At 38.2% G+C, this 72,089-nt stretch overlaps 2 protein-coding genes across 2 annotated transcripts; both read right to left on the bottom strand.

The window, feature by feature from the left end:
- Positions 1 to 21,298: 21,298 nt before the first annotated feature.
- Positions 21,299 to 24,317, bottom strand: LOC130850373 (lymphotactin-like). Its single transcript, XM_057729880.1, has 3 exons — positions 24,257 to 24,317; positions 22,333 to 22,447; positions 21,299 to 21,428 (listed from the first exon to the last, which is right to left on the bottom strand). The coding sequence occupies exons 1-3, from the start codon at positions 24,315 to 24,317 to the stop codon at positions 21,299 to 21,301; spliced, it is 306 nt and encodes a 101-aa protein (XP_057585863.1).
- Positions 24,318 to 49,559: 25,242 nt separating this feature from the next.
- Positions 49,560 to 53,128, bottom strand: LOC130850104 (lymphotactin-like). The gene is made up of 3 exons (XM_057729453.1): positions 53,012 to 53,128; positions 50,813 to 50,927; positions 49,560 to 49,909 (listed from the first exon to the last, which is right to left on the bottom strand). Exons 1-3 carry the CDS (start codon positions 53,070 to 53,072, stop codon positions 49,744 to 49,746), a joined length of 342 nt encoding a protein of 113 aa, XP_057585436.1. The 5' UTR covers positions 53,073 to 53,128; the 3' UTR covers positions 49,560 to 49,743.
- Between the last annotated feature and the right edge of the window lie 18,961 nt (positions 53,129 to 72,089).

Genomic DNA, 72,089 nt, shown 5'->3' with positions numbered 1-72,089 from the left:
GTGCTACAGATACTTTAAAGGGAAAAGAGGTGAAATGAGCTTTGGGGTTACAAGGAGAGATCACTTATAGGAAGTGAGCATGAACTAGGCCTTGATTATTGAGATGAGCATGAGGATGGCTCTTCTGGGAAGGACCACACTGTGGAGAGAGAGCTTGGGTCCCTAGCAGAAATTCAGGAACTCCCAGTGGGGCACAAAACCTGCTGTATAATCCTGTAGCTCAGAAGTAGAGGAGAGAGTCACACGGATGCAACAGAAGGATGTCCCAATGGCGACGGCACGGAACAGTGGATGCTTGTATGAGCCAATATCTGGATGGGTCCTTGCCCCACTGCATTATCTTTATTCACATTTCCTGAAATTAGACTTAACCCCAGAATGATAATGGCAGTGGGAAGAGGAGACTCCAAATTGATGGAGAATGCATTGCCCAATGCTAGTGAAATGGGGCTTGAAATTAACACTGAGTAGAAATTTGGAAAACAACTTGGAAAATAAAGAAGTCTAGGTTCCTTGAGCACTTACATTCGTAGACTGAGATGTATACTTGCTATTTGTGTCTCTGTGACAATCTTGAAAATGACAGACTCACCAACTGTGCATGCTGCTGGCTTGGGAAGGGAGCAGGGGAGGCACTTGTCTCCAGGGACCATCATTAGTCCTGCTGTGCATTTGACTTATCAGAGGTCGACTTGCAAGGTGGGGTTGTGGCATGGAAGACCTCAAGTCACAGAACAACGTGGGTCTAGATGCTTCCCTATGGCCAAAGTAAACTCAATGCAAACTTTACCCAATCCAATATGAACTGTAAAATTGGACTATAAATCTCAGAAGAGCAGCCAGAATTACCTATCAGGTGGTTAGCTTACCATTTGCCTCAGCCTCTCATGAACCAGATGAACAATTTTCCCTGTGGTGCTTAATTTGATAGTTCTGTTCCCATCGTAAGCATAAGGAAGAGGTGTTAGAGCAGAAAAAATGAAAAAGGGTGGTGGGAAAACGTGCATTCCAGAAATCAGCATGCAGGTTGTCTTTATTAGTAGAACTGGTTGGCTTTAGGTATATAATCATACACTTTTCAAAAATAAATATATGTTCTTTGTTTTTAAGAAAAGTTCACATTACTGTATTCTTTACTGCATCAGATTTATGTGTCTGTCTTCCTTGCCAAAATCAAGTTGGTTAGCTAATTTCCTGCATGAAGTGATTCTGCTTTGTGGAGGCAAGACCCTGCCAGTGGCATGAAATAGCAACAGGACAGCTTGCTCTCAGAAACACACTGTGAACATCGGCCTGGAAAATAGGCAGACAGTGTCATTATAAATCCCCCGTTTTCAATTCTTTTGAAATAGAAGTTGGCCAACCCCGTTCAAATCACCTATGGATCATTTTCAGACACCTCCTGGGTGGAGATAAAAATCTGCTAAAATTGGAATTATCGAGCAGCATTTGTGATTTGTCCCCTTTCCCAACATCTTGAGGTCATAATGGAATCTACCAATCATAGCAACTGGCCACTACTCACTTGAAGTTAACGCCAAGGGCTCCCATTACATTGAGGCAGGACAGCAATTGAAAATGTCAGCTTGCATTTTCTGTTTTATTGTTTGTCTTTATCTTGTGGCTGGAGATGAGGATGTAGACTAGGAAGGGGTCAGTCCCTGAAAGAAGCTTCCAGAATTATTAAAAAAAAATCAGTAGTTGTGGATACTTTGTATTAGCTGTACTGTAATTTCACTTTATTTTATCTTGTTTATTTCTTTCCATCAAATTAATCAACAATAAGATGTTTAAGAAATCTTTGGTTCTAGCATTTATATTCTTAGAGCAAGGCACAAAATTATATATAATCACAATTTTTTAAAAATCATAAAGGCAAAGAGGAAAGCAATATAGAAATAGTAACAACTCTATGATAACTTTGGATGGTAAGATTGTAGATGATTTTTGTTGTGTCCTTTTTACTTTTGTGTGTTCTCTAGGTTTATTATTATTATCATACGTTTTAGCTTTTATGTTTGGGGGGAATGAAATTTGTAAGTGCCTGAGAGAAAACGTACTTTAAAACCATCTAATAACTGTGAGCATTGGGATATACAGAACTGACTGGGAGCATGATAAATGAGGCAAACATTGGGGAAAAAAAAGTGTAGTTTATATCAGACTGAATAAATTGGCTATAGCCTGGTTGAATCAACAGTAATAGAAAACATAATGTTCCTAGGTTCAACCCATTCTCTGCAAAGGTCCCTATATTAGTATTATAATTTTTTTTATCTGATCATGGGTTTGTGCTTAGATCAAGTTCTGTCAAAGGCACAATGGGATGTCTGCAAGTGTACCTCATTTTTGGAGGTGACAGCGCCCCTCCAAGCATGTACTTGCATCCAGAGATGCATGAAAATGCCAAGAAACCTGGAAAAGTGGTGAAGACGGGAAAACTGAGAGAAAAAAGAACAAACTTACAGCGGCTGTACCACTGGAACTGAGGTATACCCAGAAATTGTTTTTAAAAAACTCCTTTGTTTGGGGGTTGTGGGGAGAAGGTTATCACTGAAGTCAGGTTGCAGTGAGATTGCAGGAACCCAGGACAGAGTCTAAAAGTGAAAAAATAAAGGGGGAGGAGAGCTCTTTGTGATGACTAGACTCTCTGAATGGGAGGGGAGTCACAGTTTCCACATTCTTTGTGAGAACTGGTGCTTGGAACCTGTCAACTCAGCCAGTCTGATAGGCATGTATGAGATCTAGGGGAAAAGGGGTTGCATGAAACTGCTGCAAGTTTACCCTCTTTTTAACACTTCAAGGACCAAGCAATCCTTTTGTGGGATCCTCCCTACTCCCAATTACCCATAACTAGAAGGAGTGCACATTCTCATTTTTACAGCCAAAGAGCATCATGGGCCCAGATACGTCACCTGCACCACCAGGTGACAAAGAGAAGCAAGAGACAGGACTCAGCTCAGAACATACCCCTCAACACCCGAGATGAGCAGCTGTACTGGCTAGAATTGCAGCTGAGCTCCTGCAGCAACAGAGGCCACAGCAAGATAGGAGCAGGACTTTTACGGTAGTTGTAAGAGACTTCTTGGAGAGTCTCAGAAGTACTTGGAGGAAAAGGGACTTTGCAAGGGGCTTGGGCGCTGCATTAACAGGGCAGGTCAAGGGCCAGCATTCATGCTACTAGGACTACATTAGAACTAAAAAGCTGATGATGCCTGAGTACTAGCAGATACAGAAAAAGCAGCCTTATTCATGGGTTTTTATCCCTCTAACAATTATATAATTTCACACAGAGAAAATACAAGTTCATAACCACAGAAGGGGAGCTAACTTTAGCCACCATTTTACCTTGAAAATGTGTAACTCAGGGGTCGTGACATTTTCACTTGCATTTTGAGCATTCTTGAGCGGGTGTGTGTGTGTGTGTGTGTGTGTGTCTTTCACTGTGTCCCAAGAAACATTTGGAGCATTTAAGACAAACCAAAACATTAATATGCCTTAAAAGTGAATTTAGATTAGTGCAAATACCAAGCCACTGCCGACTTTAACTAAGCCAACTAGCAATTAATTTAAAAAGTAAGACATGCAGGTTTTGAAACCTTCTGCTGCTGACTATGAAAAAGTAACTAACATTCTTGGGGTACCTATTCTGTACCAGGCACACAGTGGCCGTTTTGTCTGCTGCACTTCAAATGCAGCTGGTCTGGAGACAGGTGAAGCATCTTTCTTTTATTGCTGTTTCCAAACCGCTATTTTTCACTCACTTCTAGTTTTCCCTGCACAGAGACTTTGAAGATAAGATCACAAGACAATACTACCAGAGTCCCCTCTTTGTTGCAGTCTTCTCAAGAATTAAAGAATCCCAACCTTCAGTACTTGAAAGTGTTCACACCCAGTGCTTCTCTCTCTGTCATTACTTGTGCTATAGTTTTTGCTGATTTCAATATCCATGTGGACTATTTTCTCAAATACTACCCTGCTCTCTTCCATATTTTACACCGTGGGAGACTCTTACTCCCATGACAGTACTCTAGATACTGTCAACACCTAAGTATGACATCTCATCCACTATGCTGCTTTCCTGGCCATCATGCCCTATCTTTGTATCTCATTCATTCTAGTATCCTGATTCCAACATTTCTTTCACCCCACTCTATAAGGACCCCAAATACACTGATTTAACTACCTCTTCACTGGCTATCACTTCCTAAGGTACTCACTTACCTCTTTTCCCAGCTTAGATTCTATAGTCCATCATTACTATCACTCCCTTACATACACCAAAACTCCTTTACTCCTTTTTCACTCCTTCAATCTCATCACATTTCTTTAGTCCAGTAACTCTTCTACTCTCCTAAATATTAACTTTCTGCTTTGTTTTCTCTCTCACCCAACTAACAACATCTTTCTCCTTCTTTCTCATCTCAGCTGGTGACCATTAAAAAAATAAGACCAATCAGAAGCAAGCTTCCCCATACTCCCATCACAAAATCTACCAACCCACATACAACAGTCCCTATAAACTCTGCCTTTCTTCATTTACAATGGATCAACCATCCACGTTCCTTTTTACAGACACTTGTTCACTGGAACTCAGCTCTCACATTCTCAGGAATTTCACTTCTGCAATTATCTCCTCTCTCTCCTGAATTAATTTTTCCCCCTTATGTTGTAATATCTCCCATCTTTAAGAAAGAGAGAGAGAGAAAGGGAGGAAGAGAGGAAAGGAGGAAAAGAGAAGAGGAGAGGAGAAGAGTAAGAGAGGGAGAGAGGAAGGAAGGAGGGAGGGAGGGAAGGAGAAACCTCCCTTGGTGCCACATTTCCCTCCAGCTACCATCCCATTTTTGTGCTATTCATTAGGGCTAATCTCCTCCTTATGGCTAAGCATTGTTCCTTCCATCTCCCTTTCATTATTCTAATCAGATTTGCATCCTCATTACTCCATTAATATTGTTCTTGTCAATAGCGCCAACCGCCTCCCTGTTGCCAAACCCATTAACCAGTTCTCAGTTTTATTACCCTTACCTATCTGCACACTTTGACTAGTCATTCACTTCTTGAAACAGTTTCTTCACATGTCCCCCAGAACACCACTCTCCTGGTTCATCTGACATACTTGATGCCCCTTCTCAATCTCCACTCTGGTTCCTTCCCTTCTCCCTAACTGCTATTAAGTCCTCCAAAAATCAGTCCTTGGAAGTCTTTTCCTCTCTACGCACATTCACTCCTTAAGTAACATCACACGGGCCATGGTTTTAAATACCATATTGCTGAGGATGACTCTTGATATCCTCAAACATCCTGTTATATCTCAAACAGCTGAACTCTAAGCTTCTAAATCTAATTGTCTCCTTTACATCCTCACTTGGATGTCTAATAAAAATCTTAAATCTTACTTGGTTAAAACAACTGGTGATTTGCACTCCCTAACTTTCTTTTCCAGTCTTTATTCACTCAATAAATGGAAACTTTTTCTGATTGCCCAGAACAAAAGGTTCAGTCATCTTTGAGTCTTGTTTTATACCCAACACTTAATCTATCATCAAATTCTATTAGATTTACCTTTAAAAAGAACAAAAGTTCTTAGATATGAAATCAAAAGCACAATCCATAAAAAGTAATAAGTTGGGCCTTATCAAATTTTAAAACTTTTATGCTTCAAAAGCTACATTAAGAAAATTAAAAGACAAGCCACCGATTGGGAGAAAATATTCGTAAAGCATAAATATGTCAAAGGACATGTGTCCCAAATATATGAAGCACCCTTATAACCCAAAAACAAAGAAAAAAGTAAACCACTTAAAAACTCAGTAGACGATTTGAATAGACAATTCATTAGAGAAGATATACAAATGGCCAATAATTGCATGAAAATATGTTCAATATCATTAGCCATTAGGGGCATGCAAATTAAAATGACAAGATACTGCAGCATATCTACTAGATTAGCTATAATAAAAAAGATAATAAGTTTTGGTGAGGATATGGAGAAACCTGAATCTCCCATCATTGGTAATATATAATGACATCATTTAATGGTAATATATAATGACACAATCACTTGGAAAATAGTCTTTTACTTCCTTAACATGTTGAATATAAACTTACAATAAGATCCAGCAATTCCACTCCTAGGTATCTGTTCAGGAAAGATGGAAGTACATGTCCACACAAAGACTTGTGTATAAATATTCAAAGGAGTATCATTCATATTAGTCATTAAATAAATGACTAATGTCTATCAATTGGTGAATAAGCAAAATGTGATATATTCATTCAGTAGAAAACTATTCAGCAATGCAAAGGTATAGACTACTGTTCCATGCTACAACATAGATGAACCTCAGAACCATGAAGTTAAGTGAAACAAGGCAGGTGCAAAAGACTACATATTGTATGATTTAATTTGTATGAAATGTCCAGGAAAGGCAAATCCATAGAGACAGAAAGCATATTAGTGGTTGCCTGGAACTGGGAGTGGGAGCAGGAATTAAATGCAAATGGCGATGAGGGATATTTTGGGAGGGAAGGAAGTGCTCTAAAACTAGATTGTGGTGATACTTGCACAAATCTATACATTTTCTAGGAAAATTATACACTTTAAATGGATGAAATTTATAGTATGTAAATGATACTTCAACAAAGATGTTAAAAACATGGAAAAAAGTCCCAAATATGACCATTTTTTTTACTACCTTTCCTACTGATCATTCAACCACTATCTCTTGCCTAGATTATTTTAGAAGCTTAACTTAAACCTCTATTTCCACCCTTCAGGATCTATTCTTTACACAACTGACAGAAGAATCCTTTCAAAATAAAAAACAAATTGCGTCCTGGCTCTGCTAAAAAAAAATCTCTAATGGCTCCTCGTTTTACTCAGAATAAACTCCAAAGTTCTATGGCCATCGAGGTGCTGCACACTCTGCTCTGCGACTTCCCTGACTCCCATTCTATCATCTCCTCTCATCCACCAGTCCCAGCCACACAGGCCTTCTCACTGCGCTTCATCATATTCCTGCCTAGAGGCCTTAGCATTAACCCTTCCCATTGCCTGTAATATTTTTACTTGCGATTTCTTGATGGCCACTCTCACTTCACTCAGGTCTCTTGAATCTTATCAAAGAAGACATCCCTGACTTCATCATATTTAAAGTAGAGCACCATTACTTATTCCCCATCCCCTCACATCATCACTACCCTCTTATCTGCTTTATTTTTTTTATAGCACTCATCATCTTTTGACACATTTTGATTGGGGGGTGTGTATGTGCGGGCTCGCGTGTGTGTGGTCTGCACACTTACCACCCTGCCTAGGAAGGAAGCTCCATGAAAACAAGCATCTTGTCTCTTGTCCATTTTGTTCATCACTGAATCTCGTTTGATTCCCTCAAGCACCATGTGACCTGGGTCACTTCAGAGGAAGACGATGAAGCTATGAGGTTTAGCCGTTTATTAAAGGTCACACAGACAGTGACCGTGCAAGCTGGAATTTGAGGCTGGGGCTGTCTGACTCCATCCAAGACAGGCTCCCAAGATAACGAGTTAAATCACATCCCACTGAACAAAGTTTTATTTATTCTGTTGCTCTTAAATCAGAGTTAATAGTCTTAATCACCACGTTGAATTCCTTGAGTCTTTGTACATCAGTAAGATCTGTGTAATACAAAAGTAAGAGATGTTGCTGCAATATCTTGGCTTCCCCACATTTGCTCCAGCTTTAAAGAATTCAACCCCCTTGTTCCATAAGCTGAAATAAACACATTTCAGAAAATTAAAAATTCCAATGCTGACATAAATTCAATTTAACGTCAAGATTAGAAGGATAGGAATATGTATGATAGATGACACCAATTCATCACAATCTCTCTCTTCCTCCGGAGCAAATATACTTACTACACATCTTCATAGCAATCTGCTTGATATATTAGTGTAATCACAGGATAGCTGTACCTTTTAAAATTGTGGTTTTGCTCAAAAGTTGTACACATAAAATGTAATCAAGGAAAGAATAAACTACTTATTTACATCTAAGCTCATCTCAATGTCAAGAAACTCTGTTTTTACAGTTTTCTTCCTTCTATCTCTTCCTTTATATCTTAGAAATCTTCTCAATATACAGATGTATTTATGGACATGGTGATGACTCCAAGATGCTCTGAGCCAGAAAAAGAAAGGAACAAACAGGAAAAGTAATGCCTGGGGCAATGATAGCATGATAGGAAGGGTTCTTGAGGCTGAAGATTTAATTTTATCTTGTAGTCATTTTGAAGAGTTGCCTACAGCTTCAGTGGATAATGCTAGTAAAAATGTTCTTAAAAGGACATAAGTAAACAGAAAAATTTGGCATTGTTTTTTATTTTCCAGGCATCAAGATAATGTGCCAGGGGTGTATATACTGGGATCTTTTCATTTTTATGAAATTTTCCTCTGCTTGTTGAACTTGCCTTTGACAAGATAGATGGAGAAACACTTCATTGGTTAGGAGGAAAAGGATTTCCAAACTCTTATTAATCTTTCATCCTTAGCCATGAAGCTGTTCACTATTGGAGCCACACAGGTGATTATGATTAACATTATATCAACTCTATGAAATTAATTTTTCAAGGTGAATGTGATGAGAAATAATCTATCTTCTTACATTACTAACCATCCTAAATCTTCCAACTCTCAAATAATGTTACCTCTAAATTTTGTCAAATTTAACTCTCCTGGGTTTTTAGTGGATTCCAGCCTTAAACATGATGAAAAAGAGAGCAAACTATGCAATGACATCTTTCAAATTTTTATTGAAGTGTAATACACATATCAAAAAATACATATACGTTAATAGCTAGGAGAATTTTCATGATCTGAACACACAAGTGTATTCACTAACCAGATCAAGAAATAACCTCAACTGCACTCATTTTTTAAATCAACATTCATCTCCAATGTCTTCTTTACTAAACATTATGAATCTATTATACAGAATGCAAACCTTTTAGTATATTCACATTCAATCCTATAAATATAATCTTTAATCCAAACATACAAAACACAGTTTCTTTGACAAATATCAAAGGATTGTTGACTTCAATGAATGCAGCCAATCTAACCATTAGCTTCCTTTGCTGTTGTCAAACAAAATATTTAAATAACCTTGATTCCTTGAGACCCAGGACAATTTCCTCCAAACATGCCACAAAAGCTGAATACTGTAATGAGGTAATAAGTTAGGGAGGGAGATAATAATCAAGGGAGAAAAATAATCACAAAAATGATTAAAACAATCCTGACACTACACTACTCATCTGTTTGCCTATCCTGTTTACAATGAAGAATAAACATGAGGGCCTCTATTTAGCCCAGATGGAAAGTTAATGGCTTAGATGTAAATAACCACTTTTTCTCTCAACTTATTTTAATGTGGACATGCCTCAAAGGCCAAAAGCACAGCTCTTTCATGAAGTTATCCTAAGGAATGAAATTAATCTCCTTCCCAAATTGAGCTGCTACAAGTGGTGCCAGGAGGGCAGGAAAGGATTCACACTACAGGTTTCTCTGCTCATGACTGTGTATTCTGAGAATGCAATCCACTCACAAATGGTCTGCTGGTCTGTGGAGGGAGACAGTGGCCTGTCCATGGAACGTGTGAGGCCCGCAGGAAACTCAACCTCAGCTGAACAGCCCCAGAGATTTGCCTGAATGTCCACAATTCACTGGGACTTACATTTCCTACTGGTGTGGGTACAGGTATGTGATGCTCTAATGGGGCCAATCATGGAAAATGGTTCTAAATAAATTATATTAATTTGGCTGTGGGATATATTACCCAAATACCTCTGACATCTCAGTGGAACTCTAGTTTTCCCTTAAATAATTCCAACTCTTCAAAATGACTACAAGATAAAGTTAATTCTTTAGCTTCAAGAATACTTCCTAAGTCACCTTTTCGTTCACCTCTCACTTATTCTCCTTTCTTCTTTCCTATCCATCTCCTGGCTCTAGTCCCTACGCACCTAGCACATATTTGCAGAGTCTTTGCATTTGCTCTCTGCCAGACACTGATATACAGTCCTGAGTAGAGCAAAAATGGGCCTTGGCTTCATAGAGCTTACAGTCTAATGGGAAAGGCAAATCAACCAAATAACCCAGACAGATATCTCGGTCTCTTATGCCTCCACTCCTTTTTGCTTACATCATTGCTCCCTTTTGGCTTTTAAATGCCACTCATCCTCCACAGCCAGGTTGAAATCTTTTTACTCATAGCACAAGCTTTCCTTGAATTGCTCCCATCAGCCCACAGTAACCTGCACCTTCTCTGAAGCCCGTATACCACTGACCTTACCAGCATCATCAAATCTTCTAAATGCACGTTACCAGTAGTGAGTTTATAACACAAGGCAGACATCAGTAACTGATCACTGAACTCTTTCTACTGAGCCAGGAACTAGCCTCAAGATTGCCCCCAACACAGAAAGTCAGGCAGCCACTGCCAGTCAAGTGGAGTTTATTCTGTGAAAAAACATACTGTCATCCTCCATCCATTCCATTAACTAGGCACTTATCATTCACTTCTATCTTTTGTTCTCATTACATCCTCACGTGTAGGTATTATCTCTACAACTACAATCTAAATGACTTAAGTGACAGGGACTATGCCTTATGTTGCTTTTAATAGTTCTAATTCAGCAACTATATGTTGAGATCAGATGATGGGAAAGCCCTGTAATTGGTGCTACAGAGAATACATGGATGAATAAGACACAGTCCCTGCTGCCAATACTTCCAATTTTTTGAAAGGTAAGTTCATAAATATCAACAACTCAGAGCAGAGTAAAATGAATGTCATAAGGAAGTCCTGAGCATTCAGAGAAGCCACAGGTCAGATCCAGTTGGAAGGAGAGAGGATGGTTTCTTAGAGAAAGTGGCACCTGAGATGAACACTAATGATTAAAGAAAGAGAAGGAGCAGGAAGAAGGTCACTCTCCAGGCACAATGAAGAGCATATGCAAAGCCACCAAAGGAGGAAAGTTTAGAACTCTTCACATATCCACTTTGGCCCCAAAGCATTGATACTTAGCATGAGGTCTCATTCATAGCAGACATTCAGTGAGTGCTGGTAGGTAGATACTTTAGGCAGTACCTGGTTAATTAACAATGTAAAGGATCCAAAGAGTCTGTGAGCACCTAATATAACACACACACGTGCACACACACACACACACACACACACACACATGCACTCCAGAACAACAGGCAATTCCAAAACGGGACTCCAGCCTCCATCAGGTTACAGAGACACAAGTGAGGGAGTCTGGAGCAGATTCCTATTTCTGATTGTGTTGATGCTGTCCTGTAGTTTTCTTCTTTCAGGATTATAGATCTGAGAGGTTTTTGGTCTCCAGTATTTTGAAGAATTTATGTTCAATAGATGTTTTTGGAATGTTTATCAATGGTGTATGGAAAGAAGCTTTGTACTCAGGTTGATTTGAGGAAACACTTGTCAACTGGAGAAAAAAAGAAAAAAACGCACAACATGAGAACTGTGAGTTAGGTTTTATTTGGGGCAAAACTATAGCCTGGGAGACAACCTCTCAAATAGCTCCTAGGAACTGCCCCGAAGAGGTGGGTTGGGGGGTGGGGGTCCGTATATACGTAAATTTGGTGAAGCGGATGCATGCAGTCAAGTGCACATTTGGGCAGAGGCTTGCTGCTAGTCATGAGAAGCAGACGTCCCGTTAATGAATTTAGTGCTTTTCTAGATAATGAGAAGATGCAAGAATTTGGGCTCATGAAATCTTCTGAAAATATCTATCTGAAGGCCTATCCTGCCAGTTTTTCTCAGAATAAAGAGTGCCTCATTCCTGATCTCCACCCTGAACTCCTTTCAGGGCATGTTAAAGGTCAGCGACTGCAGTGGCTAGTGAGGTCATCCTTGTAGAGGCAGATTGCAAGTACCGATAGTTAAAGGGCACACTGAGCTGAGTGAGGTTTAATGGCTATCACACTCTTAGCACTTTTCAGAGACTTCGACAAGCTACGTCACCATGCTTCTCCAAGAGGAGAAGCATGGTATGATCATTTCCTAAATACATTCGACTATAGTATCTTTTTTTTTTTAATGGAGGCTTTCATGGTACAAATGTTCCATAGAACACTCTTGACTGGAGTTAAATGCAATTATTTAGAAAATATAGAAAATTAAACCCAGTTTTGCCTAAATAATGAAGACAGGGCTCTCAACCAGTAAATGTGAGCATCCAGGAAATCTTATAGATGCTTGATCTATTCTCTTTTACATCTACCCTCCATTTTACCACCTCCTATCCCATCCTACCCACTAGGAATAATAAAAGCTATCACTTATTGAGTCTTCACTATGCGCCAGGCTCTGTTTTAAGTGCTTTAACCCTCACAATTATCTTACAAAGTCAGCACTATTATTATTCTAATTTTATAAATGAAGCAACCTAAGGCACGGAGAAATTGAAGAATTTCCCCATGGTCACTTATAAAATGGTAAAGCCAGTATACAAATGTATACCAGGCAGAGCTACACTTCTAACTACCACACCAGTGTCTACCCCAGAGAGCAAGAAGGGGAGGGGGGAGAAAGAGAGAGAGAGAGCACACCTGACTATTCTTCCCTCCTTTTTCACCTGCTGCTTATGACAGGTTAATTTGCCAATTCTCCTCTCACCCATCTATCTCTTCACCCACCCATCTCCCCTATCCAGTCTTCAGAGAAATGGGAATCCACTCTTCCCTCATATAACATCTGGTGCTTCTGATTAAGATTATCTCTGTCTAACCATGTGGTCTTTTTTCCCTTGCTCTACAATGTGAAACTTCTTACTAAATATCTCATTCAGCAGTCCCACCTTGATGAGAGAAATCACACGCTTCAGGAGAAAGCAAATCATACAGCCTCATCAATTACTCTAGGCAACACAGTGTGAAAGGAAATCAGCATATATCCCTGGTATTTGATTGAAATTTCTTTTGGAAGGATTGAGGAGGGAGGCAGGGAGAGACAACTTTCTCTCAGCTGAGATTCCTCTAAATTTCCTCCCTAGCTTCCAAAATAATGATTCCAGGTCACTCCTCTGGCCTTCCAGCCTCAGCAGTCTGTCTCAGTGTTTACTACTTCCTCCCAAAGAAAGAAAAAAATCCCCTTGACCTTCTCCCTCCCCCTCTCTCATCAAACTCCACGTTGCTGTCCTGCTGGGGCGCTTCTGATCCCCACTCAAAACCTTTTCTTTCACCTCATTTCTCTTTTTCTCTCATTACAGATTCATCTCTCTGCTCCTCTCTGCCTCCCACTGCCATGTGACAAATCCCTCTTAAAATAACGCTGGTGACTCACCCAGTGGAAACTGTATTCCATTTATATGTACCTTTTTTCCCCAAGGGGCATAACGAGCTTCACAGATACTCAGTCTTATTTTTACCTCATCCTTGTAAAAAGATAGTCTGTTAAACAGGGATGGAAATGTAGTTTGGGCTTTTAATCTGAATTACTTGAGTATTAAGGCTGATAATCAGTTCTTTACTCTTTCAGACCTCTTCCTTCTCTGCAGCTCTTCCTTGGTACTGTTTATGTCCTTCAGAGTCTATTAGTAACCATGCCAGAAATTAGACTAAAATCTTACCAATCAGTTGTGCTGTTTCTTAACCAGCCATCCAAGCTGGAAACTTCAGTGCAGTGTCAACTCCTCCAACTAACTTATTCCCCACATCCAGTTGATAACCAAGCCATTCTAATTCTGTCTCAGGCTCCCTCATTCCCACTCCCACTGCCACAACCTAACTCAGGCCACTATCTCCTCCAGCCTGGACCCATCTTTTCCAAGCGGACTCAGTGTTCACCTCACTATCCCCCCCCACCCTCAACCATTTTCTGCACCCCTCCAAGTCAAATCTGATTACGCTGCTCCCTGGGGCCCTCTGTTTAAAATCACACCTTTGGCATGGCACTCTGGGTGGTCTCAATCTAGCCTTGGCTTCCTCTCCTCTGTGATCTCTGATTTCTATACACCAGCCACCGCAGAAATGAGTAATTTCCCTGAACAGGCCTTGATTTCCCTGCCTCTGTGCTTTCTCATTCACAGGGTTCCCTAGGGCAGGAGTGCCTTGCCCCTAGTGTTTCTTCCTGGTACTTTTCTTCTCAGGTTTCAAAGTACATTATTTTTTTTATGTTCTTTATTGGAATATAATTGCTTTACACTGTTGTGCCAGTTTTTGCTGTACAACAAAGTGAATCAGCTCTATTTATACATATATCTCCATATCCCCTCCCTCCCGCGACTCCTTCCCACCCTCCCTGTCCCAGCCCTCTATACCACCTCTTCTGCAGAGCTTTTCCTAACTTTCCCAGGGCAGATTTAAATATTCTCTCTTCTGCATTCCTATAGCTCTTTATGATAACTGCTAGAGTATAGATATGTATAATGTAGTGTATATTCCACAAAAATTTATTGGAAGCCTATGATGTCCCAGGCACTATGCCAAGTACTAGGTACGTAGAGATGAAATCCATAGTTCCTACCTTGACTACTAAGTAAGATAGATAGTAAAGAAAAATAAATTGGTATTTCAGGGTGATAAGAATGGTAGTAGAGGTAAGTCCAGGGGCCGAGTGGGCCCATGAGAGGGGTGTCACCTAGGTTGGGGACATCAGAAAGTTCTCTGAAAGGAGGTGAGCCCAGCTAAGCTGTTTGGAACATCCAAGTGGGAATGGTTTTGGTGACTGTGCTTTCTCCCCATAAGATCATGGGCTTCATGACTGCAGACTAGATCCCATGCTCCTTGTACTTGGCAGGTGCTTCACAAATATTCAGGAAATTAAATAAATCCCCAGACGGTTGGTCTGTGGACATCTAAAACCCCACTGATATCACGTTTACTGCTTCTCAACCCCGCCTTCTCCTTCCTCTTGGTGGTCGGCTTCAATCTTAGTCCCATAGATGCAATCTTAGCTCAACCAATAAAAAAATGTGAATAATAAGGCAAGTCCCATAAATATGATAATTTCCCATCCCAAGCCTGGCTGCCCACATCCAAAGAAGCAGTGACTGGATTCACTGGCCTGAGGTATTTGGCATGCACAGCAGGGCCATACTGCCAGAGTTAGGCAATTGTGCGTCTCTAATATGCTCCCTGGCTAAGCAGGAAAAGTCCATGAGGAAAAGGAAAAATGTGTCACAGCATGCCAAGCCAAGTTCAAAAGTCACCAGGCCCAGAGCCACTTCCCAATTGGCTTCCCAGCTCCCGTCTTCCTCTCTGCACTCCGTTTGCCGCTTGGCAGCCAGTGTCATTTCCCGCAACCTTTAGGATGGAGTATGCACTCCTTGATCTGGCAGACAAAGCCCTTGGTGATCTCCTCCATCTCTCTGTCCTCACCTTTTGCTCACACTTCCTATGTTGTCAAACCTTAGCTTTGTCCCTCATTCATATTAAACTACTTTCATCTCCTTACTGCATCCAGATTTCTCTTGCCTGCAGGCCTTTTCATGTGTTGCTTTTTCCTTTGCCTACATTGCACTGAACCCCCCTGGATAACTCTGATTCATCCTTCAAGTCTCAGGTTAAAAGCTATTTTCAAGGGGAAGCCTGTCCTAACCCTCTCCACCTGCTAAGACCTGGACAGGTTTGCTCCTGTCTGCCCAAATTTCACACCTCCTGCTTCCCCTACCATCACAGGTTACACTATTGTTGAAAATGTCTGCTTAGTTGTGTAAGCTCCCTGAGGGTGAGGATCGTGTTTGGTTTCACCACTGTGTTCCAGTGCCTGGCAAAGCGTCTGAACTACGTTAGGCACTCAATAAGCATCTGTTGGCTGAGTGGGTAGATGAAAGAACCCTGGGGTGGAGTGAAAGTTTGGGGTTAGCAGATGCAAACTATTGTATATATGATGGATAAACAGCAAAGTCCTACTGTATAGCACAGAGAACTATATTCAATATCCCATGATAAACCACAATGGAAAAGAATATAAAAAAGAACATGTATACATATATTATATATATATATATATAAACTGAATCACTTTGCTGTACAGCAGTAATTAATACAACATTGTAAATCAACTATACCTCAATTTAATAAATAAATAAATACCTTGGGGTAAGGAATAGAAGGCATACCTTAGTAGCGTGTAAGCTCTGTGAAAGCAGGGGCTTTGTTCTGCTCACGGTTACAACCTCTGGCTCATAATAGGCCCTTAACAAATATTTACTGAATGAATGAACTAATTAATTAATTAAGTTGGTTAAATGAAGATATAATGTATGTCTGAGTAGTCTTTTCATGGGTACATTACATATGGTTTGGTCTTCAGGGAACTGGCTTCTGAAGAGTGGAAGGCAGCATGACATAGTGCAAGAGCATGGACTTGGAGCCAGGCTTCCATGGGTTCAAATCTGAACTCCATCCCTCACAAGCCAATAGCCTTTTTATGCCTTAGTTGTTTGTCTTTAATTGAGGTCTGTAATGTGATTAAATATCTTAATACTTGTAAATAAATAAAATAGTGCTGATTACACAGTAAAAACTACTTCAATATTTGCTATAGACAACAAAACAGTCTTACAAAATGGAAAGTCAAGAAGTATTATCCACAGTTGACAGAATAAGAAATAAATGATACGTATATTACCTAAATCTATAAACATAACTAATTAAAATATCAACATAATTATATGGAGAGAATGGAAGAAGTGAACTAAATCCTCATGTATCATAAAGACAGCCACAAACAATGTCCAAAATTGATAGCCAGGAATTAGTGGTGACCAAATATGGGTGATTTGAAGGTGACATCAGAAGAACCATGAGATAAAAGAGTTAAAGCAGTTGTCTGTGGGGAGGAAGATTAGAAAAAGGAAAAATAGGGAAGCTAATTATTCATTCTCATTAGTACACCTTTTGTACTATTTAAACTTTTGACCATGTCCATGTATTACTTTGATAAAATAAAAATATTTTTTAAAAATTGAACTTGGAGTACCCCCCCAAAAATAATAAATAAATAAATAAGATCAAAATCCTTCAAAAAAAAAAAGAAAGAAAAAGAAAATAAATGTGTTTATAGGAGGGGATTTTAATTTGAATCTGGAGATACAGTTTCTGACAACCGTGAGACATACAAGTAGAGATATCAGGACAAGGACTTGGATATTTGGGTGTGAGTCTCTGGAAAGTGATGGGGTGTGGTCAGGATGTAGGCCTGGGGAAATGCATAAAATTAGCCACAGAGAGTGTAGACTGAGAAGAGAGATGATTCTAGGACAGTGCCCTGGGAAACTCCAATATTTTAAGAGATAGTGGGAGGATTATTTAACCAATGAGCCAGAGAGTGGTCCAAAAGTCAAGAGGAAAGCAAGAGACATGATGTCATAGAAGTGAGGCAAGTGAATACTTCAAGAACAAAAATGGTCAATCATATTACATGCTTTCATTACATGTTTTAGTCCAAATTCATTGTACTTATTGAATCTGGAATTAATGTTTTTCAAGCTGGACTGTAAGCTTCATGAAGAAGTGGATCATGTGTGCCTGGTCTAGGGCTGTATTTTCAGTGCTGTGAATGATGTCTCATATATAGAAGAGCTTAATAAATATTTCTGAATAAGTGAGTAAATTAGTATATTTGTACACAAATGTTGGAGTAAAAAAAAAAATTGCATAGAAAAAATCAAATAGGAAGTACTTGTTATAGTCTTCAAATGCTTCTAATTTATCTTAAAAAATCTGAGACTGGTGAGATAATGCATCCATGCTCAGAGAATGCCTATATCATACTGATACCCACTCTAAGAAGACTTGTACACTATCACTCTCCTTCCTGAGGCTGAGATATCACAAGAAGTCGCTGTCTGAGATCAGGCTCAGTCTCAATAACTGTGTGCTATTAGCCAACACAATCAACATCTCTGTGGCTCAGTTTTCTCACCAATTAAATTGCAGTAACAGTTTTAAACTCACTGTATTGTTACATCAAATATCTAGGAAAGAATATAATACTCTACAAATATAATCACAGTGGAAGAATTTCCTAGTGAAGAGAAAAATATGTGACAACATCTTTCTTCAAGCCAACTAAGGATGCATCTTCCATTTCTTATTAATAGTAATTCCTAATTATATACAAATTCAGAAGAAAATTAGAGAACATTCTCAAGATAAATATTCCCTTCTCTCTTGAGCATACCCATATTATTACCTGTTTCAAACCCTCGATTACAATTGGTTTTCTTACATCATAGTCTCTTCTGCTGGCCTGAGGTCCTAGGGAACAGAAGCAGTGTTTTACTTATCTTGATAAAACTAAGCTTAACACAGTGCCTGTCTTACAGAAAGTACCTAAAAATGTTTGCTGAATTGAACCTCCTGTTAATAAAGTTTATTTGTGTTATATATAATTTTAGAAATATGGAAGAGTAGAATGAAGGAAATAATGCAGTATATATTATTTCTCCCATTCATCCAAAAAAAATTGACCCCCACAGTTCTGTGCTAGGCACTGGGCACCCAGTGTGGATAATACACACAAGCAGCTTCCAGCCTCATTGCAGGATTGGGGTGGAGGAAGCACAGACAGGTAAAAAGCAATTTCAATGTAAATTGGTAAGTTTTAGGTTAAAGTTAAGTACAAGTCGCTACATGAGCACAAAAGTGGCATCGCAGCCACTAAAAAGAAATTAATATTTTGAGATCTCTTCTTCTTAGATTATTTCTTTGAATTGAATTAAAATCCAATACATCACAGGGTTATAGGTAATAAACACAGGTCCTACCTAAGTGATTCAAAACATCCAGTCAATTAGTTAGTTATGTGCACTATTTGGATGAAACCTCTTAGCATCACAGAGCCACCTTAGATAATGTGCTAAGTTAATAAGATGTGTTTACCTGTATTCTTTCACCTGTCATACTATTATCACATGAAAAACTCTAAGGTTTGGGAGATATTTGGGAAATACAAATCCACTATTCAATCAGGAAACTTTGCTTTCACCTTCTGCGACTTTGCTAGGTTTCACTCCTCATAAAACAGGTGTTTTCTTCGCAGTGTATTCTTAAAATCAGCTTTGAAAATTATTGTGGGCAAACAGCAATGAGGAAGGGTAGGTTATCCCACCTTTCACTACAAGGTAGTGTTTTCATGGTTTCCTCTCTGGTTCACTAGTTGGATAAATAGATGTAAGCTGATTCCAACAAGCTGCACTCAATTAACACTATGAAAATAGTTGACATTTTTGAGTGTCCCCTTAGGACTGGAGAACAGTTAGTCCTTCCTCTTCCCAGGAAGCTGTCAAGGTCTGATCAGTTCTTAACTATTTGAAGTCACATAGAAATGGATGTGTACATCATCTGCTACTTGGATAAAAAGTCATAAGCATGAATCACATTAGCAATTTAATGAGAATACAGGAGGAGTGTACAGTCTGGGGTGTTTAGTGAACATGTGAAGTAAGGTTAACTAAAACTTTACTGCAAACTGTAATCATATTCAAGAAATGTTCCAGGTGACTGGGATGTTAAAACCTTAATGGCAAGAAAAAATAAAAAAGCATGACATGCACAAGGATGAGTCAAAAATTATCCACACTCTGGTTATATTAACACTTCTGTTGGCCGCACTGTCTTATCAGCGCTTTCCGTTCAAGGCTACTGTCTCCCCAGTCATTGCTGTGCAGGTGTGAATGTGTTACATCAGTTCATTTGTAACTGCGGTGCGAGCAAAAATGGGTGCCCTACTTGTGGTTTGCACAAATAAAGAGCACAGTGCAGTGATTCGTTTTTTGTGGTTTTAGGGTGTACCTGGTGCTGTTATTTATCGAAGACTTTGTGCGCAGTATGGAGAAAGTGTTTTGTCAAGAAAAAGTGTATATGAATGGGTAGAGAATTTCAAGGAAGTTCACACAAATATTAGCCATCAAGAAGGAGCCAGACGCCCAGCTGATGACACGTCTACAGCTGATGGCAACATTGGGCGTACACGTGAAATGATTCTGTTGAATAGACGAGTCACAGTGGATTATGTGGCAAATCATTTGCAAACCAGCCATGGCCCTGCCTATGAAATAATCCAAAATAGACTTTGGTTTTGAAAAGTTTGTGCTGAGGCCTAAACTTCACATTAGACCCAGAGGGCTGCTATCCAAGGGCGTTGTGATCTTGCATGACAATGCACGTCTGCACGTTTCTGCCCACACTGTTGACATGCCACTAAAGCTTCGTTTTGAGGTGTTAAAGCATCCTCCCTATAGTCCTGATCTTGCTCCATTGGACTTTCACCTGTTTGGTCCTATGAGGATGAAGATTCATTTCTGATGAAAAAGTGAAGACAGCAGTGCATTTGTGGATCTCAGCCTAAAATATTTTTTAATGAGGGAATATGAAATTTTGTGGACAGATGGACAAAGTATACTGAAAAGCAAGGAGATTATGTCAAAAAATGAGGCATTTGTCTTTTCTAAAATTAATTAAAGTAAATTCTACAGTCAGAGTGCAGATAATTTTTGACTCACCCTCATATGATAACTAGAGTAGTGACAATTGTGGAAATTACAGAAAGGCAGTGAGATCATTGCCCGATTTGATGAGAAGTGATTTTTGCTTAAAGTATCATTTCATGAAAAGTCTAACCTTTGCTAACCTTGGCAAATGAAAGAACTGAAAAGCTATGTCTTCTTTCTTTTATAGGAGATCAAATGAAACACAGAAGTACGAGAACTTGCTCGAGATCAAACCTGAATGAAGCCACTTTTTGAGGAGTGAACCCTAAGAATGGAGATCCAATAACAGCTGGACCATTTTCTCCTTCATTCCATAAAAAAGAAGTCCATCATGAACACAGATTGAAATAGATCTTAAACTGTCATTGTCACAGTTGTCACCTATGACTCTTGTAGAGAACTATTTCACTCTAGAACCGAAGAATGATGAATATAGCTTTCATCTCTGATAAGCACTGACTGAAATCTCTCCCATCATGGATACCATCAAAAGGAGGTACAGTTAGTACCAAAATAGAACAAAAATGATGTATTACCTTTCCCAATATGTAATGAATAAATTTTGGGACTATTCTTAACAACAAATATTTATTAATTAAAGCATCAAAATGAATATGAAAAACATAAAAAATAAAAATATAAAAATAATTTGATTCATGAAGCACTTTTATAAAAGGTGAATATAATGTAATTAGTCCATGAGCTTTAAAGGGAAATGAGTTGGCTGGCTAGCGAGGGGACAAGGTGCCAGAAGATCACTACCCAGTCAGGGTCACAGCTGTATTGGTGGATTATTGGGCTCCTATAGGCTTGGTCTGGCTCACATTTCTCCTGGTAGACTTGTCCATTGTTTGGACTGCTTCTTTCACCCATTCAACTTGCGGACTAGCACAGACTTTAAGGCCACGTCTGGTAACAAATCTGCAATACATGGAAAAGATAGACAAAGTTAGTCACATCCACAAAGCCTTGGGACCAGAAGTTAAGATCAGATCATATATAAGAGACTTTGCGCAGAAATGACTGGACAGTCTTTCATATTCAGGAGACCATAAATGAAAATCTTTCTTCTGCAATCTATTTTCACATAAAGGAGAAATGGCTCCAGGGAATACCCAGATCCTTTGTTCAACATAACTTGCAGCCTTCTTTTCTCATCATTGCTAACAAATGATGTCATTAAACTGGACATTTGAGGTCATCTAGTCCAATTATCACATATCATCTTAGTCTTCAAAACTAAGCCCACTCATCTTATTTTCTGGGCAAAAGAGGATTTCTTTATTCTATTTGAAGGGGGTAAAGTTACAATTGTGTGTTGGGAAGAGTTGCTGCTCTGAAAATGAGATCCTGGAAAAGAATGGTACCATGTAGGCTAGCTGTTGACACTATTCCTTGAGCTATGGCAACTGATAAAAGATGGCACTCTACACCAGCAACCATGAGGGAAGAGAAAGGCAGCGGAGGGGAGTGATGGGAAAGGATGCACCCCACACCAGTGTGGCCCTACAGTCAAATCCTGATCTGAACCAGCCAGCTCTAAACCTAACTCTGGGGACAGAGCACGTTATTCATCTGGTTCCTACAGTAGTTAGATACTTCTGCTAAGCTAAATCAGAGAGGAGGGTGATATTCTTCACTTAGCTGCCAACTTTTGTCATAATCATTGTTTGAGGCTATGCAAAGACATGGTTCATATGGAAAAACAAAAGGACTACTGGCTAAGTTGAGGTTTCCCTCCTCGTTGAACTTATTTTTCCTGAGGAGGGCAGCATTTCTATACACTGTGCTCCATCAAGCCCAGATTTGAGGGTGAGAAACTCACATCACTGCTTTCATGGCGCCCTCCTTGATGGTGTAGGACTTGATGTTTTTAATTGGCAGTGGCTTGGTAATGAGTTTAAAGCAGATGGCCTTTTCTAGGACTTCAGTCCCCACACCTGGTAAAGAAAACCAAGAAAACAAAAATAAAATGTAATATCTAATGGTATAAGTGTTCGAGTGCTGCAAATAAAATAACAAAGAGCGACCTGATAGAGAGTAATTTGAGGAAGGCAACACTAAATGTGGGAGAGGCAATTCATTTTTGACTGAATAAATAAAGGGGGTTGTCATTTTCAATGGTAAAATGTGAAATATGTAAAGGAAGTAGTTCATAAAGTACTCATCCTCCATAGAAATGGCCCAACAAGATTAAATTTTTCATTTTAGAGAACATTTACATAGGAGAAGGGAAAATAACTTGGGACAGTTAATAATACTAAGGATTTGCTAAAATCTAATAAGGGTTTCGAAGTGCTGATTTTCTCCTAAGCTGGAGACTGGCATCTGCTACTCAGTGAAGCAAATATTCTTAGAGAATACTTCTCAGAGAAATATCCAGAGAAAAGGCATCTAAAATCATAGCTGATGATGATGAAGCTTGAGCTGTAGTGCTGCTGATATCAAAAGGCTTTTTATAAACCTGAAACTGAGCAGAAGGGGTGCACTCACATTGCTCTCCATCTCTCCTCTCCATCACTCAATATCCAGCCTCACATTCTTTACCCTCAACACTTGCCAATTGATTTCTAATGCTGAACTGACTCTGAACCCAGGGAAAGAGGGAAATGCCCAAGTGTCTGCAGTTCTCCTCAGTCTTCTTTCCCAACCTGTACATGGGTTTCCACCAAATCGCAGCCTACTGTCTCAGAAAAATGCCAGCCAGCCATGGTTTGGGCAACGTTTGGCCTGAACATTTTATTTCATTAATATTTTTTTTATTTGGGGCACAATGTCAGGCAGTTCCAGACATTGCCATCTCGATTTACAGACACCCTTGAGGATCTATGATCAGGTTCAAATATTCCAGTTTACATAATGTCTGCACATTAAGAGGTTAAAAGGAGAGTTAACTGAAACATTCATTATACCCAAAGGATATTCTCTTTTGTTTCCAGGGCCATAGGGAGAAATACACTCCAAGCAGCTGGGAGAAAAATGATCCTTTAAGAAATATGTGCAGAATGCTCAGGTAAGGCTCAGTGTAGCTAAGCTTCATCTGTGTATGTCTTGGAGGTTTATTTGATTGTGTATAAGGCATTGATATTTGTTAGCAGTTATGGTCTCTTATAAACTCAAGAAATTGATCATAAGTGGGAACAACATGCATAGCAGTAATAATAGACTCTCCTACACACTTAAAGCTAATATTGATTTCCTGGGTATAAAGGTACAAGGTTCCAATCATATTGTTTTAATAGAAAACACTGACTTGCTTTAGAACACACACCCTCTAGGTCATTCCTGCCTTGTGAACTCTCAAAATTTTTGAGATCAATATTAAATAGGCAAAAGCTTCAAAGCTATATACAGCTGTCATCACCATTCCACAGCTAACATTAATCCAGAAATTAAGACTTGTGTGGAAACCTGATAGGACATCATAAGATTTATTTCATTCTAATCCCAGGTAAGCATATTAGTTACTACATCCATTTATAGTTAAGTAAACATAGGCACAGAGAGGTGAAGATATTTACCACAAACCACTCAGTGTGAAAAATAGGAGGCCAGATTGTAACCAGGTTCTGTCTTCAAAATCTACAAATTCCCCTAGAGTCAAATTATTCCCATTTTGCATATGGGAAGCCTGAGGCTTAGCTTGGAGAAAGTGGTTTAACCACAGTCAAAACCTGAGTCAATACCAAGCGTGGCCACTGCCTGCATATCTAGATGTTCCTTATCTCATAAATAAGCTTTTGACTTACCTTCCACAGTATATGCAGCAAGACAGCAGATTCCAAGGAAGGCCAGGATGAGAAGTCTCATGGCTGAGATCCTGCTGAGTTGTGCAGTGAGAGGCTGAGGAACTGCTCTTTTGAGTCTCTTTTATTCCGCTGTTGGTCAGCGCACTTCCTGTGGTGAGATGGGGATTTTGAGTTGCGTGAGGAATCACGGAAAGTCTTTGCAATACTGATGCTTTCTTTATTTGAAAAAATAAGTGTTCCTTTATCCACATTCATACTAACTCAACACCATATGGCCTTTTCTCACCCTCCTGTGGCTAATGTGTTGGTGAAACCAAATGTGGGCACAAAAGAAACATAGTTGTCTCATCTCCTGCCACCAGGCTAAATTCAAACTTTCCACTGCAGACATCCCCCAAGGCCATATCAGTGTCATAGCCCAGCACGGGGACAGTGTAAAGGAAATGAGGTGGGGTGGTCACTGTGGTCCAGCTTCCCCAGCTACCTCATGTAACATCTGCTGTGACATAAGGCTTCCACCATCATTGATCATATGCTCACGGTACCATCCTCAGTGATTCCTTAGGGAGCCGAAAGGATGCTCTTGTTTCCCTGAGCTTCTCATTCCTCTGCCTTCTTTTTCTTCTCATTTCTCTCCTCTGCCCTCATTCAAGTGATCCTTTCTTTACATCAGCCTCCCCACATACCCCAGAAACATTTCAATAAGGGTGTTCGGAGCCTGTCTATATGCACAACTTTGCCTTATTGTAACTTAATACTCACCTTTTTAAAAGATTTTGAAAAGTTGTCCTGACATAAATGTAATTTTGGAAGAAAAAAAAAAAGCAAGTTGTCTAAAATCGTACCATTCTGACTGTTTTCAGTTTTAATGTTTTTCAATGAGTCTCTGTTGGTCTACAGATGTTGGCATAGATGTGACAATTATAAAGAATAACATTTTTGCATCAATGTGAATATCCTCTCATGTTTCTTAAGAGTCTTCATGTTACTACTTCAAATAAACACCATTCCCTTATAATTTATTGTTAAACCATTCCCTTATAATTTATTGTTATGTAGACCAGATCTATAAGGTAAATTTTCTTTAATATACACTGAATCATTTGCTTTTAATCACCAGGAGAAAGGTTACTAGGCAAAATCATATGATCATTTTTATAACTCTTGCTACATATTAACATATAAGCTTCCCAAACTGTAATTTCACTTTGCAATGCTTCCAGCAAGGATTGACTGTATGGGTTACAATATAACCTTTCTGGCACTCAATTTTTTGTTGTCCAGTTTTGTTTTGTCTTGTTTTGCTTAACATAGATATCTATAAAGTGCATTTACTAATTATGTGTGTAGCTCAAATGTTTTGTCATTACTAGACAGGGATGAGAAAATAACATTCTTATTAAATATATGTATAGCTAAAAGCTTTTGCCATTGCTATTAGGGATATGAAAACAAACTCCTATATTTCTATAAAAATTATAGGTTAACTTCTAAGATATTTTTCATTAATGGCATTTAATTCTCCAGTCAGACTTTGCTAAGAACTTCAAACAACTTTTTTGTTGTCCCTAGCTGGGTATCCCATCAGCCCTTAAATTCTGAACGCACCCTTCCAGGCAAAATGCTTCTCCTCCTATTACTCCTTAATGTGGAATAATGTGTTTTCTTCTATTCAGTTTCCAAATACAGATCCCCTGCAGCATACTAGACTCATCGCTAGCCACCCACATGTTTTTCTCAACAAACCTGTACTAAGCATATCTTCTAAGCAGCTCTTCTAGATGTCTTCTCTCTCCCCACACTGCTCAAGGCAGGACCTCCTCATCCCTCGTTAGGACAACTGCAGTAGACCAACTGATTCCCCAGGCCTGAGTCTCCTCCCTTTCCAATCTATCCTCCACAGAATTGCCAGAGTAATCATTCTAAAGCCTTAACCTAATGAAGTTGTTTTGCTGCTGAGAACCTCTTTGCTAATTCCCATTGCCTACAGCATTTATTTCAAACCTCACATTGACATATATAAAGGTATTTAAGACATAACACTGCTTTTCCCTTAAGACTCATCTTCCACCACTCATGCAATACTCCAAAACCTCTAGCCTTAAAAAATGTCTGTGCAGTCATACAGATGGGTCATTTTCTTTTCTATTCCCCACACGTTGCTTCCTTTATATGGAACGCCCACCCCAGCTCCCTACATAACTATTTGTAAACTCCTCCTCTTCCTACAAGTTTTCCTGAATCCTCTAGGTACAATTAAGTTGTGCCTTCTTCTATGCTCTCTTGGAACTTTGTAGCCAACCCTATTCTATCACTAATCATCTCATTTTATCTTCCTACTCAAGTACATTTCTGCATCTCCCACTAGATGGCAGGCACCTTGAGAGTAGGAAATTTGCCTCAGTTCTGTCTGGGTCCCTGGCACTAACAGAATGTCTGTTATGTAGTGGTCCCTCACCAAATGGTTTTTAAATAAATAAATTCTTTTCAAAGGACCAACATTAAAATGATTGTACATCAAGTAAAGGATGACCATCTAAAAACATAAAGCCAAGAGGAGTTAAGATGGCTGAGGAGTAGGAGAACATGGAGGGCATCTCTCTCCACAGATGTATCAGGAAGAGATCTAGAGATGCAACAATTCTCACAGAACACCGGCTGAACACTCGCAGTAGACCTTGGACACTGGAAAAGACTATAAAGATCCCTGCATAACTGGGCAGGGCAAAAAAAGGAGGAAGGTGGAGGATAGGAAGCGGGGTGGCACATGCACCCCAGGGCATAGGAGCTGAAGCAGAGGAGATATTCCTGAATCCAGGGAAACACCCTCTCTGACAGAGAAATCAATTGGGACAGAAGAGAAGCATCTTGAGGCTGTTGGAGGAGAGTGAAGCGGCCAGTCTGTGGCAGATGGAACAGATTGAGGACTGCACAGATGGTCCATACCATGGCCCTGCATGCCCCAGACTGGGACATGTGATCACAGGTATGCATGGGGGTTGGGAGCTGGAACGTGGCAGTTGGAGAACAGGCCCGGGGCGAGAACTGCTCTTGGCTGCGGGGAGATGGACAGAGGGCACAGGAGGGAGGAAATCAGCAGAAGGGATGCCTATAGAGGAAGACTGGACTGCCATGGGAGCAGGGCACTACTGCTGAGTCGTGCACAGGGGCTGGAGCCACTATTGTAGCCTCTCTCTCCCCCACACAGGCACCTGTTGACAAAAAATAAAGGAAGCCCTCTCAGAGCTGGCCCTTGCACACCTCGCATGCCAGAAAAAAACTTGGCCAGAGCTGGCCCTCATTAGCCTTATGCTGAGTGCCAGCCCTCACTAGGGCCATATCTCGTGTGCCTGTGGATGCTGGCTTCTCTGCACATTTGGTGCTATCAGGGCTCTTGCAATTCAAGCAGTCATACCACCTCTGCACCCTGTCCTCACTGAGGCTGACCCAAGAACTCCAAGGCTTGGTTAGGACCAGACTCCTGTGGGTGGACCACATGCAGAAGTGCGGATAAAAACAAAGCTGAACCCTAGGCACTGGGCGACTAAGGAAGAGGATCAAAAATCTTTCCATCAGCTGCACAAGCTGCAGATTAAATCCCCATGATCAGCTAGGTAGACCTTGTGTCTATGGAATATCTGAGTAGACAATGAGTGTTCCCACAAGTGAAAACAGTCTAGCTCTGGCACCTGTGGACTTTGGGGGGCAAGCACATGTAGGAATTGGGCCAGACCACAGTCTGAGTGGTCCCCATGGGGCCCACAGAAGGTTTAGAGACCAGCCCAGAGCCAGAAGAAGGCCTCTTGGGGAGGCAGAGGTGGGATGTGGCTCATGGTGTGTGCAAGAATACTTGCAGCTGAGACCCCAATGAAACAATTATTATTAATATTTTTGTTTGTTTCAATTTGTTCTATTGTTGGTTTTGGTTTTTTTGCTTGTTTAAGTATTTTTTTATTGAGTCTTTTGGGATCTTTGTGTTTTATAATATACTTTTTATTTTTATTTTTTAAATATATTTCTATTTTTACTTTGCTTTTCTGTTGTTCTGTGTTCTTTCCCTTTATTTTGTTCTTCTTCTTTATCTTTAATATATTTTTTAGTTTTTTATATTCCCATTTCTCTGTTGCTTTTCTGTTGTTCTGTGTCCCCCATTTTTTTATTAGTACATTTTTTATTTTTTTATATTTCTATTTCTAATTTGATTTCCTGTTGTTCTGTCTCCTTTCCCCTTTTTCTTTTTCTTTTTTAAGCATTTTTGTTTGTTTTGTTTCTTTGCTTTATTCTTCAGTTGGCACTGGTTTGGTTTTATTTTTTAGTTTTGTGTTTTTGTTAGTTTTTGTTTTAATTGTTTGATTTCATTCTTGGGTTCTTTTGTTTGTCTGGTTGTTCTCTTGCTTTTTGTTTTATTTGGTTCTGTTTTTGTTTCTTTTGTGTGTGTGTGCAAGTTTTCTTGTTTCTGTTTCTGTTTGTTTAATTTTATCTTTTACCATTTGCTAGGGTGTTGTTAGTCTCTCTTTTTTTTTTAATCCCCTTTATTGCCATGACAAATGACTTGTGGGTTCTTGGTTCCCCAACTGAAAGTCAGGCCTGAGGCTCTGGGTGGGAGCACCAAATCTGGGATGCTGGACCACTAGAGAATTCCCAACCCCAATGAATATTAATTGCTGAGAGCTCTCATCTCTATCTAAATCCAAGATCCAGCTCCACCCAACTGCCTGCAGTTCCCAGTGCTGGACACCTAGCACTAAACAACAAGCAAGACAGGAACACAAACCCACTTAGCAGCAGACAGACTACCTAAAGTCATACAAAGCTCTCAGATACCCCAAAACATGCCACCTGTCACAGCCCTGCTTATCAGAGGGAAAAGAATCAACTTTACCCACCAGAACACAGGCACCAGTCTCTCCCATCAGGCAGCCTACTCAAGACACTGCACCAGCCTCACAGCTGGCAGCAGAGAACAGAAGCAAGAGGAATTATGACCCTACAGCCTAGGGAAAGGAGATCACAAGTACTGTAAATTAGAGAAAATGAGAAGACAGAGAAATTTCTTGTTGGAATAGGAGCAAGATAAAAATCCACAAGACCAAATAAATGAAGAGGGAATAGGCAAACTACCTGAAAAAGAATTCAGAGTAATGATAGTAAAGATGTTCCAAAATCTCAGAAATAGAATGGAGAAAATACACGATATGTTTAACAAGGACCTAGAAGAACTAAAGAGCAAACAGTGATGAACAACAAAATAACTGAAATTAAAAATATTCTAGAAAGAATCAATAGCAGAATAACTGAGGCATACGAAAGGATAAGTGAGCTGGAAAATGGAATGGTGGAAATATCTACAGCAGAGCAGAATAAAGAAAAAAGAATGAAAAGAATTTAAGACAGTCTGAGAGAACTCTGGGAAAATGTTAAGCATAACAACATTTGAATTATAAGCATCCCAGGAAAAGAAGAAGAAAAAAGAAAGGGTCTGAGAAAATATTTGAAGAGATTATAGTCAAAAACTTTGCCAATATGGGAAAGGAAATAGTCAATCAAGTCCAAGAAGTGCATAGAGTCCCATACAGGATAAACCCAAGAAGAAACACACAGAGACACATATTAATTAAACTAATAAAAATTAAACACAAAGAAAAAATATTAAAAGCAGGAAGGGAAAAGCAACAAATAACATACAAGGGTGAGGCATCACCTCACACCAGTCAGAATGGCCATGATCAAAAAATCTGAAAATAATAAATGCTGGAGAGTGTGTAGACAAAAGGGAACCCTCTACAATGTTGGTAGGAATGTAAACTGCATCTACTGTGGGAAACAATATAGAGGTTCCTTAAAAAACTAAAAATAGAGTTACCATGAGATCTAGCAATCCCAGTCCTCAGCATATATCTGGAGAAAACTCTAATTTGAAAAAATACATGCACCTCAACATTCATAGCAGCACTATTTACAATAGCCAAGAAGCAATGTAAACATCCATCAAAATATGAATGGATAAAGATGATTTGGTATATATATACAATGTAATACTACTCAGTCATAAAAAAAAGAATGAAATAATGCTATTTGTGGTAACATGGCTGGACCCAGAGATTATCATACTAAATGAAGTAAATCAGGCAGAGAAAGACAAATACCATATCACTTATATATGGAATCTAAAATATGATGCAAATAACTTATCTGCATAACAGAAACAGACTCATAGACATAGAAAACAAACTTATGGTTACCAAAGGGGAAAGGAGGGTATCAGACAACATGGTGAATTAGTTAATGTTAAGTCTTTCCACTCTTTTAATAATCATCTAGACTTCTTTGTTTGTTTGTTTGTTTGTTAAGCAAATTTCTCTCAGCATTTGTCTTTCTGGACTGCAGTCCTATATTCCCCTCACCTCTGGACCATTCATTCACATGTGGCAACCCCATTTTAGTCATTATTTAGACCCCATCCACCTCTAATAAAATATATTCAGTTCACTAAAAAACAAACAAAAACAAACAAACAAAAAATACAAGAGAATCCCCATAAGGTGAACAGCTGATCTTTCAGCAGAAACTCTGCAGGCCAGAAGGGAGTGGCAGGATATGTTTAAAGTGATGAAAGGGAAAAACCTACAATCAGGATTACTCTACCCAGCAAGGATGTCATTCAGATTCAACTGCGAAGTCAAAAGCTTCACAGATAAGCAAAAGTTAAGAGAATTTAGCACTACCAAACCAGCCCTACAACAAATGCTAAAGTAACTTCTCTAGGCAAGGAACACAGGAGAAGGAAAAGACCTACAAAAACAAACCCAAAACAATTAAGAAAATGGTAATAGGAACATATATATCAATAATTACCTTAAATGTAAATGGATTAAGTGCTCCAACCAAAAGACACAGACTGGCTGAATGTATACAAAAACAAGACCAGTATATATGCTGTCTACAAGAGACCCACTTTAGACCTAGGGACATGTACAGACTGAAAGTTAGAGGATGGAAAAATATATTCCATGCAAATGGAAATCAAAAGAAAGCTACAGTAGCAATATTCATATCAGACAAAACAGGCTTTAAAATAAAGATTACTATAAGATCAAGGAAGGACACTACATAATGATAAAGGGATGTCTCCAAGAAAATATAGCAATTGTAACTATTTATGCACCCAACATAGGAGCAACTCAATACATTAGGCAAATTCTAACAGCCATAAGAGGGGAAATTGACAGTAACACAGTAATAGTAGGAGGCTTTAACACCCCACTTCCACCAATGGACAGATCATCCAAACAGAAGATCAATAAGGAAATACAAGTTTTAAATAACACATTAGATCAGATGGACATAACTGATAATTATAGGACACTCCATCCAAAAACAATAGAATACACTTTCTTCTCAAGTGCACACGGAACATTCTCCAGGACAGATCACATCTTGGTTCACAGATCAAGCCTTGGTAAATTTAAGAAAACTGAAATTTTATCAAGCAACTTTTCTGACCACAATGCCATGAGACTAGGTATCAATTACAGGGGGAAAAACTGTAAAAAATACAAACACATGGAGGTTAAACAATATGCTACTAAATAACCAAGAGATCACTGAAGAAATCAAAGAGGAAATAAAAAAAAATTCCTAGAAACAAATGACAATGAAAACATGACAAACAAAAACCTATGGGATGCAGCAAAAACAGTTCTAAGAGGGACATTTAGAGCGATAAAATCCTACCGTAAGAAACAAGAAAAATCTCAAATAAACGACCTAATCTTACACCTAAAGCAATTAGAGAAAGAAGAACAAGCAAACAAAAAAACCCCCAAAGTTAGCAGGAGGAAAGAAATCATAAAGATCACATCAGAAATAAATGAAAAAGAAATGAAGGAAACAATAGCAAAGATCAATAAAACTGATAGCTACTTCTTTGAGAAGATAAACAAAATTGATAAACCATTAGTCAGTCTCATCAGGAAAAAAGGGAGAAGACGCAACAGAATTAGAAATGATAAAGGGGAAGTAACAATTAATACCACAGAAATACAAAGGATCATGAGAGACTACTATAAGCAACTATATGCCAATAAATTAGACAGCCAGGAAGAAATGTACAAATTCTTAGAAAATTACAGTCTTCCAAGATGGAACCAGGAAGAAATAAAAAATATGAACAGACCAGTTACGAGCACTGAAGTTGAAACTATGATTGAAGATCATCCAACAAAGAAAAGCCCAGGTTGAGATGGCTTCACAGGCAAATTCTATCAAACATTTAGAGAAGATCTAACACCTATCCTTCTCAAACTCTTCCAAAATATAGCAGAAGGAGCAATGCTACCAAATTCATTCTACAAGGCCACCATCACCCTGATACCAAAACCAGACAAAGATGTCACAAAAAAAGAAAATTACATCCCAATATCACTGATGAATATAGATGCAAAAATCCTCAACAAAATACTAGCAAACAGACTCCAACAGCACATTAAAAGGATCATGCACCATAATCAAGTGGGGTTTATCCCAGGGATGCAAGGATTCTTCACTATATGCAAATCAATCAATGTGATACACCATATTAACAAATTGAAGGATAAAAACCATATGATCATCTCAACAGATGCAGAAAAAGCTTTTGACAAAATTCAACATCCATTTATGATAAAAACTCTCCAGAAGTTGGGCATAGAAGTAACCTAATTCAACATAATAAAAGCCATATGTGAAAAACCCATAGCCAACATCATTCTCAATGGTGAAAAACTGACAGCATTCCCTCTAAGAACAGGAACAAGACAAGCATGTCCACTCTTGCCACTACTATTCAACATAGTTTTGGAAGTCCTTGCCACAGCAATCAGAGAAGAAAAAGAAATAAAAGGAATCCAATTTGGAAAATAAGTAAAACTGTCACTGTTTGTAGGTGACATGATACTATACATAGAAAACCCTAAAGAAGCTTCCAGAAAACTGCTAGCACTAATCGATGAATTCAGTAAAGTAGCAGGATACAAAATTAATGTGCAGAAATCTCTCTCATTCCTATACACTAACAACGAAAAAGCAGAAAGAGTAATTAAGGAAACTCTCCCATTTACCTTTGCAACAAAAAGAATAAAATACCTAGGAATAAACCTGCCTAAGAACGCAAAAGATCTGTATGCAGAAAACTATAAGACACTGATGAAAGAAATCAAAGACAATATAAACAGATGGAGAGACATACCATGTTCTTGGATTGGAAGAATCAACATTGTGAAAATGACTATAGTACCCAAAGCAATCTACAGATTCAATGCAATCCCTATCAAATTACCAATGGCATTTTTTCACAGAACTAGAACAAAAAATCCTAAAGTTTGTATGGAAACACAGAAGACCCCGAATAGCCAAAGCAATCTTGAGAAAGAAAAATGGAGCTGGAGGAATCAGGCTCCCTGACTTCAGACTGTACTACAAAGTTACAGTAATAAAGACATTATTGTACTGTCACGAGAACAGAAATATAGATCAAAGGAACATGATAGAAAGCCCAGAGATACACCCATACACATATGGTCAACTTATCTTTAACAAAGTAGGCAAGAATATACAATGGAGAAAAGACAGCCTCTTCAATAAGTGGTGCTAGGAAAACTGGACAGCTATATGCAAAATAATGAAATTAGAACACTTCCTAACACCATACACAAAAATAAACTCAAAATGGATTAAAGAGCTAAATATAAGGCCAGATACTATAAAACTCTTAGAGGAAAATATAGGCAGAATATTCTATGACATAAATCACAGCAATATCCTTTTTGACCCATATCCTTGAGTAATGGAAATAAAAACAAAAATAAACAAATGGGACCTAGTGAAACATAAAAGCTTTTACACAGCAAAGGAAACTGTAAATAAGATGAAAAGATAAGCTCAAAATGGGAGAAGATATTTGCCAATGAAGCAACTGACAAAGGATTAATCTCCAAAACATACAAGCAGCTCATGCAGCTCAATATCAAAAAACAAAAAACCCAATTCAAAAATGTGCAGAAGACCTAAATAGACATTTCTCTAAAGACATACAGATTGTCAACAAACGCACGAAAAGATGCTCAACATCACCAATCATTAGAGAAATACAAATCAAAACCACAATGAGGTATCACCTCACACTAGTCAGAATGGTCATCATCAAAAATCTACAAACAATATATGCTGAAGAGGGTGAGGAGAAAAGTGTACCCTCCTGCACTGTTGGTGGGAGTGTAAATTGATACAGACTGTATGGAGATTCCTTAAAAATATATAAATAGAACTACCATATAACCCAGTAATAGCACTACTGGGCACATACCCCAAGTAGACCACAATTCAAAAAGATACATGTACCACAATGTTCACTGCAGCACTACTTACAATAGCCAGGGTATGGAAGCAACCTAAATGTCCATTGACAGATAAATAGATAAAGAAGCTGTGGCACATATATACAATGAAATATTACTCAGCCATGAAATGAATGTAATTGAATTATTTGTACTGAGGTGGATGGACCTAGAGTCTGCCACACAGAGTGAAGTGAGTCAGAAAGAGAAAAACAAATGTCGTGTGCTAACACACATATATGGAATCTAGAAAAATGGTACTGATGAACCTAGTGGCAGAATAGGAATAGAGATGCAGATGTAGAGAATGGACTTGAGGACACAGGGTGGGGAAGGGGAGGCTGGCATATAGTGAGAGACTAGCATTGACATTTATATACTACCAAAAATAAAATAGATAGCTAGTGGGAAGCTGCTGCATAGCACAAGGGAGATCAGGGTGTGCTTTGTGAAGACCTAGAGAGGTGGGGTAGGAAGGGTGGGAGGGGAGACTCAAGAGAGAGGGCATATGGGGATAAATGTATACATATAGCTGATTCAGTTTGTTGTACAGCAGAAGCTAATACAACATTGTAAAGCAGTTATACTCCAATAAATGTGTGTTTTAAAAAAATAAAATAAAAACATAAAGCCAGAAGATTTTGCTTATGTCTTCCTGTCGTGTTTATAATCAAATAGGCAATTTGACAAATGGCTGAATTTTTACTTAGCATATTGAAATGGAATTTCTTAAACTCTGAGAATGAAACATTCATTTCAGTTTTTCAAAGCATGCTTAGGGTCTCTGATGGAGAAGAATTAAGTAACCAACAAAAAAAGTCAAAACCTAGTGCAATTTTACATTTGGTAGTGTGTATATGTCAATGCTACTCTCTCACTAAGTCCCAGCTTCCCCTCCCCTCAGTGTCCTCATCTCTGTTCCTCCATCAGTACCATTTTTCTAGATTCCATATAGTCTAGTGGGAAGCTACTACAGAGCACAGGGAGATCAGCTTGATGCTTTGTGAAGACCTAAAGGGGTAGGATAGGGAGGTTGGGAGGGAGGCTCAGGAGGGAGGGGATATGGGGATATATGTATACATATAGTGATTCACTTTGTTGTACATCAGAAACTAACACAATACTGTAAAGCAATTATACTCCAATAAACAATTTAAAAAATCAATAAAAAAATAAAAACTTTTAAAATATCAATAAAAAAAAAAACCCTACTGCAAATTGGGCATAATCTGCTAATCTGTGGATGTTGATTGACAACCAGTTGAAAGATGCCACAGCAATCTATCAGAAAATACTGTTGTCTCTCTGTCTTCAAAATAGAATCTAAACCCTTCTCACCACCCCAAGAGACTCAGCTCCAAGCCGCCATTAATTCTCACCTAGATTAGTGGATTCCTGCAACAGCTTTTTATCTGGTTTTCCTAATTCCACCCTTACTTTCTCTTGTTCTATTTACCAACCTAACAAAGGTGATCATTTGGAAATGTAAGTAATATGTTACTTCTCTGCTCAAAAATCCTTCAGTGGAGCACATTGTCATTAGTGAACTCCAAAGTCTTTTTTTCCCCCTAAGTATTGTTTAATATATTTAGATGCACTGTTGTAAGTAATCACTTAGTGCTAGTGTAAAGGTTAAAGGACAAAAGTATTAAAAATAAATACAGCTACCACAATTTGTTAATGATACACAATATAAAAAAGAGGAAAGTTAAGGCCTCAAAAACATAAAATGGAGGGGGGATTAAAGTGATAGTTTTTTATGCAAAGTTATGTTGTTTTCAGCTTGCAATAGATTGCTGTATTTGTAAGATGTTTATGTAAGCCTCACTTACAGTATATACACAGAAGAAAAGAGACAGAAATCAAAGAACATCACTATAGAAAACCATCAATTCAGAAACAAATTCAGCAAAGGAAGAAATAAAAAAGGGAATTACAAAACAACTGGAAAACAATTAAGATAGTGTTAGTAAGTCCTTATTTATCAATAATTGCTTTAAATGTAAATGGATTAAATACTCCAACCAAAAGACTTGAAGTGACTAAGTGGATTTTTTAAAAAGACCCAAGTACATACTGTCTGCAAGAGACTCACTTCACCTTTAAGGACATACATCAGCTCAGAGTAAAGGGATGGAAGAAGATATCCCATAAAAGTGGAAACCTAAGGGGAGCAGGGGTAGCTACACTTATATCACACAAAATAGACTTTAGGTCAAAAACCATAACAACGCAACAAAGAATGTTATTATATAATGATAATGGGGACAATTCATCAAGAAGATGTAACAATTGTTAAGACTCTACATATATACAGTCTTTGAAAGGCTTTATAAGTACCTCCATGACCTATGCTCTCATCTCCCACTTACTCTCTGACATCATCTCCTGCTACTCTTCCCTGCTTGTTTCTCCACTGCCGTCACAATGACCTCCCTGTTGTTTCCCAGACATGGCAGCATGCTCCTGCCTTCAAGTCTTCTCACTTGCTGTTTACTTCGCCTGGTATTTTCTTCTCTCAGGCATAAGCATGGCTCATTCCCTTACCCCCTTCAGTCTTTTGCTTGAATATTGCTTTCTTATTGTGGCTTTCCCTGACTACCCACTTTAAAACTGCACACACATATATCAATTCTGGTGTCACTTGATTTCTCTTTGTTGCTCTACTTTCATTCATAGTACCTAGCACCTTCTAATATGAGAATAATTTACTTTTTTATTATCCATCTTTTTCCTAGAAATGTTTATCTTTTTCATTTCCTCAGAGTCTAGGACAATGCCTGGCACAAAGAAGGTGCTGAATTAATATATCCATACTAAATGTAAATGTATAAGAATGTATAAGCAGGCTTCCTAGGTGGTGCAGTGGTTAAGAATCTGCCTGACAATGCAGGGGACACAGGTTCGAGCCCTGCTCCAGGAAGATCCCACATGCCGTGGAGCAACTAAGCCCATGGGCCACAACTATTGAGCCTGTGCTTTAGAGCCCATAAGCCACAACTATTAAGCTCATGTACTGCAACTACTGAAGCCCACATGCTAGAGCCTGTGCTCCACAACAAGAGAAACCATGGCAATGAGGAGCCTGCACACCACAACGAAGACTAGCCCCCACTCACCACAACTAAGAGAAAGCCTGTGCACAGCAACGAAGACCCAACACAGCCAATAAAATAAATAAATAAATAAATTTATAAAAAAAAAAAGAATGTATAAGCGTATGAGTGTGAGAGAAGGCATATGCACACATAAAGCATCTGTACCTGCAAAGTCTAGTACTCTGAAAGATCAGCACCATGTATGTGTGACCACAGAGTGGAAAGGTAAAATCCATTTTTGAAGGAAAACATTCCTTTTTGAGGGAAGAAGGTATGAACATGAAGGTTGAAAGTAAGAAAACTCAATATATTTTCTCTTTTCTTTTTATTGTATGATCTGAATATTTTGATTCATCTGAAAGAAATTGAATTAAATTTTATCATATGGAATGTGTAATTCACATAAAAATTGCTTCTTCTGTAGAGTGCATGTTTGTATAATACTCCATTTTTGTATTGGATAATTTGCCATTTTCTCATTGGTGTGTACAATTCCTTTATGTATTTGCCATACTAATTCTTTCTCTGTTGTAAGCGTTGCAAATATTTTCTCTCAGTTGGTAGCTTATCTTTTCACTTCCTTTATGATGTCTCTGATGAACAAAAATATTAATACCAATGCAATCAAATTTATCAATATTTTATTCTATAGTTAGTATTTTGTGCTTTATTAAGTTCTTTTCTTCCCCAAAGTCAGCAAAACATAAGTGAAATACACTAAAACTTTTTAAAGTCTTGTATTAGACACTTAGATTTTTAAACTACCTAGTGGTTATTGCTGTATGTAGTGTGACATACAAATCCAAATCCTTTTTTTTCTTTCCTCTTTAGATAACTGAATTTTCTAGCTCTGGTTTTGAATAGTTCTTCCTCTTCCCACACTACCTGTCATATATTAAATTTCCACATACATGTGCATCTGTTTCAAATTCTCTACTCTGTTCCATTGGTAAATCTCTCTATCTTTGACTCATACCATTCTAATACTAGTTAACTTTTCTACTCTTCTAATTTAACTCTAATTTCTAGTTTGGCACACCCCCTTTCCTTAATCTTTTTCTTAAGAAGTATCTTGTGTTAAGCTCACTAGTCATCATGAATATCAAGACCACAGTGTGACCCCACTTTATTCCTATCCAAATGGCCAAAGTTAAGTCTGAGAATACCACTGTGATGGCAGGGATATGGAGCAACATGAATGACTCATGGCATGAGAAATTGGTACCACACTTGGAATAGCAGTTTGGCATCATTGTATAAAGCTGCACATTTGCAGACTGTGAAGCTCCAGAAATTCCACTCCTGAATATAAACTTAGAGAATATCAAAAGGAAGGAGCACAGAGATAGGTGTATTTGAAATTCTCAAGGTATTTGAAATGCTAGGTTGGAAGTAGGTTACTGGTGGAACATTATACAACTTAATTGTATAAAAGAAGGTCATATGTAGACCAATGATAGTAACATACAATTGCATAACTCAGATTAGACTAACTGCTATAACAAGCAAACAATAACTCTCAATGGCATAACACCAAAAAAAATGTTTATTATTCACTCACACAAAAGCCAATGCAGAAGTTCCTAGTCAGTTGCCTTTCTTGAGGGCTCTTCTCCAAAAGTTGATTCAGAAATCTAGTCTGCTTCCACCTTTGAGCAAAACCATCCCTTACAGCCTGGGCGTTCTTTTCTTCAAGCTGTAGGAAGGGAACAAAAGAACATGGAGAATGCACCCCTACTCTTAACTCCTTTAATCTGGAAGAGACATTTTTTCTTTGGTCACATTTCATTAGTAAGAACTAGTTATCTGGTCCTATCTAAAAGCAAGGACAGAGGGGAAGAATGGGGTTGCATCTGGGAAACGTGATCTAGATCTGTGCTTGGAAAGAAGAACAAGTAAGGTCTAGCTTGCCCTGCTGCAGCCGTAAAACTGTGATTAATCCAATGGTGCAGCTACTGTTCTGTTTTTTTAATACATAGTAAACAATTTTATTATTCTTCTGCCATTTCCTTTCTACGAGAGTGAGTCAAAAATTATCCGCACTCTGGCTGTAGAGTTTATTTTAATTAACTTTTAGAAAAGACAAATACATCTTTTTTTGACATAATCTCCTTGCTTTTCAATACACTTTGTCCATCTGTCCACAAGCTTTCGTATTCCCTCATTAAAAAATATTTTAGGCTGAGCTGCAATCCACGAATGCACTGCTGTCTTCACTTCATCAGAAGTGAATCTTTGTCCTCGTAGGGCTGCATTCAGGGGACCAAACTGGTGAAAGTCCGACGGAGCAAGATCAGGACTATAGGGAAGATGCTTTAACACCTCAAAACGAAGTTTCTGCAACATGTCAACAGTATGGGCAGAAGTGTGTGGGTGTGCACACCCTCAGACCACAAAAAACGAATCACTGCCTGCTGCTCTTCTCTAGCGCAAATCGCAAGTGGGGCATCCATTTTTGTTTGCACCACAGTTACAAATGAACTGATGTAATATGTTCACACCTGCACAGCAGTGACTGGGAAGACAGTAGCCTTGAATGGAAAGTGCCCATAAGACAGGGTGGCCAACAAAAGTGTTCATATAACCGGAGTGCAGATAACTTTTGACTCACCCTCATATTTTTTTCTCGCAGTTTCATTGACATATAATTGACATGCAGCACTGTTTAAGTTTAAGGTGTACAACATAATTTTTTGATCTACCTACATCATGAAATAATTATCACAATGTTTAATGGGCATCCATATTCTCATATAGATGCAACATTAAAGAAATAGAAAAAACTATTTTTCCTTGTGATGAGAACCCTTAGGATTTACTCTCTTAATAGCTTTCATATATAACATACAGCAGTGTTAATTATATTTATCATATTGTATGTTAATCACTAGTACTTATGTATCATAACTGGAGGTATGTACCTTTCAACTACTTTCAAACAATCTCCCCTTTCTCTACCCACTGCCTCTGCAAATGCAAATCCAATCCACTTTTTTTTTCTGTTTCTTTGTTGCTTTGTTTGTTTTTTAAGTATAATTAACCGAAAAAACTATGTTAGTTTCTGGTACAAAACATAACGATTCAATATTTCTATACATTTCAAAGTGGTCACCATGATAAGTCTAGTTGTCATCTGTCACTATACAAAGATATTACAAAATTATTGACTATATCCCCCACACTGTATATTTTATAACTGTGACTCACTTATTTTGTAACTGAAAATTTGTACCTCTTAGTTTATCTCACCTCTTTCTCTTCTCCTCTCACTCCCTTTCCCTCTGGCAACCACCTGTGTTTCTCGTATCTGTAACTCTGTTTCTGTTTAGTTATGTTTGTTCATTTGCTTTTTTTTTTATTCCACTTGTAAGTGAAATAATACATTATTTGTCTCTTGAATAACACTGATTTCACTTTGCATAAGTCCCTCTAGGTCCATCCATGTTGTTGCAAATGGCAAGATTTCATTTGCCTGAGGTTCCATTTTTTCAAGGACAAAAAAAGAAAAGATTACTATGACTATTATTTTCTTTGAAACATACGTTCAGTATAATTTTTCTTATATTGTACTTAGTTGTTTCCCCTAATTTAAAATAGATTTACCACATTTTTTCTTACAAAAACAATATGGTTATTACAAAAAAAAAAAAAGTCAAACACTATAGAAAAAACATTTAAGGAAAATTCACCCAAATCCCACTACCCAGAGATAACCATTTAATCACTATTGATGAACCTTCTTCCAAATATCTCAGATAAATATGCCTACACATATACCACTTCAGTCTTTTTACAGCATTCACTGGCTGTGGACTCATTGTACACGTGCAATGTGTGAGGCTTTGTGCTAGGCACTCACAGCTGTTAACCCATTTAATAACAGCAACATTACAAATTAAGTAGCATCATTATCTATATTCTATAGATGAGAAAAATGAGGCTCAGATAAGTTAAGGAATCCACTCACAATCCCAAAGCTCAGTGATAACAGAGTGAAGATTCAAATTCCAATCTGCCAGATTCCAAAGCCTAAGCTTTTAACCAGCGCCCTATGCTGTCAGCTATTCTCTGATGCACTTACTAATCCCTATGGATGGTCTCTAAGTTATTTCCTTTTTTAAACCCCAGACCATACAGGAATAAAAAATAGACATATCTTTGAACTTTTTGTACTTTTCTGTGTATCTCTGTGTCATCAGTTCCCTCCAGAAAGTTTTCACAAGACGGTCTCTTACTTTCACACATACTGCTTTCTTAAAAAGATGTGCAAAGGTTGAGTATGTAAAAATGAAGCTAGCTGGCAGATAAATGCCACATAAGATAACTCTCAATGATCATTGCTTGTCCACTGATCTACAAAGCCAAATTTCTTACATGAAACTCAAATTGTGGATATTTGTGTATAACATATGAAACCGTGGCTTATAGTAAGGTCAAAATAGGACCTAGCTTACCCTGCCACTAATAAGCTATGAAAATACATGTTTTCCCAAATTAACCAATACTGTGTTTTATCAATCATTTTAGCCACTACAAACTTATAGGTGAAAGGTTAAAGTTTATATCCTGTTCAGTTTCAATTGCTTTGCTTACTGGTAAAGTTGATGCTATTTTACAAATTGCCTTTTGATAATTTTTGCCCATTTCCTTTGGAATGTGTGTGCCTTTCTCTCTTATTTGTGAGGGTGTTCTGGCATATTTATTACAACTGTTTTTCTGCTAAATTTCCTGACTATTGCAATGCTAGTTATATATAAATAGTGAGGGTTCTATGTACATACAGGTTTATGCACTTTCACAGGAACCACACATACTGTGTGCAAACCTCAGGAGTGTCTTTTCTAACAGAAAACCTCAGCTTGAAAGTAAAGATAAAGTATTTTAGTTTGCATCTTTCTTGCGCAAGATCTACATGAGAGGTTTCTCCATGAGAGGAAAGTATCTTGGTGCTCTGATATTTACTTTGGGCATTCTCATCAAATCCATAATGAGTAGAACACCTCTTATTACCAGAGTTCTTCTACTATGGTTCCTTTCTTATTAATTAGGTGAGTTATTACAAATAAACGCCACTTAAAAGAGAGTACAAGCAACTATGCCATGGATACCAGTAGAGACTCTACCACAAACTAGCTTTGAGCAATCAGCCAGTTACTTTCAGTGACTCAGTGCTTCTATCTTTACTTTCATCAGCCTCTTGGAAATATGGTGGAAGCTGGTAGTATTATGGCTACAAAATACTCAGATAAAATACAAATTACAAATGTAATGTGTAACCAAGCTCTTTCCCTTTTGCCATGTAGAACTCAATAATGCACTTAAAGAAATGAAATTAAGGAAACTAGGTAGTTCATGGATACATTTTTATGTTCAAGTTCAGGATAATTAAAAGGCAAAGAGAGGGAGGGAGAGAGAGAGAGAGAGAAGATAGTACCTAATATGAATTGAGTAAGTAGCCTGTGGACACTCTCAAGGGTTTCTAAGCCAAGTCTGGCAGGTACTGCCAACAGGTGCTGTGAAACTAAGTGGCTTTCATGCATTGATTTTCACATTGCCACCAAAAGCTCTCCTGACCCAAAGTAATACTCCCATCATTCTGACATAATATCAGAAATCCCTCCATTAAAATCATTTACTCATAAAGTTATTCTTGTAATCAACAAAAAGAGTTCTTAATAAGACAGGACTCATGTTCTGATGAGTTATATATATCCACGGACATATAGATTTCTGTCATAACGCATTGCAACATGAACTCTACTATCATAGCTTGAAACGGAACATTGGCTCTCCAGTAGCCACAAATAATCTTACGGTGCATAAAGCATAGAGCCTCACTCTCAAATATTAACACCGAACTATGGTTAATACATTACATAGTCGACTGTCATAATATGAAACAGAGAAGGTCCCTAAGGGAGCTCACAGAGAAGAAAATTCATCTACTGTAACTCATTTCCTTCCTTCCAATCTGTAAGTGATATTACAAGAGGAATTTTTTAAAAATTCAAAGTGTTGATCAACATCTTCTTTTTAAAAGTTGTGATTAGTACCAGCAATTTCATTATACATTTTATTATTTATGGTATTTTAATATCTTTCATAATAAGCCATAAATGTAAGCTATTCCTGCAAGTTTCCCTGTAATGCCTACAAGTGTTTGATACTCCCCTTTGCTGCTTAGCTGAGTTTACAACTTACCTTCTCCTTCTCTTTATGACCATGATTATTTTCCTTTAGGTCTCAATCAATAGTTTACAAAAATGAGTCACCACACCTGTACCAACCTCTATACTCCCAGAGCCTGCCCTTATTCTAGTCCTTGTTTCTTTATTCTTTCTTCATGTCACTATATTATCCCTGCTGTAGGAATTTCCTTAATCCTTGTATTTTTATCTCCTGTTGGAATAGTTCATTAATTTCTGAGTTTACCATCAAAACCAAACTAGGAATTATCCTCCCACTGATAGAATCAGTTGATTGTCCTAACATTTAAAAATAAATCTTTATATAGTCAGCATCTGGATTTTTCTTAAGTAGTCAAAATAAATATGTTAGGGGCAATTGCATTTGCATAAGTGACATAAAAGGAGTTTAATACATATGTAAACTTTGCTTATTTACTGCTTAAAATGTTAGTGTGAGGACATGCTAACCCTTTTTAGTTAACAGTTCCTAGAAGTGAATGTAATGAAAGCAGTTAGAAAAAGCTACAAGTGCACTCTAGCTATTTCTGGCATAAACATCACCACCAAAAAAATAAAAGTACACATATAGATGGGGAAAGCGGGAGGGTTGGGGGGAAATGAATTGGGAGATTGGGTTACCAAATTGTACACTCTAAATATATGCAGTTTATTGTATGTTAACTGTATCTCAGTAAAAGTTCTTAAAAAGAAAGTACACCTATAGAAATTCAAGGAAGCAAGTATCAAAATGAAGAAGACAATTTCCCATTGAGTGGGGGGAAGAGAGTGAATTAATTACTCAGGTGTTATGCCTATCAATAGAGTTAGTTGTTGAAATATATTAATGTGAGATTTTTCCCTTTCCTCATTGGAGTTTGTAGTGGATATGTGCCAGAGTGGTGGCAATATGAGTTCCTATGTCTGTGGAAATTCCTATATCCTGGTCCTTTTCCTCAACGTAGATTCCTGAGTCCATTTCCAACCTGTCATCCTCATATGGCTTAGACTGAACCAATCAAACTACATCTACAAGTTTAGATTTGGAAGAGATCAACATACACATAAAAGGCTCCACATGGCATCCATATTTGGGGAGAGTTTTATGATTGTGGATAAAAGGCACGGAGTTTGCTTTTAGCTGACTGACATTATTTTTAAGAGTGGCGTTGGTGAGTTTCACAGCAAAATTGAGCAGAAAGTACAGAGTCCCCATCTATCCCCTTGCTCCACACACACATACACCCTCCCCACGTTCATCATCCCACACCAGAGGGGCACGTTGGTTTCACTGATGAACCTACATGGACACATCATCACCCGAATTCCACAGTTTCCATTAGGACACACTCTTTGGGCTGCACATTCTAAGCGTTTCCACAAATGGACCCACCCTGTAACGTCACACAGAATAGTTTCACTACCCCAAAACTCGCCTGTGCTCCACCTATTCATCCCTACCTCAGTCTAAATTTCTGAAAACCAACACTCTTTACTGCCTCCATACTTTGCCTTTCCCAAAGGCCATACAAGTAAAATCACATATTAGGTAGTCTTTTCATATTGAATTCTTTCACTTAACAATACACTTTTAAGTTCCTTCCACGTCTTTGTGACTCGATCGCTCGTTTCTCTTTAGCACTGAATACTATTTCATTGTACGGATGTACCACAGTTTATTTATCCAGTCACCTATTGAAGGACATCTAAGTTGCTTCCAAGTTTTGGAAATTTGAAGAAAGCTATGAAAACATCCATGTACAGGTTTTGTGTGAGCATAAGTTTTCAACTCACTTGGGTACATTCCAAGCATCGCAATGGACAGATCATATGCTAAGTCTATATTTAGCTTTGTAAGGAACGGCCAAACTATTCAGAGTGGCTGTGCCACTTTGCATTCCCACCCATAACGAATGAGAATTCCTGTTGCTCCACATCTTTGCCATCATTTGGTGGTGTTAGTGTTTTGAATTTTTGCCATTCTAATAGGTGTGTAGAGGTGTGTCATTATTATTTCAATTTGCAATTTCCTAATGAGGTATGATGTTGAGCATCTTTTCCTATGTTGATTTTCCATCTGTATATCTCCTTTGGTGAGGCATTTGTGAAGATCTTTTGCCTGGGTTATTTAATCAAGTTATTTGTTTTCTTATGGTTGAGTTTTAAGAGTTCTGTGCGTCCTTTGGATATCAGTCCTTTATCAGATATGTCTTTGAAAATATTTTCTCCTAACCTGTGGCTTATTTTCTCCTTCTCCTGACAGTGTCTTTCACAGAAGAGAAGTTTACAATTTTGCTGAGCTCCAACTTATTTTTTTCTCTGAAGGAGTATGTCTTTGGTGTCATACCTAAAAGCAAAACCATCTCCAAGCCCAAGGTCATCTAGATTTTCTTCGATGTCATCTTCCAGGTGTTTAATAATTTTGCATTTGACATTTGGCCTATGATACATTTTGAGTGAATTTTTTATGAAATGCATAACGTCTGTGTCAGGATTTTCTTTTCTTGCATGTGGATGCCCGGTTGTTCCAGAACTATTTGTTGAAAAGATTGTCCTTTCTCCGATTAGACTCACTCTAAAAAGACTTGTACATTATCACTCTCCTTCCTGAGCCTAAATATCACACAAAGTCCCTATCTGAGAGCAGGCTCAGTTTCCTTTTTTTTTTTTAATTTACTGTTTTATTTAAACTCTATTGTTTTCTGTTTCTTTGTGTGCATTGGGTCTTTGTTGCTGAACACAGGCTTTCTCTAGTGGTGGTGAGCCAGGACTACTCTTTGTTATGGTGAGCGGGCTTCTCACTGCAGTGGCTTCTTTTGTTGCTGAGCACGGGCTCTAGGCATGTGGGTTTCAGCCATTGTGGGTTAAGGCTGTAGAGCACAGCGTCAGTAGTTGTGGCGCATGGAATTAGTTGTTCTAAGGCATGTGAGATTTTCCCAGACCAGGACTCGAACCCATGTCCTCTGCATTGGCAGGCGGATTCTTAACCACTGTGCCACCAGGGAAGTCCTAGGCTCAGTTTCTTAATAACTGTGTGCTCTTAGCCAAGGCAATCAATCTCTCTGTGGCTCAATTTTCTCACCACTTAAATTTCAGGGACAGTTTTAGCCTAGTTTATGGTTACATCAAATATAGGCGAAAGAATATAATACTCTACAAATATTACAATCACAATGGAATAATTTCGTAGTGAAGAGAGAAATATGTGACAACGTCTTTCTGCAAACCAAGGATGCATCTCCATTTCTTTATTAATAATACTAATTGATAATTATATATAAATTCAGAAAACATTTTAGAGAACATTCTCAAGATAATTATTTCCTTCTCTGTGTTATTTCTATATCTCGACTATGCCCATTTATTACCTCTTTCAAATCCTGTACTGCAATTGGTTTTCTCACATCATAGTCTCATCTGCTGGACTGTGATCTCCTGGAGAACAGAAGTGGTGTTTTACTCACCTTGGTAAATACACAGCTTAACACACTTCTTGTCTTATAGCAAATACCCAAAAATATTTACTGGAATGAACCTCCTCTTAATAAAGTTTCTTTGGGGTTATATATAATTTTAGAAATATGAAAGAGTTGAATGAAAGGAATAATGTAATATACATTATTCCTTCCATTCATCCAACAAATATTAATTGACCCTCACCCCCCAGTTTTATGCTAGGCACTGAGGACCCGGTGTGAATATGCACACAAGCAGCTGACAGTCTGACTGCAGGATTGGGGTGGGGGAAGCACAGACAGGCAAAGGAGCCATTCAATATAAATTGATAAATTTTAGATTAAAATTACATATAAGACTCCACAGGAGCACAACAGAGGGGTCACAGTCACTAAAAAAAATTAATATTTTGACAACTCTCCTTCCTAGATTATTTCTTTGAATTGAATTGAAGTCAAATAAACCACAGAGTTAGAGTTAGGAGATGCAGGTCCTACCTAAGGCATTCAAAACAACCAGTTAGTTAAAAGTTGAGTGCACTATTTGGTCACCTAGCCACCTTAGAGAATGTGGTAACAAAATATGTATACCTAGATTCTTCCAATATATATATATATATATATTGGCTGCAGTAGGTCTTCATTGTTGCACACAGGCTTTCTCTAGTTCTGGCAAGTGAGGGCTACTCTTCATTGGGATGTGTGGGCTTCTCAGTGCTGTGGCTTCTCTTGCTGCAAAGCATGGGCTCTAGGTGCATGGGCTTCGGTACTTTCAGCACCTGGGCTCAACGGTTTTGGTTGGCGGGCTCTGGAGCACGGGCTCTGGAACACAGGCTCTGCAGTTGTGGCACATGGGCTTAGTTGCTCCACAGTATGTGGGATCTTTCCAGACCAGGGCTCGAACCCATGTCCCCTACATTGGCAGGCAGATTCTTAACCACTGTGCCACCAGGCTAGTCCCCACACATATTATTATTATCTCTTGAAAACCTCTAGGGTTTGGAAGTCATTTGGGAAATGCACGTACATGTTCAATCAGGAAAATTTCCTTTCATCTTCTGTGACTTTGCTAGGTTTCACCCCACCCCCATAAAACAAGTGTTTTCTTTTTAGTGTTTCCTTTAAGACCAGTTTTCAACATTATTGTGGGCAAATAGCAGTGAGAAAGTACAGATGACACCACCCTTTGCTAGGAGGCAGTGTTTTAATCATTTCCTCTCTGGTGTACTACTTGGATGACTAGAGGTGAGCTAATGTCAACAACATGCCCTCAGTTACCCTCTGAAAATACTTCACTTTGCTGATTGTTCCCTTAGGACTAGAGAACAGTTAGTCCTTTCTCTTGGCTTCAAACTATCAAGGTCTGATCAGTTCTTAACTATTTAAAGTCAGATAGAAATGGATGTGTACATCATCTGCTACTTGGATAGAGAGTCATAAACATGAATTAAATTAGCAGCTCAAGGAGAATACAGCAGGGGTGTACAGTCTCGGGTGTTAAATGACCACGTGAAGTAATGTTAATTAAAACTCTACTGCAAATTGCTATCATATTCAAGAAATATTCCAGGTGACAGTGTTGGGGTATTAAACACTTATTGGCAAAAAAAAAAGGAAAAAAAGGCATGACTTGTATGATAACTAGAGTAGTGACAATTGTTGAAATTACAGAAAGGCAGTGAGATCATTGCCCGATTTGAGGAGAAGTGATTTCTGCTTAAATAAAGTATCCTTTCATTAAAAGTGTAACCTATGTTACCTTGGAAAATGAAAGAACTGAAAAGCTATGTCTTCTTTCTTTCTTTTATAGGAGATCAAATGAAACACAGAAGTACGAGAACTTGCTCGAGATCCAACTTGAATGAAGCCACTTTTTGAGGAGTGAACGCTCAGGATGGGAATCCAATAACAGCTGGACCATTTTCTCCTTTAGTCCATAAAAGTAGATCTCCATCATGAACACAGGTTGGAATAGATCTTAAATTGTCATTGTCACAGTTGTCACCTATGACTCCTGTAGGGAACTATTTTACTCCAGAACCGAAGAATGATGAATATAGGGTTCATCTCTGATAAACACTGAATGAAATCTCTCCCATCATGGATACCATCAAAAGGAGGTACAGTTAGGACAGAAATAGAACACAATGATGTATTACCTTTCCCAATATGTAATGAATAAACTTTCGGACTATTCTTAATAATAAATATTTATTAAATAGAGCATCTAACTGAATATAACACATAAAAAAATAAAAATATAAGAAAATAACTTGACTCATGCAGCACTTTATCAAGGTGAATATAATGTAATTAGTCCATGAGCTTTACAGGGAAATGAATTGGCTGACTAGTCAGGGGACAGGCGCCAGAAGGTCATTGCCCAGTCAGGGTCACAGCTGTATTGGTGGATTGTTGGGCTCCTGTAGGCTTGGTCTGGCTCACATTTCTCCTGGTGGACTTGTCTATTGTTCGGACTGCTTTTTTCACCCACTCAACCTGTGGATCAGCACAGATTTTAAAGCCACGCCTGGTAATAAATCTGCAAGGCAAGGAAAAGATAAAGAAAATTAGTCACATCCTCAAAGCCTTGAGACCAGAAGTTAAGATCAGCTCATATATAAGAGACTTTGTGCAGAAATGAGTGGACAAACAGTCTTTCATATTCAGGAGACCATAAATAAAAATCTTTCTTCTGCAATCTATTTTTGCGTAAGGGAGAAATGGCTCCAGGTAATACCCAGATCCATTGTTCAACATAACTTGCAGCCTCCTTTTCTCATCATTGCTAACAAATGATGTCATTAAACTGGACATTTGAGGTCATCTAGTCCAATTATCACATATCATCTTAGTCTTCAAAACTAAGCACACTCATCTTATTTTCTGGGCAAAAGGGGATTTCTTTATGCTATTTGAAGGGGGTAAAGTTGCAGTTGTGTGTTGGGAAGAGTTGCTGCTCTGAAAATGAGATCCTGGAAAAGAATGGTACCATGTAGGCTAGCTGTTGACACTATTCCTTGAGCTATGGCAACTGATAAAGGCTGGCACTCTACACCAGCAACCAATGAGGGAAGAGAAAGGCAGCGGAGGGGAGGGATGGGAACGGATGCACCCCACACCAGTGTGGCTCTATGGTCAAACCTTGATCTGAACCTGCCAGCTCTAAGCCTAGCCCTGGGGACAGAGCATGTTATTCATCTGCTTCCCAGTTAGATTTTTTTGGTAAGCTAAATCAGGGAGCAGGGTGATATTCTTCACTTAGCTGCCAACTTTTGTCATAATCATTGTTCGAGGCTACATAAAGACACCCTTTATATGGAAAAACAAAAGGACTGTTGGCTAAGTGGAGGTCTTGCTCCTTGTCACCTGATTTTTCCTGAGGAGGGCAGCATTTCTATCTATTGTGCTCCATCAAGCCTAGATGTGGGGGCGAGAAACTCACATCACTGCTTTCATGGAGCCCTCCTTGATGGTGTACGTCTTAATGTTTTTAATTGGCAGTCGCTGGGTAGTCAGACTCACACAGATTGACTTCTCTAGAACTTCACTCCCCACACCTGGTAAGGGAAACAAAGAAAACAAAGGATGAAATATAATTTCTAACAGTACATATGTTAGAGTGCTGTAAATAAAATAACAAAGAGTGACCTGATCGAGAGTAATTTGGGGAAGGCAACACGAAATGTGGGAGAGGCAGCTCATTTTTGACTGAATAAATAAAGGGGTTGTCATGTTCAGTGGTAAAATGTGAAACATGTAAAGGAAGTAGTACATAAAGTACTCATCCTCCACAGAAATGACCTAGGGGGGTTAAGATTTTTAAGTTTAGAGAACATCTTAAATTGAGAAAGGAAGATAACTTGGGAGAGTTAATAATAGTAAGGGTTTGCTAAAATCTAATAACGGTTTCTAAGTGCTGATTTTCTCCCAAGCTGGTATTTGCTTCTCAGAGAAGCAAGTATTGTCAGAGAATATTTGTCAGAGAAATAATCAGTCAAAAGGCATCTAAAATCATAGCTGATGATAATGAAGCTTGAGCTGTAGTGCTGCTGATATCAGAAGGCTATTTTTGGGGGGGTTTACACCAAGTTCAATCATCTGTTTTTATACACATATCCCCATATTCCCTCCCTCCCTCATCTCCCCCCCACCTCGACTCCCCACCACCCTCCCCGTCCCAGTCCTCTAAGGCATCTTCCATCCTTGAGTTGGAATCCCTTTGTTATACAGCAACTTCCCACTGGCTATCTATTTTACAGTTGGTACTATATATATGTCTGTGCTACTCTCTCGCTTCGTCTCAGCTTCGCCTTCACCCCCGCCGCCCGAAACAGAAGGCTTTTTATAAACGTGAAACTGAGCAGAAGGGGTGCACTCACATTGCTCTCCATCTCTCCTTCTCTCCATCACTCAATATCCAGCCTCACATTCCTTACCCTCGACACTTGACAACTGATTTCTAATGCTGAACTGACTCTGAACCCAGTGAAAAAGGGAAATGCCCGAGTGTCTGCACTCCTCCTCAGTCTTCTTTCCTTACTTGTAACAGGTTTCCACCAAAACCCAGGGCAGCAAGTGGCAGCCTATCGTCTCAGAGAAATGCCAATCAGCCATGGCTTGGGCAACATTAGGCCTAAATGTTTTTGTTTCATCAATATATCTTGTATTTGGGGCACAATGTCATGGAGTTCCAGACATTGCCATCTCGATTTATGGACACCCTTGGGGATCCATGATCAGGTTCAGATATTCTAACCTACATAGTGTCTATAGATTAGGAGGTTTGAAAGGAGAGTTAACTGAAACATTCATTATACCCAAAGGATATTCTCGCTCATTGCCAGAGCCACGTGGAGAAATACACTCCAACCAGTTGCGAAAAAATGATCCCTTAACAAATATGTGTAGAATGCTCAGGTGAGACTCAGTGTAGCTAAGCCTCATGTGGGCAAGTCTTGTAGGATTATTTGGTTGCGTATAAGGCATTAATATTTGTTAGCAGTTATAGCATCTTATAAACTCAAAAATTGATCATAAGTGGGAACGACATTCATAGCAGTAGTAATAGCCTCTCTTATACACTTAAAGCTAATATTGATTTCCTGGGTATAAAGGTACGAGCTTCCAGTCATGTTTGTGTTAAGAGAAAACATTGATTTGCTTCAGAACATGCACCCTTTAGGTCATTTCCGCCCTGTGAACTCCCCAAATTTTTGAGATCAATATTAAATAGGCAAAAGCTTCAAAGCTATGTACAGTTGTCATCACCATTCCACAGCTAACATTAATCCAGAAATTAGGACTTGTGTGGAAACCTAAGATTTATTTCATTTTAATCCTGGGTAAGCTTATCAGTCATCATATTCATTCATAGATAAGTAAGCATTGGCCAACAGAGGTGAAGATATTTACCACAGATCACCCAATTATGAAAAATAGCAGCCCAGATTGTAACCAGGTTCTATCTTCAAAATCTGCAAAGTCCTCTAGAGTCAAATTATTCCCCTTTTGCACATGGGAAGCCTGAGGCTTAGCTTAGAGAAAGTAGTTTACTCCAGTCACAACCTGAGTCAAACCAAAATGTGTGGCCTCTGCCAGCATATCTAGATATTCCTTATCTCATAAATAAGCTATGACTTACCTTCCACAGTGTATGCAGCGAGACAGCAGATCCCAAGAAAGGCCAGGATGAGAAGTCTCATGGCTGAGATCCTGCTGAGCTGTGCAGCGAGAGGCTGAGGAACTGCTCCTTTGAGTCTCTTTTATTCCTCCAGTGGTCAGCACACTTCCTGTGGTGAGAAGGGTCTTTCAAGGTGGGTGTGGAATCACGGAAAGTCTTTGCAATACTGATGCTTTCATTGTTTGAAAAAAAAAACGTTCCTTTGTCCCCACTCATACTAACCCAATACCTTGTGGCCTTTTCTCTTCCTCCTGTGGCTAACGTGTCAGTGAAACCAAATGTGTGCACCAAAGAAATGTAGTTTTCTCTTCTCCTGCCACCAGGCTAAATTCAAACCTTCCACTGCAGACATGCCCCAAGGCCACGTCAGTGTCATAGCCCAGCACGGGGACAGTGTAAAGGAAACGAAGTGGGGTGGTCTCTGTGGTCTGGGCCCCCCACCTACCTCATGTAACATCCCCTGTGACATGAGGCTTCCACCACCAGTGATCATATGCGCATGGTACCATCCTCAGTGACTCCTTAGGGAGACGAAGGGATGCTGTCGCTTCCCCGAGCTTCTCATTCCTCTGCCTTCTTTTCTTCTCATTTCTCTGCTCTGCCCTCATTCAAATAAACCCCTTTATTTTCACCACTCTCCCAGCATACCCAAGAAATATTTCAATCAGGGGGTTTGGAGCCTGTCTATATGCACAGCGTTGCTATATTGTAACTTAATACATAACTTTTAAAAAGATTTTGAAAAGTTGTCCTGAGAGAAACTTTATTTCGGAAAAAAGAAAAAGAAAATTATCTACTATCTTACCATTCTGTTTTTATTTTTAATGTTTTTCAGTGAGTCTCTATTGGTATACATGTGTTTGCAGAATTGTGACAATTATAAATACTATATTTACATCAGTTTGAATATCTTCCCAGTTTCTTAATATCCTTCATGTTTCTATTCTGAATAAACACAGACACTTAAACCATTCCCTTATAATTTATTATTATGTAGACCAGATCTATAAGGTAAATTTTCTTTAAAATACACTGAATCATTTGCTTTTAATCACCAGGAGTGAGGTTACTAGGTAGAATCATATGATCATCTTTACAACTTTTGCTACATATTAACATATAATCTTCCTAAATTGTAATTTCACTTTGCAATGCTTCCAGCAGGGACTGACTGTATGGATTACAATATAACCTTTCTGGCACTCAGTTTTTTGTTGTCCAGTTTTGTTTTGTCTTGTTTTCTTTAACATAGATATCTATAAAGTGCATTTATTAACTATGTGTGTAGCTCAAAGGTTTTGTCATTACTAGACAGGGATGAGAAAATAACATTCTTATTAAATATATGTATAGCTAAAAGCTTTTGCCATTGCTATTAGGAATATGAAAACAAACTCCTATATTTCTATAAAAATTATAGGTTAACCTCTAAGAAATTTTTCATCAATGGCATTTAATTTTCCAGTCAGACTTTACTCACAACTTCAAATACGTTTTAGTTATCCCTACCTGGCTATCCCATCAGCCCTTAAACTCTGAACACACCCTTCCAGGCAAAATGCTTCTCCTCCTATTACTCCTTAATGTGGAATGTTTTCTTCTATTCAGTTTCCAAATACAGATCCCCTGCAGCATCTTAGACTCATTGCTAGCCACCCATATGTTTTTCTCAACAAACCTGTACTAAGCATATCTTCTAAGCAGCTCTTCTAGATGTCTTCTCTCTCCCCACACTGCTCAAGGCAGGACCTCCTCATCCCTCGTTAGAACAGCTGCAGTAGACCAACTGATTCCCCAGGCCTGAGTCTCCTCCCTTTCCAATCTATCCTCCACAGAATTGCCAGAGTAATCATTCTAAAGCCTTGATCTGATCAAGCTATTTTCCTGCTGAGAACTTCTTTGCTGATTCTCGTTGCCTACAGGATTCATTTCAGACCTCACATGGTCATTTATAACAGTGTTCAAGATCTGACGCTGCTTGTCCTTTAAGACTCTTCTTCCACTACCCATGTACATGTTCCAAAATCCACTAGCCTTAACAACTGTCTGTGCAGTCAACCAAATGGGTCGTCCTCTTTTGTACTCCCCACGTGCTGCTTCCTTTATCTGTAATGTCCATCCCAGCTCTCTACATAAGTTTTCCTGAATTCTCTAGGTACAATTAAGTTGGGCCATTTTCCATGTTCTCTTGGAACATTCTAGCCATCATTACTCTTTAACTATTCTCACTTTATCCCCTATTCAATTACATGTCTGCATCTCCCACTAGATGGCAGGCGCCTTGAGAGTAGGGAATTTGCCTCAGTCCTGTCTGCGTTCCTGGCACGAACAGAATGTCTGTTGTGTAGTGGTCACTCACCAAATGTATTTTGAAAAATGAATTTTTTTTCAAAAGACCAACATGTAATATTGTACATTAAGTAAAGGATGAACATCTAAAAACATAAAGCCAGAAGACTGTGCCTGTGTCTTCCTGTCATGTTTAAAATCAAGTAGACAATTTGAACAATGGCTACACTTAGCATGTTAAAATGGAATTTCTTAAACACTGAGAATGAATTATTCATTTCCGTTTTTTAAAGCATGTACTAGAGTCACTGATGGGGAAGAATTAAGTAACCAACAAAAAAGTAGACACCTAGTACAAAATGGGCATCATCTGCTACTGTGTGGACATTGGTTGACAACCAGTTGAACGCCAATAGAACAAAACTCTCTCCTCTCTTTCTCTTACATGCCACACACAATTGGTGAGAAAATACTGTTGTCTCTCTATCTTCAAAACAGAATCTAAACCCTTCCTACCAGCCCAAGAGACTCAACACCAAGCCACCATCATGTCTCACCTGAATTAATGGATTTGTGCAACAGTCTCCCCCTGGTTTTCCTAATTCCACCCTTATTTTCTTTTGGTCAATTTATCAATCTGACAAAAGTGAACATTTCAAAATATAATTAATATGTTACTTCTCTGCTCAAACATCCTTCAATGGAGCACGTTTTCTTGAGTGAACGCCAAAGTCTTTTTTTTCCCTAAGTATTGTTTAATATATTTAGATGCTCTGCTGTACATTAACCACTTAACTCTAGTGTAAAGCTTAAAGGGCAAAAGTATTAAAGATAAATATAGCTACCATAATTTGTTACTGATACACATTATTAGAAAGAGGAAAACTAAGGCATGGAAAACATAAATTGGTGGGAGGATTTAAAGGACAGAGGTTTTGCATGCAAACTTACATTGTTATCAGCTTACAGTAGGCTGCTATATTTGTAAGATGTTTATGTAACCTTCATGGTAACCACAAAGTAAAACAGTATATACACAGAAGAAAAAAGATAGGGATCAAAGCACATCACTATAGAAAATCATCAATTCACAAACAAATTCAGCAAGAGAGAAAGAAACAAGGAGACTACAGAACAACTAGAAAACAATTAAGATAGCGTTAGTAAGTCCTTACTTATCAATAATTGCTTTAAATGTAAATGGATTAATTCTCCAATCAAAAGACAGGAAGTGACTAAATGGATTTTTTAAAAAGACCCAAGTACATACTGTCTGCAAGAGACTCACTTCACCTTTAAGGACACACATCAGCTCAGAGTAAATGGATGGAAGAAGATACCCCATGAAAGTGGAAACCTAAAGGGAGCAGGGATAACTGTACTTAGACAAAATAGACTTTAGGTCAAAAAAAAAAAAAAAAAGCAAGGTCACAAAGAATGTTAGTAAAAGAAAGTGTTTATATAATGAGAAAGGGGTCCATTCATCAAGAAGATGCAACAATTGTTAAGACTCTACATAGATACAGCCTTTACAAGGCTTTACAAGTACCTCCATGACCTATGCTCTCATCTCCCACTTACTCTCTGACATCATCTCCTGCTACTCTTCCCTGCTTGTTTCTCCACTGCCGTCACAATGACCTCCCTGTTGTTTCCCAGACATGGCAGCATGCTCCTGCCTTCAATATTTTTCACTTGCTGTTTACTTCGCCTGGTATTTTCTTCCCTCAGACATAAGCATGGCTCATTCCCTTACCCCCTTCAATCTTTTGCTCGAATATTGCTTTCTCATTGTGGCTTTCCCTGACTACCCACTTTAAAACTGCACACACATATATCAATTCTGGTATCACTTGATTTCTCTTTGCTGCTCTACTTTCATTCATAGTACCTAGCACCTTCTAATATGAGAATAATTTACTTTTCTATTATCCATCTTTTTCCTAGAAATGTTTATCTTTTTCATTTCCTCAGAGTCTAGGACAATGCCTGGCACAAAGAAGGTGCTGAATTAATATATCCATACTAAATGTACATGTATAAGAATGCATAAGCGTATGAGTGTGAGAGAAGGCATATGCAACACATAAAACATTTGTACCTGCAAATTCTAGTACTCTGGAAGATCAGTACCATTTATTTATATATGTGTGGCCACAGAGTGGAATGGTAGAATCCATTTTTGAAGGAAAACTTTCCTTTTTGAGGGAAGAAGCTATAAACATGAAGGGTAAAAGTAAGAAAACGCAATATAGATTCTCTTCCCTTTTTACTGTATGGTCTGAATATTTTGATTCATCTGAAAGAAATTTAATTAAATTTTATCATATGGAATGTGTAATTCACATAAAAATTGCTTCTTCTGTAGAATGCATGTTTGTATAATACTCCATTTTTGTATTGGATAATTTGCCATTTTCTCATTGGTGTGTACAATTTCTTTATGTATTGCCATACTAAATCTTTGTCTAAGTGTTGCAAATACTATCTCAGTTGGTAGCTTACCTTTTCACTTCCTTTATGATGTCTCTGATGAACAAAAAATATTAATTTTAATGTAATCAAATTTATCAATATTTTATTCTCTAGTTAGACTTTTTTGTGCTTTAATAAATTCTTTTCTTCTCCAAAGTCAGAACAACTTACTCCACTAAGACTTTAAAGTCTTGTATTTGACACAAATTTTTCACCTTTCTAGTGGTTATTTCTGTATGTCGTATAAGGTATAGATGCAAATGCATTTTTTCCTCTTTAGATAACTGAATTTTCTAGCTCTGGTTTTGAATAGTTCTTCCTCTTCCCATACTACCTGTCCTATATTAGGGTTCCACATACATGTGCACCTGTTTCACGTTCGCTACTCTGTTCCATTGGTAAATCTGTCTACCATTGGCTCATACCATTCTATTATTTAATTACTCTAGGAGTATCATTTAACCTTAATTTCTAGTTGGGCAACCTCCCCCCCTTTAATCTTTTTCTTCAGAAGTGTCTTGGCTTAAGCTCACTGGTGATCACGAAAATGTAAATCAAGACCATGGTGTGACCCCACTTTATTCCCACTCAAATGGCCAAAGTTAAGTCTGAGAATACCACTGTGATGGCAGGGATATGGAGCAACATAAATGACTCATGGCATTAGAAATTGGTACCACACTTGGAATAGCAGTTTGGCATCATTATGTAAAGCTACACATGTGCAGACTGGGAAGTGGAAGTTCCAGAAATTCCACTCCTAGGTATAAACTTAGAGAATATCAAAAGGAAGGAGCATATAGATGGGAGCTATTTGAAAGGCTCAAGGAATTTGAAATGTTATGTTGGTGGTAGGTTACTGGTGGAACCTTATACAACTTAATTAATTGTATAAAAGAAGGTCATATGTAGACCAATGATGGTAACATACAATTGCATAGTTCAGAATAGACTAACTGCTATAACAAGCAAAAAATAACTCTCAGTGGCATAACACCACAAAAATGTTTATCACTGACTCACACAAAAATCAATGCAGAAGTTCCTAGCCAGTTGTTTTCTTGATGGCTCTTCTCCAAAATGTGATTCAGGAATCCAGTCTGCTTTCACCTTTGAGCAAAACCATCCCTTACATCCGAGGCGTCCTTTTCTTCCAGCTGCAGGAAGGGAATGAAAGAACCTGGAAAAGGTACACTTACTCTTAACTCCTTTGATCTGAATGTGACACTTTTTCTTTGGTCACATTTCACTAGTGAGAACAAGTTATCTGGTCCCTTCTAAAAGCAAGGATGGAGGGGAAGAATGGGGTTGCATCTGGGAAATGTGATCTAAATCTGTGCTTGGAAAGAAGAGCAATTAAGGTCTAGCACACCCTGCCGCTGCCATAGAACTGTGATTAACCCACTTGTGCAGCTACTGTTCTGGTTTTTTTTATACATAGTAAACAATTTTATTACTCTTCTGCCATTTCCTTTCTATTTTTTTCTCACAATTTCATTGACATATAATTAACATGCAGCCCTGTATTAGTGTAAGGTCTACAGCATAATGATTTGACCTACCTATATCATGAAATAATTATCACAACATTTAATAGATATCTATCATCTCATATAGATACAACATTAAAGAAATAGAAAAAAATATTTTTCCTTGTAATGCAAACCCTGGATTTGCTCTCTTAACAACTTTCATATATAACATAGAGCAGTGTTAATTATATGTTTGTACATTTCGACTACTTTCATCTAATCTCCTCTCTCTCCACACCCCGTCTCTGTAAATACAAATCCAATCCTCTTTTTTTTCTGTTTGTCTGTTGGTTTGTTTCTTTTTTTTTTTTCTGTAAGAAGTTTTATTGAGATACAATTGACATACAATAAACTACATATATTTACAGTGTACGATTTGATTTCTTTTTCTTATTAGTAATGTATATATGGCAATCCCAACCTCACAATTCATTCCCTCCCAATCGCTCCCTCCCGCTTTCCCCACTTGGTGTCCACATGTTTGTTCTCTGTATCTGTGTCTCTACTTCTGCCTTGCAAGCTGGTTGATATGTACTATTTTGCTAGATTCCACATGTGTGTGTTAATATATGACATTTGCTTTTCTCTTTCTAACTCACTTCACTCTGTATGACAGTCTCTAGGTCCATCCATGTCTCGGCGAATGTCCCATTTTCATTCCTTTGTACAGCTGAGTAATAGTCCGTTGTTTATATGTACCACTTCTTTATCCACTCATCTGTTGATGGACATTTAGGTTGCTTCCATGTCCTGGCTATTGTAGATAGTGCTGCAATGAACATTGGGGTGCATGTGTCTTTTTGAATTATGGTGTTCTCTAGGAATAAGCCCAGCAGTGGGATTGCTGGGTCATACGGTAACTCTAGTTTTAGTTTTGCAAGGAGCCTCCATACTGTTCTCCACAGTGCCTCTATCAATTTACATTCCCACCAACAGTGCGAGAGCATTCCCTTTTCTCCACAGCCTCTCCAGCATTTACTGTCGGTAGATTTCCTGATGATGCCCATTCTAATCAGTGTGAGGCGATACCTCATTGTAGTTTTGATTTGCATTTCTCTAATAATTAGTGATGTTGAGCAGCTTTTCATGTGCCCCTTGGCCATCCGTTTGTCTTCTTTGGAGAAATGCCTGTTTAGGTCTTCTGATCATTTTTTGATTGGGTTGTTTGCTTTTTTGGTATTGAGCTACATGAACTGTTTATATATTTTGGAGATTAATCCTTTGTTGATTCGTTTGCAAATATTTTCTCCCATTCTGAGGGATGTCTTTTTGTCTTGCTTATACTTTCCTTTGCTGTGCAGAAGCGTTGAAGTTTCATTGGGTCTCACTTTATTTTTGTTTTTATTTCCATTACTCTAGGAGGTGGATCAAAAAAGATCTTGCTGTGATTTATGTCCAACATTGTTCCTCCTATGTGTTGCTCTAGGAGTTTTATACTGTCTGCCTTACACTTAGGTCTTTAATCCATTTTAAGTTTATTTTTGTGTATGGTGTAAGGGAGTGTTCTCATTTCATTCTCTTGCATGTAGCTGTCCAGTTTTCCCAGCACCACTTATTGAAGAGGCTACCTTTGCTCAATTGTATATCCTTGCCTCCTTTGTCTTAGATGATGTGACCAGAGTTTATCTCTGGGCTTTCTATCCTGTTCCATTGATCTATATTTCTGTGTTTGTGCCAGTACCATATTGTCTTGATTACTGTAGCTTTGTAGTATAGTCTGAGGACAGGGAGTCTGATTCCTCCAGCTCCATTTTCTTCCCTCAAGATTGCTTTGGCTATTCGGGGCCTTTTGTGTCTGCATACAAATTTTAGGATCTTTTGTTCTAGTTCTGTGCAAAATGCCATTGGTAATTTGATAGGGATTCCATTGACTCCATAGATTGCTTTGGGTAGTATAGCCATTTTCACAATGTTGATTCTTCCAATCCAAGAACATGATATATCTCTCCATCTGTTTGTGTCAACTTTGATTTCTTTCATAAATGTCTTATAGTTTTCTGAGTACAGGTCTTTTACCTCCTTAGGTAGGTTTATTCCTAGGTATTTTATTCTTTGTGTTGCAATGGTGAATGGGAGTGTTTCTTTAATTTCTCTTTCTGATCTTTCATTGTTAGTGTATAGGAATGAAAGAGATTTCTGTGCATTAATTTTGTATCCTGCAACTTTACCAAATTCATTGATTAGCTCACGTAGTTTTTGGGTGGCATCTTTAGGATTTTCTATGTGTAGTATCATGTCATCTGCGAACAGCGACACTTTTACTTCTTTTCCAATTTGGATTCCTTTTATTTCTTTTTCTTCTCTGATTGCTGTGGCAAGGACTTCCAAATCTATGTTGAATAGTAGTGGTGAGAGTGGACATCCTTGTCATGTTCCTGATCTTAGAGGGAATGCTTCCAGGTTTTCACCATTGAGAATGATGTTTCTATGGGTTTGTTGTATATGGCTTTTATTATGTTGAGGTAGGTTCCCTCTGTGCCCACCTTCTGCAGAGTTTTTATCATAAGTGGGTGTTGGATTTTGTCTAAAGCTTTTTCTGCATCTATTGAGATGATCATGTGCTTTTTATCCTTCAATTTGTTAATATGGTGTATCACATTGATTGATTTGAGTATATTGAAGAATCCTTGCATCCCAGGGATAAACCCCACTTCATCATGGTGTATGCTCCTTTTAATGTGTTGTTGGATTCTGTTTGCTAGTATTTTGTTGAGGAATTTTGCATCTAAATTCATCAGTGATATTGGTCTATAATTTTCTTTTTTTGCAGTATCTTTGTCCGGTTTTGGTATCAGGGTGATGGTGGCCTCGTAGAAGGATTTTGGAGTGTTCCTTCCTCTGCAATGTTTTGGAAGAGTGTGAGAAGGATGGATGTTAGCTCTTCTCTAAATGTTTGATAAAATTCACCTGTGAAGCCATCTGGTTTGTTCCATTTGTTTGTTGGAAGATTTTTAATCACAGTTCCAGTTTCATTACTTGTGATTGGTCTGTTCATATTTTCTATTTCTTCCTGATTCAGTCTTGCAAAGTTATACCTTTCTAAGTATCTGTCCATTTCATCCAAGTTGTGCATTTTATTGGCATATAGTTGCTTGTAGTAGTCTCCTATGGTGCTTTTTACTTCTGCAGTGTCCGTTGTAACTTCTCCTCTTTCATTTCTAATTTTATTGATTTGCGTCTCTGTTTCTTGATGAGTTTTGCTAGAGGCTAATCAATTCTATTTATCTTCTGAAAGAACCAGCTTTTAGTTTTATTGATTTTTGCTATTGTTTTCTTTGTTTCTATTTCATTTTTTTCTGCTCTGATCTTTATGATTTCTCTCTGTCTACTAACTTTGGGTTTTGTTCACTCTTCTTTCTCTAGTTTCTTTAGGTGTAAGGTTAGACTGTTTATATGGGATTTTTCTTGTTTCTTGAGGTAGGAATGTATTGCTATAAACTTCCTTCTTAGAACTTCTTTTGCTGCATCCTATAGATTTTGGATCATTGTGTTTTCATTGTCATTTGTCTCTAGGTATTTTTTGAGTTCCTCTTTGATTTCTTTAGTGATCTCTTAGTGATTTAGTAGCATATTGTTTCGCCTCCATGTGTTTGTGTTTTTTATAGATTTTTCCTGTAATTGATTTCTAATCTCAGCATTGTGGTCAGAAATGATGCTTGATAATGATTTCAATTTTCTTAAATTTACCAAGGCTTGATTTGTGACCCAAAATGTGATCTGTCCTGGAGAATGTTCCACATGCACTTGAGAAGAACTTTAATCTGCTGTTTGGGGTTTTAATATTCTATAGATATCTGTTAAATCTAGCTGATTTATTGTGTCATTTAAAGCTTGTGTTTCCCTATTAATTTTGTGTCTGGATGGTCTGTCCATTGGTGTAAGTGGGGTGTTAAAGTCGGTTTGTTTGTTTCTGAAGTATAATTAACCTAAAAAAAATGTTAGTTCCTGGAACAAAACATAGTGATTCAATGTTTCTATACATTCCAAAATGATTGTTGTCATCTGTCACCTTACAAAAATATTACAAAATGATTGACTATATTCCCCACACTGTATATTTCATGAACGTGGCTCTTTTGTTTTATACCTGAGTGTTTGTACCTCTTGATTTCCCTCACCTACTTCTTCCGCTTTCTCACTGCCCTTCCCTCAGGCAACCACCTGTTTTTTCCTCTGTATCGATAACTCTGTTTGTGTTTATTTATGTTTGTCCATTTGCTTTGTTGTTTTGGATTCCACATAAGTGAAATAATACTCTGTTTTTCTCTGTCTGACTTATTTCACTTTGCATAATTCCCTCTAGGTCCATCCATGTTGTTGCAAATAGCAATATTTCATTTGCCTAAGTTTCCATTTTATTTTTTATTGGCATATAATTGCTTTTCATACTTGTACCAGGTTTGAGGTACACCAAAGTCAATCAGCTGTATTTATACACATATCCCCATATTCCCTCCCTAACTTGACTCGCCCCCACCCTCCCCGTCCCAGCCCTCTAAGGCATCATCCATCATCGAGTTGATCTCCCTTTGTTATACAGCAACTTCCCACTGGCTATTTTACAGTTGCTAGTGTAAATATGTCTTTTCTACTCTCTCACTTCATCCCAGCTTCCCCTTCACCTCCCACCCCCCAACCTCGTGTCCTCCAGTCCATTCTCTGCATCTGCATCCTTATTCTTGTCTTGTCACTGGGTTCATCAGTACCATTTTTTATTTGTTTTTTTAGATTCCGAATCTGTGAGTTAGCATACAATATTTGTTTTTCTCTTTCTGGCTTACCTCACTCTGTATGACAGATTCTAGGTCTATCCACCTCATTACATATAGCTCCATCTCATTCCTTTTAATAACTGAGTAATATTCCATTGTACATATATGCCACATCTTCTTTATCCATTCATTTGTTGATGGGCATTTAGGTGGCTTCTATGCCCTGGCTATTGTAAATAGTGCTGCAATAAACATTATGGTACATGACTCTTTTGGGATGATGGTTTACACTGGGTATATGACCAGGAGTGGGCTTACTGGATCATATGGTAGTTCTATTTGTAGTTTATTAAGGAACCTCCAAACTGTTTTCCATAGTGGCTGTACCAACTTACATTCCCACCAGCAGTGCAGGAGAGTTCCCTTTTCTCCACACCCTCTCCAACATTTGTTGTTTCTAGATGTTTTGATGATGGCCATGCTGACCGGTGTGAGGTGATACCTCATTGTGGCTTTGACGTGTATTTCTCTGATGATTAGTAACCTTGAGCATCTTTTCATGTGTGTGTTGGCCATCTGTATGTCTTCTTTGGAGAAATGTCTATTTAGGTCTTCTGCCCATTTGTGGATTGGGTTATTTGCTTTTTTGCTATTAAGCTGCATAAGCTGCTTGTATATGTTGGAGATTCATCCTTTCTCCATTGTTTCATTGGCAACTATTTTTTCCCATTCGGAGGGTTGCCTTCTTGTCTTGTTGATGGTTTCTTTCGCTGTGCAAAAGCTTTTAAGTTTCATGAGGTCCCATTTGTTTATTCTTGATTTTATTTCCATGATTCTAGGAGGTGGGTCTAAAAGGATCTTGCTTTGATGGATGTCATTGAGTGTTCTGCCTATGTTTCCCTCTAGGAGTTTTATAGTGTCTGGCCTTCCATGTAGGTCTTTAATCCATTTGGAGTTGATTTTTGTGTATGGTGTTAGGAAGTGTTCTAATGTCATTCTCTTACATGTCGCTGTCCAATTTTCCCAGCACCACTTATTGAAGAGGCTGTCTTTTTTCTATTGTATATTCGTGCCTCCTTTGTCAAAGATAAGGTGCCCATATGTGCTTGGGTTTACCTCTGAGTTCTCTATTCTATTCTATTTTTCTTCCTTTCTATTTTTGTGCCAGTACCTTACTGTCCTGATCACTATGGCCTTGTAGTATAGTTTGAAGTCAGGAAGCCTGATTCCACCAACTCCATTTTTCCTTCTCAAGATTGCTTTCGCTATTCAGGGTCTTTTGCTTTTCCATACAAATCGTAAGATTTCTTGCTCTAGTTCTGTGAAAAATGCCATTGGTAATTTAATCAGGATTGCATTGAATCTGTAAATTGCTTTGGGTAGTACAGTCATTTTCACTATGTTGATTCTTCCAATCCAGGAACATGGTATGTCCCTCCATCTGTGTGTGTCATCTTTGATTTCTTTCTTCATTGTCTTACAGTTTTCTGCATACAGATTTTTTGCCTCCTTAGGCAGGTTTATTCCTAGGTATTTTATTCTTTTTGTTGCAATGGTGAATGGGAGTGTTTCCTTAATTTCTCTTTCTGCTCTTCCATTGTTAGTGTATAGGAATGCAAGAGATTTCTGTGCCTTAATTTTGTGTCTTGCTACTTTACTAAATTCATCAACTAGTTCTAGCAGTTTTCTGGTAGAGTCTTTAGGGTTTTCTATGTATAATATCATATCATCTGCAAAGAGCCACAATTTTACTTCTTCTTGTCCAATTTGGATGCCTTTTATTTCATTTTCTTCTCTGATTACTGTGGCTACAACTTTCAAAACTATGTTGAATAATAATGGTGAGACTGGACACCTTTGTCTTGTTCCTGTTTTAAGAGGGAATTCTTTCAGTTTTTCCCCATTTAGAAAGATGTTGCCTTTTGGTTTCTCATATATGGCTTTTATTATATTGAGGTAATTTCCTTCTATGCCCGCTTTCTGGAGAGTTTCTATCATAAATGGATGTTGAATATTGTCAAAAGCTTTTTCTGCATCTATTGAGATGATCATATGGTTTTTATCCTTCAAGTTGTTGATATGATGTATCATGTTGATTGATTTGTGTATATTGAAGAATCCTTGCATCCCAGGGATAAACCCCACTTCATCATGGTGTATGATTTTTTAATGTGCTGTTGGATTCTGTTAGCTAGTATTTTGTTGAGGATTTTTGCATCTAAATTCATCAGTGATATGGGTCTGTAATGTTCTTTTTTTGTAGTATTTTTTCTGGTTTTTGTATCAGGGTGATGGTGGCCTCATAGTAGGATTTTGGAATGTTCCTTCCTCTACAATGCTTTGAAAGAGTTTGAGAAGGATAGGTATTATCTCTTCTCAAAATGTTTTATAGAATTCGCCTGTGAAGCCATCTGGCCCTGGGCTTTTGTGTGTTGGGAAATTTTTAATCACAGCCTCAATTTCCGTACTTGTGATTGGTCTGTTCATATTTTCTATTTCTTCCTGGTTCAGTCTTGGAAGATTGTATTTTTCTAAGAATTTATCCATTTCTTCTAGGTTATCCAATTTTTTGGCATATAGTTGCTTCTGGTAGTCTCCCATGAACTTTTGTATTTCTGTGGTGTCCATTGTTACCTCTCCTTTTTCATTCCTAATTCTGTTGATTTGCATCTTCTCCCTTTTTTTCCTGATGAGTCTGGCTAATGGTTTATCAATTTTGTTTATCTTCTCAAAGAACCAGCTTTTAGTGTCATTAATTTTTGCTATTGTTTCCTTCCTTTCTTTTTCATTTATTTCTGATCTGATCTTTATGATTTCTTTCCTTCTGCTCACTTTGAGGTTTCTTTGTTCTTCTTTCTCTAATTGTTTTAAGTGTAAGGTTACATTGCTTATTTGATATTTTTCTTGTTTCTTAAGGTAGGACTGTATTGCTGTAAACTTCCCTCTTAGAACTGCTATTGCTGCATCCCATAGGTTTTGGGTTGTTGTGTTTTCATTGTCATTTGTTTCTAGATATTTTTTGACTTCCTCTTTGTTTCTTTAATGATGTATTGGTTGCTTAATAGTGTATTGTTTAGCCTCCATGTGTTTGTATTTTTTGCAGTTGTTTTCCTGTAATTGATATCTAGTCTCATGGTGCTGTGGTCAGAGAAGATGTTTGCTATGATTGCAATTTTCTTGAATTTACTGAGGTTTTATATGTGACCCAAGATGTGATCTATCCTGGAAAATGTTCCGTGTGCACTTGAGAAGAAAGTGTATGCTGTAGTTTTTGGATGGACTGTCCTATAAAGATCAAGTAAGTTGAGATGGTCTAATGTGTCATTTAAAGCTTGCGTGTCTTTATTGATTTTCTGTTTGGATGATCTGTCCATTGATGTAAGTGGGGTGTTCAAGTCTCCCACTACTATTGTATTACTGTCGATGTCCCCTTTTATGGCTATTAGCATTTGCCTTATGCATTGAGGTGCTCCTATGTTGGGGGCATAGATATTTACCATTGTGATATGTTCTTCTTGGATGGATCCCTTGATCATTATGTAGTAACCTTCCTTGTCTCTTGTAATAGTCTTTACTTTCAAGTCTAATTTGTCTGATATGAGTATTGCTACTCCAGCTTTCTTTGGACTTCTATTTGCATGGAATATCTTTTTCCGTCCCTTTCCTTTCAGTCTATATGTATCCCTTGGTCTGAAGTGGGTTTCTTGTAGGCAGCATATAGAAGTGTCTTGTTTTTGTATCCATTCAGCCAGTCTGTGTCTTTTGGTTGGAGCATTTAATCCGTTTTCATTTAAGGTGATTATTGACATGTGTGTTCCGATTACCATTTTCTTAATTGTTTTGGGTTTGTATTTGTAGGTGATTTCCTTCTCTTGTGTTTCCTGCTTAGAAAAGTTCCTTTAGCAACTGTTGTAAGGCTGGTTTGGTGGTGCTGAATTCTCTTAACTTTTGCTTGTCTGGAAAGCTTTTGATTTCTCCATCAACTCTGAATGAGATTCTTGCTGGATAGAGTATTCTTGGCTGTAGGTTTTTCTCTTTCAGGACTTTCAGTATATCCTGCCATTCCCTTCTGTCCTGCACAGTTTCTGCAGAAAGGTCAGCTGTTATCCTTATGGGTTTTCCCTTATATGTTATTTGTTGCTTTTCTCTTGCTGCTTTTAATATTTTTTCTTTGTGTTTAATTGTTGTTAGTTTGATTAATATGTGTCTTGGTGTATTTCTCCTTGGGTTTATTCTGTATGGGACTTTCTGTGCTTCTTGGACTTGGTTATTTCCTTTCCCATGTTGGGGAACTTTTCCACTATAACCTCTTCAAATATTTTCTCAGACCCTTTCTTTTTTTTCTTCTTCTGAGATGCCTATGATTCAAATGTTGGTGTGCTTAGTGTTATCACTGAGGTCTCTGAGACTGTCTTCTATTCTTTTTATTCTTTTTTTCTTTTTCCTGCTCTGTGGCAGTTATTTCCCCCATTGTGTCTTCCAACTCACTTATTCATTCTTCTGCCTCAGTTATTCTGCTGTTTATATCATCTAGAGTATTTTTATTTTCAGTTATTTTGTTGTCCATTGCTGTTTGTTTGTTCTTTAGTTCTTCTGAGTCCTTATTAACTGTTTCTTGTATTTTCTGTATTTTGCTGTCAAGATTTTGTATCATTTTTACTATCGTTACTCTGAATTCTTTTTCAGGCATTTTTCCTATTTCCTCTTCATTTATTTGGTCTTATGAGTTTTTTTCCTTCTCCTTTGCCTGCATGGTGTTCTTTGTTTTCTTATGGTAGTCCAAACTTCATGGGTTGCTTGTACCAGCAATAACGAGGTTTCAAGAAGACTGTCCAAACCCCAGACTAATGGCAGAGTGTTGAGTCAAACAAATACTAAGTCTAGGAAACACATACATGTAAAAGACACACAAATACTGAATCCAATAGAACATAAGGCACTAGAAAGACCTGACAGAAGAACCCCAGTATGCTATCAGACATTCAAAGAAGAAACCAACAGAGATTCAAAACCAAAACAGAACAGAACAGAAACAAAAGCAAAAGCAAACAAACAAACAAATATCACCACACACACACAAACACAAATGCAGGGAGATATTGAAAGCTAGGATCAAATATAAAAAGGAGCTTGAGTACTACCAGACAGACTGGAGATTCTCAGAATGAAATTAGGCAAGTATACCAGGAACTAAGATAAAGACAAAAACCTAATAGTAAATACCAAGGTGGTGTGTCATCTGAAGAATAAAGCAAGGAGACTGAGCAGATTGATAATGTTGCTTATCAGTATGTTAAGATAAAATAAACTAAAAAAGGATAGAAGACGGTGCAACAGAAGAGTGTAACGTGACTGGAAATATGAAAATAAAAAGAAAGAAATAGAAATGTGTAAAAGATAGAGATGAAAAGAAGGTAGGAGAGATATATAGTCAGCACTACAAAAAACTTAGCTTGAGATAGAAGTATATAAAAAGGCTAAAACTAAAAATAGAATAAAAAAACATATTATAAAATTTATAGATCCCTTAGGACTAAGATCATAATTAATAAAGGAAAAAAAAAAAAAAAAACTAGAACTGACCCCAGAATGGACCAGTTCAATAGAATTAATACTAATATTTCTGTTTCCTTGGGGTCTCAGCTGAAAGTGTCTTTCTACCCGCCTTGGGTTTTTGTATTATTTCTGTGATCAGAAAAGCTTCCTTTATTGTTCGTCTGTAAGCGCTGTGTGTGGGGAGGAAGAGGGTACAATAGTGGCTCCTTCCCCTGGGAGTGAGTGAGCAGTGAGGCACTGTCTGGGTCACAGTGGTTCAGTCAGGCATGGAGTTGCCTGTTGCAGAGGGACACCAGTGGCTCAGGTGTAAACAGAATGCCTCAGAGTTGGGCCTCTCTCCAGGCTTTTTTGCTCTCAGCTGCCAGCACTCTAAGCCAGCCCCCACCCCCCCAACCCCAGGGCCTGAGGGCCTTTGTTATCCCTGAGTGCCTTAGCTTGGCCCAGAAGGGTCCTTCCTCTGCCCGTTGCAGGTGCAGAGAGAGAGAGAAAGAGAGAGAGACAGAGAGAGAGAGAGAAAGAAAAACAAAGAGAGAGAGAGAGAGGCTACGTCCATGGCTCCTCCCCGCCGCCCATGAGCCAAGAGCATCCAGCTGCCACCATAGCCCTGCAGCTCTCCAGGGCAGGCACTTCTCACTGCAGACCTCTTCCCTCCTGTCCTCTTGGTCTGTCTACCCACTGCCAACAATGTTTCTCACCCTGAACCAGTTCTCCGGTTCCCATGCTCCCACTCCTAGACACCCTGTTCAGCTGTGAATCGACGTCTCAGTCCGGGAATGCTGAGCTGTGGTGCAGACCCTCCGTGTGTTTCTCACTCCCTCCCATCTGCCATGCTCAGCCACTTCACCCTCTTTAGGCCATCGTAGATGTCTCCCTACTGGTTATGTTGGGATCCTTGCAGTCCTTTCTGGTGTCCAAGTTCGTCTACTGGTGTTCAATTGGTTCTCTGTGGGAATTATTGTGTCTTTTGGTGCATTCCCAATGCATCTGTGGAGAGGGAAGAATTCCACAACCCTCTGCTTCGCTGCCATCTTTTTTCCTCATAAGTTTCCTTTTTTTAAAGACAAAAATAAAAGAAAGATTACTACGACTATTCTTTTATTTGAAACATATATCCAGGACAATTTTTCTTATATTGGACTCAGGTTTTTTTCCCTAAATTCAAATATCTTTGTTATATTTTTCTTATAAAAACAACATGATTATTGTAAAAACAGTCAGACACTATAAGGAAAAACTTTTTTAGGAAAATTCAGCCAAATCCCACTACCCAGAGATAGTCATTTAAGCACTATTGATGGAGCTTCATCCAAACATCTCAGATAAGCATGCCTACACATATATCACTTCACAGTCTTCTTACAGCCTTCACTGGCTCTGGGCTTATTGTACGCTTGCAATGTGTGAGGCTTTGTGCTAGGCACTCAAGGTTATTAACTCATTTAATAATAGCAACATTACAAATTAAGTAACATCATTATCTACATTTTATAGATGAGAAAATTGAGGGTTGGAGAAGATAAGTAATCTACTCACAATCCCAAAGCTCCGTGATAACAGAGTGAAGATTCAAATTCCAATCTGCCAGATTCCAAAGCCTAAGCTTTTAACCAGCGCCCTATGCTGTCAGCTATTCTCTGATGCACTTACTACTCCCTATCGATGGTCTCTAAGTTATTTCCTTTTTTAAACCCCTGACCACACAGCAATAAGGATAGACATGTTTTTAACTTTATATACTTTTCTGTATATCTCTTTTTCATCAGTTCCCTCCAGAAAGTTTTCACAAGACAATCTCTTACTTTCATACATATTGCTTTCTTAAAAAGATGTGCAAAGGTTGAGTATGTAAAAATGAAGCTTGCTGGCAGATAAATGCCACATAAGAGGATTCTCAAGGATCACTGCCTGTCCACTGATCTACAAAGCCAAATTTCTTACATGAAAGTCCATTTATGGGTATTTGTGAATATCATATGAAACCGTGGCTTATAGTAAGGTCAAAATAGGACCTAACTTACCCTGCCACTAATAAGGTATGAAAATACAAGTTTTTGCAAACTAACCAATATTGTGTTTTATCCATCATTTTAGCCATTGCGAACATATAGGTGTTAAGGCTGAAATCTATATCTTCTTCTGCTTCAATTGCTGTGACTACTGGTAAAATTGGTAATATTTTACAAATTTGCCGTTGGTAATTTTTGCCCATTTCCTTTGGAATGCGTGTGCCTTTCTCTTTTATTTGTGAGGGTGCTCTGGCATATTTATTACAACTGTTTTTCTGCTAAATTTCCTGACTATTGCAATGCTAGTAATACATAAATAGTGAGGGTTCCATGTATATACAGGTTTATGCATGTTAACGGGAACCACACATATTGCCTGCAAACCTCAAGAGTGTTTTTTCTAACAGAAAACCTCAGCTTAAGAACACAGAAAAGTATTTTAGTTTGCATCTTTCTTGAGCAAGATCTA

Source organism: Hippopotamus amphibius, chromosome 3 (genome assembly GCF_030028045.1).
Source record: "Hippopotamus amphibius kiboko isolate mHipAmp2 chromosome 3, mHipAmp2.hap2, whole genome shotgun sequence".
NCBI lineage: Eukaryota > Metazoa > Chordata > Mammalia > Artiodactyla > Hippopotamidae > Hippopotamus > Hippopotamus amphibius.
This window is presented reverse-complemented; position numbering and strand designations above follow the sequence as displayed.

Excerpts from the sequence above, each read along its gene's own strand:
- LOC130850373 (XM_057729880.1), bottom strand. The coding sequence starts at position 24,317 with ATGAGACTTCTCATCCTGGCCTTCCTTGGAATCTGCTGTCTTGCTGCA. Across the intron at positions 22,448-24,256 it reads TGCTGCATATACTGTGGAAG|GTGTGGGGACTGAAGTCCTA; the intron begins GTAAGTCAAAAG and ends TTTCTTTACCAG. Across the intron at positions 21,429-22,332 it reads GGCGCCATGAAAGCAGTGAT|ATTTGTTACCAGACGTGGCC; the intron begins GTGAGTTTCTCA and ends CATGTATTGCAG.
- LOC130850104 (XM_057729453.1), bottom strand. The coding sequence starts at position 53,072 with ATGAGACTTCTCATCCTGGCCTTTCTTGGGATCTGCTGTCTCGCTGCA. Across the intron at positions 50,928-53,011 it reads CGCTGCATACACTGTGGAAG|GTGTGGGGAGTGAAGTTCTA; the intron begins GTAAGTCATAGC and ends TTCCCTTACCAG. Across the intron at positions 49,910-50,812 it reads GGCTCCATGAAAGCAGTGAT|ATTTATTACCAGGCGTGGCT; the intron begins GTGAGTTTCTCG and ends CTTGCCTTGCAG.